At 43.5% G+C, this 72,089-nt stretch overlaps 2 protein-coding genes across 41 annotated transcripts in view; both read right to left on the bottom strand.

Annotated features, from left to right (window-relative positions):
• Positions 1–15,948: 15,948 nt before the first annotated feature.
• On the bottom strand, positions 15,949–53,980 carry LOC110530741 (AN1-type zinc finger protein 4). Of its 5 annotated transcripts, none has more exons than XM_090242623.1 (11): positions 49,666–49,906; positions 49,224–49,305; positions 47,781–48,090; positions 39,140–39,215; positions 38,104–38,171; positions 33,170–33,359; positions 32,578–32,731; positions 29,607–30,878; positions 29,285–29,336; positions 22,422–22,539; positions 15,949–18,978 (listed from the first exon to the last, which is right to left on the bottom strand). In XM_090242623.1, exons 3-11 carry the CDS (start codon positions 47,962–47,964, stop codon positions 18,843–18,845), a joined length of 2,250 nt encoding a protein of 749 aa, XP_090098749.1. In that variant the 5' UTR covers positions 47,965–48,090; positions 49,224–49,305; positions 49,666–49,906; the 3' UTR covers positions 15,949–18,842. The 5 variants fall into 5 exon arrangements, with proteins under 5 accessions (XP_090098749.1, XP_090098748.1, XP_090098738.1 ...); XM_090242622.1 differs by having other exon boundaries at positions 49,224–49,309; positions 49,666–49,740; XM_090242612.1 differs by having other exon boundaries at positions 49,224–49,309; positions 49,467–49,710.
• Positions 53,981–59,858: 5,878 nt separating this feature from the next.
• LOC110530670 (WASH complex subunit 2C) overlaps positions 59,859–72,089 on the bottom strand; it is a 21,607-nt gene continuing 9,376 nt past the window's right edge. For 9 of the 36 annotated variants that reach the window (XM_090242453.1, XM_090242481.1, XM_090242466.1 and 6 more), the window contains exons 16-27: positions 70,555–70,647; positions 70,360–70,461; positions 67,695–67,852; positions 67,439–67,562; positions 65,551–65,784; positions 65,176–65,358; positions 64,952–65,083; positions 64,471–64,554; positions 63,560–63,712; positions 62,790–63,464; positions 60,804–60,963; positions 59,859–60,628 (exon numbers count right to left, since the gene is read on the bottom strand). In XM_090242453.1, the coding sequence (XP_090098579.1) occupies positions 60,480–60,628; positions 60,804–60,963; positions 62,790–63,464; positions 63,560–63,712; positions 64,471–64,554; positions 64,952–65,083; positions 65,176–65,358; positions 65,551–65,784; positions 67,439–67,562; positions 67,695–67,852; positions 70,360–70,461; positions 70,555–70,647 (2,247 nt within the window). In that variant the 3' untranslated portion in view covers positions 59,859–60,479. Of the gene's footprint in view, positions 60,629–60,803; positions 60,964–62,789; positions 63,465–63,559; positions 63,713–64,470; positions 64,768–64,951; positions 65,084–65,175; positions 65,359–65,550; positions 65,785–67,438; positions 67,563–67,694; positions 67,853–70,359; positions 70,462–70,554; positions 70,648–72,089 lie in introns of those variants that run through there. The other 27 variants (XM_090242460.1, XM_090242499.1, XM_090242534.1 and 24 more) reach the window with 5 other exon arrangements.

Genomic DNA, 72,089 nt, shown 5'->3' with positions numbered 1-72,089 from the left:
TAAATAAATCCCAGAGTCACCAGCAAAGCATCCCCACACCATAACACATCCTCCTCCATGCTTTACGGTGAGAAATACACATGCGGAGATCATCTGCTCACCCACACCGCGTCTTAAAGACACATGGAACTAAAAATCTCAAATTTGGACTCCAGACCAAAGGACAAATTTCTACAGGTCTAATGTCCATTGCTCGTGTTTTTTTGGCCCAAGCAAGTCTCTTCTTCTTATTGGTGTCCTTTAGTAGTGGTTTCTTTGCAGCAATTTGACCATGAAGGCCTGATTCACACAGTCTCCACTGAACAGTTGATGTTGAGATGTGTCTGTTACTTCAACTCTGAAGCATTTATTTGGGCTGCAATTTCTGAGGCTGGTAACTCTAATGAACTTATCCTCTGCAGCAGAGGTAACTCTGGGTCTTCCATTCCTGTGGCGGTCCTCATGAGATCCAGTTTCATCATAGCGCTTGATGTTTTTTTAGGACTGCACTTGAAGAAACTTTCTTGAAATCTTCCGTATTGACTGACCTTTATGTCTTAAAGTAATTATGGATTGTTGTTTCTCTTTGCTTATTTGAGCTGTTCTTGCCATAATATGGACTTGGTCTTTTACCAAATAGGTCTATCTTCTTTATACCCCCCCCCCCCCCCTCACCTTATCACAACACAACTGATTGGCTCAAATGCATTAAGAAGGAAATCAATTCCACAAATTAACTTTTAAGAAGGCACACCTGTTAATTGAAATGCATTCAAGGTGACTACCTCATGAAGCTGGTTGAGAGAATGGCAAGAGTGTGCAAAGCTGTCATCAAGGTAAAGTGTGGCTATTTGAAGAATTTCAAATATAAAATATATTTTGATTTGTTTAACACTTATTTGGTTACTACATTATTCCATATGTGTTATTTCATAGTTTTGATGTCTTCACTATTATTCAATGTAGAAAATAATAAAAATAAAGGAAAACCCTTGAATGAGTAGGTGTTCTAAAGCTTTTGACTGGTAGTGTATATAAGATCCCACAGATGACAGTGTATGCCAGAGCAAAAACCAAGCCATGAGGTTGAAGGAATTGTCCGTTGAGCTCCGAGACAGGACTGAGTAGAGGCACAAATCTGGGGAAGGGTACCAAAACATTTCTGCAGCATTGAAGGTCCCCAAGAACACAGTGGCCTCCCTCATTCTGAAATGAACAATGTTTGGACCCACCAAGACTCTTCTTAGAGTTGGCTGCCTGGACAAATTGAGCAATCGGGGGAAAAGGGCCTTGGTCAGGGAGGTGACCAAGAACCCGATGGTCACTTTGACAGAGCTCTAGAGTTCCTCTGTGGAGAAGGGAGAAACTTCCAGAAGAACAAACCATCTCTGCAGCTCTCCACCAATCAGGCATTTATGGTAGAGTGGTCAGATGGAAGCCACTCCTCAGTAAAAGGCACAGGACAGCCCGCTTCCAGTTTGCCAAAATGCACCTAAAGACTCTCAGACCATAACAAACAAGATTCTCTGGTCTGATGAAACCAATGTTAAACTCTTGGCCTGAATGCCAAGTATCACATCTGGAGGAAACCTGGCACCATTCCTATGGTGAAGCATGGTGGTGGCAGCATCATGCTGTGGGGATGTTTTTCAGCAGCATGGACTGGGAGATTAGTCAGGATTGAGGAAAGATGAATGGAGCAAAGTACAGAGTGATCCTTCATGAAAACCTGCTCCAGAGCCCTCAGGACCTGACTGTGGCGACGGTTCACCTTTCAACAGGACAACGACCCTAAGCACACAGCCAAGACAACACAGGAGTGGCTTCGGGTCAAGTCTCTGAATGTCCTTGAGTGGCCCAACCAGAGCCTGAAAATAGTTGTGCAGCAACGCTCCCCATCCAACCTGACAGAGCTTGAGAGGATCTGCAGAGAAGAATGGGAGAAACTCCCCAAATACAGGTGTGCCAAGCTTGTAGTGTCATATCCAAGAAGACCCGAGGCTGTAATTGCTGCCAAAGGTGCTTCAACAAAGTACAGAGTAAAGGGTCTGAATACTTATGTAAATGTGATATTTCAGTGTTTTATTATGAATAAATAAGCAAACATTTCTACAAAACAGTTTTTGCCTTGTCATTATGGGGTATTGTGTGTAGATTCATGAGGGGAAAAAACTATTTATCAATTTTAGAATAAGACTGTAACCTAACAAAATGTGGAAAAAGTCAAGAGATCAGAATAATTTACAAAGGCCCTGTTCCTGTCAGCAACCACAGCTAATGAAGTCACTGAAACCCTAAACAAGGAGTTGCAGTCAGTTTTGGAATGGGTGGCCAGTAATAAACTGGTCCTGAACATCTCTAAATCTAAGAGAATTGTATTTGGTACAAATCATTCCCTAAGCACTAGACTTCAGCTGAATCTGGTAATGAATGGTGTGGCTGTTGAACAAGTTGAAGAGACTAAATTACTTGGTGTTACCTTAGACTGTAAACTGTTATGGTCAAAACACAGATTCAATGGTTGTAAATCTGGGGAGAGGTCTGTCTATAATAAAGAGAGGATGTGCTTTTTTTGACACCACACTCCAAAAAGCAAGTCCTGCAGGCTCTAATTTGGTCTCATCTTAGTTATTATGGTCAAGTGTCACAAAGAAAAAACGAGTAAAGCTGCAGCTGGCCCAGAACAGATGCTCTTCATTGTAATCAGAGGGCTCATATAATTACAATGCATGTCAGTCTCCCTTGCCTAAGAGTTGAGGAGAGACTGACTGCATCACTTCTTCTTTTTATAAGAAACATTAATGTGTTGAAAATTCCATATTGTTAGCATGGTCAGCTTACAGACAGCTCTGACACACTTACCCCACCAGCCATGCCACTAGGGGTCTTTTCACAGTCCCCAAATACAGAGCAAATTCAAGAAAGCGTACAGTATTATATAGAGCCATGATTGCGTGGAACTTTCTTCAATCGCATATTGCTCAAAAATGAACAGCAAACCATATAAAAGAAAACTGATAAAGCAACACCTCACGGCACAATGCCTCTCCCCCATTTGACCTAGATAGTTTGTATCTATTGATACTATAATGTAGGCTGTGTGTGCCGTTTTTAAAGGTATGTAGTTCTGTCCTTGAGCTGTTCTTGTCTATTAATGTTCTGTAATATTTCATGGTTCATGTTTTGTGTGGACCCCAGGATGAGTAGCTGCTGCTATCGCAACAGCTAATGGGGATCCTAATAAAAAACTGAAAACTCAACACCAAATAGATTTCAGTCGATAGAGAATGTTTCCTACTTTATCTGATATTTTGGAATTCTCCTGGCTTACCTTTTCCTTTGCAAATGCACACATACAACATCTAAATTCTGAACTCATGCCAGTAATTAATATGAAACCACTCCTAACAAAGCTCACTTAGGTTACTGAAGGTAATTTATCTATTGTCTTCCTATCGATCTAAGCACAAATTATGGTTAGTCACTTTTCAGTCACAAACCATTGTGCTGGAGGTTGGACATATTTTATAATGATGCGTCTCAAATGGCACCCTGTTCCCTTTATAGTGCATTACTTTTGACTAGGGCCCATAGGACTCTGGACAAAAGTAGTCCACTATACAGGTAATAGGGTGTTATTTGAGATGCATCATTCTGAAAAACGTGCTTGAGGTTGGACAATGGTTTGTGACTAAAAAGTGACAGTCCAGGGCTGTTCTGACCCGGAGTCCTATTAGAAACAGATTGCCTGCACCCTGCTCTGCATCTGGGGGGGTCGATCAGCCATGTGAATCCATTTATGGAAACAAATGGCCTTTCCCTCATTTTCTCATGAGTGAGATTTGGAGCGGTGTTCTACCTTTCCCACAGTAATCCCTCCTATTTAAATAGTGATTTTGTAACAATAGTAAGTTATATGATGTGAGGTTCACAGGTCCTTTCCTTTTCTCTTGCCTAAAATCGTTTTGATTCTATTTCTCTTACAGACAGACAGACACACACGGCTGTGACAAGTCATTGAGGTCAAGAGTGCATTACAGAGTTGTTATATCCGCAGATAAGCTCTAGACCCTGTAATAAGATGGAGTCTGAGTACAGAAACCTGTTCCCACCCACTGTATCTCTACTCCAAGCCAAAGGGCATATTGCTGAAATCAGTTTCCTGAATGAGTTGGGACTTATTCCACTTTGGGTAAAAGTTTCCCATAATCACAGATCTAGGATTATTTTACCCGTCTCAAATCTTAACCTCAATCATTAGGTGGTAAACACATAACTGAGTTTGGATCACGATGTCCTCCTGTCCTCTTGGATCACGATATTACTCCTGATCTGGGTCAGTGCTAAAAACTGACCCAGATCTAATCTGATTTCAGATTAGAAATATATAATTGCTTATGGATCTCAGTTCAAGACAGTGTGGCAAAACAATGGTCATTAGTCTAATCAAATTGTATTTGTCACATGTGCCGGATACAACAGGAAATGCTTACCGTGAAATGCTCACTTAGAATCTAGATGTGTAATGCCTAGTATAGGGCCAAACTGAACCATTCTCTGCTACGGTGGATGCGGAACCGGGCCAGCCCAGTACAGCTTGGCTTGGCTCTATAGTGTGAATCAGGCACAGCAGTACAGTTTTGTGGTATCCAATTGGTAGTTACAGTCTTGTCCCATCGCTGCAACTCCAGTACGGACTTGGGAGAGGGGAAGGTTGAGAGCCGTGCGTCCTCCGAAACATAACCCAGCCAAGCCACACTGCTTCTTGACACAACCCCCGCTAACCTGGAAGCCAGCCGCACCAATGTGTCAGAGGAAACATCATACACCTGGCAACCGTGTCAGCGTGCACTGCCCCCGGCCCGCCACAGGAGTCGCTAGAGCGCGATGGGACAAGAACATCCCTGCCGGCCAAACCCTCCCCTAGCCCAGGCGACGCTGGGCCAAATGTGCACCGCCCCATGGGTCTCCCGGTCGCGGCCGGCTGAGACAGAGCCTGTACTTGAACCAGGATCTCTAGTGCACAGCTAGCACTGAGATGCATTGCATTAGATTGGCAGGATGAACACTTTAACCTATCTAGGGTATGTCGCTAGAGCGCGAGCATCCAGTGAGATTGCAGAACGCCAAATTCAAATACAGAAATACTCATTATAAAAATTCAGAAAAGATACAACTATTTTACATAGGTTTAAAGATTAACTTCTTGTGAATCCAACCACGGTGTCAGATTCAGATTTACGGCGAAAGCATACCTTACGATTATTTAAGAACATCGCCCAGCAGACAAATCATTACAAACAGTAACCAGCCAAGTAGAAGAGTTACACAAGTCAGAAATATAGATAAAATTAATCACTTACCATTGATGATCTTCATACGGTTGCACTCCTTTTGTTCTATAAAGTCTATCTTTATATCCAAAACCTCTGTTTTGTTCACGCATTTTATTCAGTAATCCACAGGCTCGAACGCAGTCACAACAGACAGACAATAAATCCAAATTGTGTCCGTAAAGTTCATGGAAACATGTCAAACGATGTTTATATTCAACCCTCAGGTTGTTTTTAGCCTAAATAATCGATAATATTTCAACCGTACAATAACGTCAATATAAAAACAAGAAAGGCACTCTCTCGGTCGCATGCATGAAAAAGCTCTGTGACACGGCAGGGTCCACTCATTCAGACTGCTCTTACTCCCTCATTTTTCAGAATACAAGCCTGAAACAATTTCTAAAGACTGTTGACATCTAGTGGAAGGCATAGGAACTAATTGAGTCCTAAGTCAATGGACACTGGAATGGCATCGAATAGAAAACTACAAAAAAAAAAAAAAAATTACTTCCTGAATGGATTTTTCTACGGTGTTCACCTGCCAAATCAGTTCTGTTATACTCACAGACACTATTTTAACAGTTTTGGAAACTTTCGAGTGTTTTCTATCCAAATCTACCAATTATATGCATATCCTATCTTCTGGACCTGAGTAGAAGGCAGTTTAATTTGGGCACGCTTTTCATCCAAAATTCCAAATGCTGCCCCCTTCCCTAGAGAAGTTAAGAAACACCATCTCCATATCAAGGTGTGCTGCAATATGTTCTCCTCTTGACTGCTCTTCCCTCCTCATCAGAATGAATAATAGAGCGAGAGAGAGGTCTTAAATTCCTCATGTTAAAGGGATAATTTTGGATTTTGTCCATTTATCTACTTTCCCAAACAGATTAACTCGTTGATACAATTTTTATGTCTGCGTGCAGTTTGAAGGAAGTTGCTAGCTAGCATTAGCACAATGACTGGAGGTTTTTGGTAACTGCTAGCATGCTGATAGATACCACAGATTTCCAGTCTTTGCACTAACGCTAGTTAATATTGGCTTTCAAAACTACCTTTAACTTCTTTCATACTGGATGCAGAGACATAAAAATGGTATCCATGAATTCATCAGACTCTGAGGAAGTAGAGAAAGGGCTGCATTGCCAAAATCACAAAGTAACCCTGTAATAAAAGCCTGCTTGTTGCACATCAGGTGGGTCTGGGCAGAGGAAGTGGGTCTGGGCAGGGGAAGTTCTATGTGGCATGAATCAGTTAATGATTTTCTATTCTATTTAACAATGAAATACATTGCCAGTCTCTGAAAAGGAGTGTACTACATAGGGAACCATTTCAAATTTGCTTAAAGATCCTATAATTCACAGAATATAGGATCTCCCTGGCCTACTGTCAGGGTCTGAAATGTAGAGTACTACTTCTGTCACCCTGTTCGCTATATAGTTCCTATACATTGTGTTTTGTTGATGCTTGTGGACTGGTGATATCAACTTCCCTCATTGGGAACATTTAGGTTCTACTGCAATACTACTACAAGTACTGCACTATTAAAGACCAGAGCCCAACACCCTGTTCCCAATCGTGCACATCTTTTGACCAGTGCCCTAGTAACTAAGCCTTGACTGAGTCAGAACGACCCATAAGGAAGGAGCCTATCTCCTGTTTCTGTAGTGTGTGGCAGCTGGATGTACAAGTACCCCCCCCTGGATAATGATGCTAGTCTGTTGCAGGGCACTAACCCCAATCAATATCCCTAATGCCGAGTGCCAAGCAGAAGAATCAGGTCCCATTTTTAGTCTTTGGTATGACTTGACCAGGGATCGAAACACCAACTTTTAAATCTCAGAGCAGACACTAACAAGGCCACTGAGTTGGTCACCTAGTAGCTAGTGAACTAGGATAACTGGAGAATACCTGTCAGAGCCCATTGCGTAGGCAATCATCCTCTTATATCCTAGAACGTTCACAGATACATTTTCAGAAGAGAAGAGGCATGTGGAGGACAGAAGGTCCCTTTAGTACTGTTGTGCTTGAAGAACAGGATGCCTCTGGATTGTACTGAGTACAAAACAAAATACTTACAAGAACTCTCAAAGGAGGGTGATAAGAGTAGGCTGAGGGAAAGAGGTATGCTAAGTACAGTAGTGATAAGAGTAGGCTGAGGGAAAGAGGTATGCTAAGTACAGTAGTGATAAGAGTAGGCTGAGGGAAAGAGGTATGCTAAGTACAGTAGTGATAAGAGTAGGCTGAGGGAAAGAGGTATGCTAAGTACAGTAGTGATAAGAGTAGGCTGAGGGAAAGAGGTATGCTAAGTACAGTAGTGATAAGAGTAGGCTGAGGGAAAGAGGTATGCTAAGTACAGTAGTGATAAGAGTAGGCTGAGGGAAAGAAGTATGCTAAGTACAGTAGTGATAAGGGGGTATGCTAAGTACAGTAGTGATAAGGGGGTATGCTAAGTACAGTAGTGATAAGGAGGTATGCTAAGTACAGTAGTGATAAGGAGGTATGCTAAGTACAGTAGTGATAAGGAGGTATGCTAAGTACAGTAGTGATAAGGAGGTATGCTAAGTACAGTAGTGATAAGCAGGTATGCTAAGTACAGTAGTGATGAGGGCGTATGCTAAGTACAGTAGTGATAAGGAGGTGTGCTAAGTACAGTAGTGATAAGAGTAGGCTGAGGGAGAGGTATGCTAAGTACAGTAGTGATAAGGGGGTATGCTAAGTACAGTAGTGATAAGAGTAGGCTGAGGGAAAGAGGTATGCTAAGTACAGTAGTGATAAGAGTAGGCTGAGGGAAAGAGGTATGCTAAGTACAGTAGTGATAAGAGTAGGCTGAGGGAAAGAGGTATGCTAAGTACAGTAGTGATAAGAGTAGGCTGAGGGAAAGAGGTATGCTAAGTACAGTAGTGATAAGAGTATGCTGAGGGAAAGAGGTATGCTAAGTACAGTAGTGATAAGGGGGTATGCTAAGTACAGTAGTGATAAGGGGGTATGCTAAGTACAGTAGTGATAAGGAGGTATGCTAAGTACAGTAGTGATAAGGAGGTATGCTAAGTACAGTAGTGATAAGGAGGTATGCTAAGTACAGTAGTGATAAGGGGATATGCTAAGTACAGTAGTGATAAGGGGGTATGCTAAGTACAGTAGTGATAAGAGTAGGCTGAGGGAAAGAGGTATGCTAAGTACAGTAGTGATAAGAGTAGGCTGAGGGAAAGAGGTATGCTAAGTACAGTAGTGATAAGAGTAGGCTGAGGGAAAGAGGTATGCTAAGTACAGTAGTGATACGATTAGGCTGAGGGAAAGAGGTATGCTAAGTACAGTAGTGATAAGAGTAGGCTGAGGGAAAGAGGTATGCTAAGTACAGTAGTGATAAGAGTAGGCTGAGGGAAAGAGGTATGCTAAGTACAGTAGTGATAAGAGTAGGCTGAGGGAAAGAGGTATGCTAAGTACAGTAGTGATAAGAGTAGGCTGAGGGAAAGAGGTATGCTAAGTACAGTAGTGATAAGAGTAGGCTGAGGGAAAGAGGTATGCTAAGTACAGTAGTGATAAGAGTAGGCTGAGGGAAAGAGGTATGCTAAGTACAGTAGTGATAAGAAGGTATGCTAAGTACAGTAGTGATAAGGAGGTATGCTAAGTACAGTAGTGATAAGGAGGTATGCTAAGTACAGTAGTGATAAGGAGGTATGCTAAGTACAGTAGTGATGAGGGCGTATGCTAAGTACAGTAGTGATAAGGAGGTATGCTAAGTACAGTAGTGATAAGGGGGTATGCTAAGTACAGTAGTGATAAGGAGGTATGCTAAGTACAGTAGTGATAAGGGGGTATGCTAAGTACAGTAGTGATAAGGAGGTATGCTAAGTACAGTAGTGATAAGGAGGTATGCTAAGTACAGTAGTGATAAGGAGGTATGCTAAGTACAGTAGTGATAAGGAGGTATGCTAAGTACAGTAGTGATAAGGAGGTATGCTAAGTACAGTAGTGATAAGGAGGTATGCTAAGTACAGTAGTGATGAGGGCGTATGCTAAGTACAGTAGTGATAAGGAGGTATGCTAAGTACAGTAGTGATAAGGAGGTATGCTAAGTACAGTAGTGATAAGGGGGTATGCTAAGTACAGTAGTGATAAGGAGGTATGCTAAGTACAGTAGTGATAAGGAGGTATGCTAAGTACAGTAGTGATAAGGAGGTATGCTAAGTACAGTAGTGATAAGGGGGTATGCTAAGTACAATAGTGATGAGGTATGCTAAGTACAGTAGTGATAAGGAGGTATGCTAAGTACAGTAGTGATAAGGAGGTATGCTAAGCACAGTAGTGATAAGGAGGTATGCTAAGCACAGTAGTGATAATGGGGGTATGCTAAGTACAGTAGCGATAAGGAGGTATGCTAAGTATAGTAGTGATAAGGAGGTATGCTAAGTACAGTAGTGATAAGGAAGTATGCTAAGTACAGTAGTGATAAGGAGGTATGCTAAGTACAGTAGTGACAAGAGTAGGCTGAGGGAGAGGTATGCTAAGTACAGTAGTGATAAGGGGGTATGCTAAGTACAGTAGTGATAAGGAGGTATGCTAAGTACAGTAGTGATAAGGAGGTATGCTAAGTACAGTAGTGATAAGGGTGTATGCTAAGTACAGTAGTGATGAGGTACAGTAATATAATATGCTATTTAGCAGAAACTTTGGGTGGCCCTGGGAATTTAACCAACAATCCTGGCTTTGCAAGTGCCATTCTCTCCCAACCGAGAAAGTACAGCAGATATGTGGATGGATATTACAATTCACGTGCCGTTATCACGTAAAATTCACATGTGAAGGTCTTGAGCTACGTCCAAACGTATGATAACTGCTGAACTTGTAATGGTTACGTTCACATTAGGCATTTATGTTCCAGTCATTTCTCTTCACAGACAGACAACTGACCAGTTCTTGTATAAAAAAAAAAAAACACACTACTCATTCAAACATGTTAGCAAACACATTACTGTTTCTGCAACAGTTGTGCAATTAGTAAATGATACAAAATCATGTTTTCTTATGGCAATTGGCAGCCACAAACTGGAATTTTATATGACCGCCGCCCTCCTGCATTACCATAAAGTATAGCCGACAAACGTCCATAAATTATACAATTTGCATACTTATGTGAAAGCTGCACTTGTGAAGGTGGTAAATTACATTTTAATGGCATCAGACCGAGGCTCTGCATCTGTCCTCGTGCTCCTAGATCTTAGTGCTGCTTTTGATACCATCGATCACCACATTCTTTTGGAGAGATTGGAAACCCAAATTGGTCTACACGGACAAGTTCTGGCCTGGTTTAGATCTTATCTGTCAGAAAGATATCAGTTTGTCTCTGTGAATGGTTTGTCCTCTGACAAATCAACTGTAAATTTCGGTGCTCCTCAAGGTTCCGTTTTAGGACCACTATTGTTTTCACTATATATTTGACCTCTTGGGGATGTCATTCGAAAACATAATGTTAACTTTCGCTGCTATGCTGATGGCACACAGCTGTACATTTCAATGAAACATGGTGAAGCCCCAAAATTGCCCTCGCTAGAAGCCTGTGTTTCAGACATAAGGAAGTGGATGGCTGCAAACTTTCTACTTTTAAACTCAGACAAAACAGAGATGCTTGTTCTAGGTCCCAAGAAACAAAGAGATCTTCTGTTGAGTCTGACAATTAATCTTGATGGTTGTACAGTCGTCTCAAATAAAACTGTGAAGGACCTCGGCGTTACTCTGGACCCTGATCTCTCTTTTGACGAACATATCAAGACTGTTTCAAGGACAGCTTTTTTTTCCTACGTAACATTGCAAAAATCAGAAGCTTTCTGTCCAAAAATGATGCAGAAATAGTAATCCATGCTTTTGTTACTTCTAGGTTAGACTACTGCAGTGCTCTACTTTCCGGCTACCCGGATAAAGCACTTAATAAACTTCAGTTAGTGCTAAATACGGCTGCTAGAATCCTGACTAGAACCCAAAAATGTGATTATATTACTCCAGTGCTAGCCTCCCTACACTGGCTTCCTGTTAAGGCAAGGGCTGATTTAAAGGTTTTACTGCTAACCTACAAAGCATTACATGGGCTTGCGCCTACCTATCTTTCTGATTTAGTCCTGCCGTACATACCTACACGTACGCTACGGTCACAAGATGCAGGCCTCCTAATTGTCCCTAGAATTTCTAAGCAAACAGCTGGAGGCAGGGCTTTCTCCTATAGAGCTCCATTTTTATGGAATGGTCTGCCTACCCATTTGAGAGATGCAGACTTGTGCTCAACCTATAAGTCTTTACTGAAGACTCATCTCTTCAGTGGGTCATATGATTGAGTGTAGTCTGGCCCAGGAGTGTGAAGGTGAACGGAAAGGCTCTGGAGCAACGAACCGCCCTTGCTGTCTCTGCCTGGCCGGTTCCCCTCTCTCCACTGGGATTCTCTGCCTCTAACCCTATTACAGGGGCTGAGTCACTGGCTTACTGGTGCTCTTTCATGCCGTCCCTAGGAGGGGAGGGTCACTTGAGTGGATTGAGTCACTGACGTGATCTTCCTGTCTGGGTTGGCTCCCAGACAGGGCTAGGGTCAGTCTGTTATATCTGGAGTACTTCTGTCTTATCCGGTGTCCTGTGTGAATTTAAGTATGCTCTCTCTAATTTTATCTTTCTCTCAGAGGACTTGAGCCCTAGGACCATGCCTCAGGACTACCTGGCATGACGCCTACTTGCTGTCCCCAGTCCACCTGGCCGTGCTGCTGCTCCAGTTTCAACTGTTCTGCCTGCGGCTATGGAATCCTGACCTTTTCACCGGACGTACTACCTGTCCCAGACCTGCTGTTTTCAACTCTCTAGAGACAGTAGGAGTGATAGAGATACTCTTAATGATCGGCTATGAAAAGCCAACATTTGAACATCTTGGCCATGTTCTGTTATAATCTCCACTCGGCCCAGCCAGAAGAGGACTGGCCACCCTTCATAGCCTGGTTCCTCTCTAGGTTTCTTCCTAGGTTTTGGCCTTTCTAGGGAGTTTTTCCTAGCCACCGTGCTTCTACACCTGCATTGCTTGCTGTTTGGGGTTTTAGGCTGCGTTTCTGTACAGCACTTTGAGATATCAGCTGATGTACGAAGGGCTATATAAATACATTTGATTTGATAGCTAATCTTGAATTAACATGAAAGTAATCTGTTTTCTACACTGAACAAAAATAAACGCAACATGCAAGATTTTACTGAGTTACAGTTCACAAGGAAATCAGCCAATTAAAATACATTCGTTAGGTCCTAATCTATGGATTTTACATGACTGGGAATACAGATTTGAATCTGATGGCCACAGATATCTTTTTTTTTTCAAGTAGACCAGTCCGTATCTGATGTGACCACCATTTGCCTCATCCTTCGCATAGAGTTGATCAGGCCTGTGGATTCTTGTCCCACTCCTCAATGGCTGTGCGAAGTTGCTGGAAATTAGCGGGAACTGGAACACACTGCCGTAGACAGCAATCCAGAGCATCACAAACATGTTCAATGGGTGACATGTCTGGTGAGTATGCAGGCCACCAATTGTGTACAGATCAGCGACGCAAACTGCTGAGGGCCCAAAAAGGTGACACGCAAAACATGCAAAAAAATCCATGCTAGGGGGAAATGCAGGTTAACTAATTAAACAACAAAGAATATGATCTACATGATCAGTCTCTGTGTGTAAAATAAAGTGGTTAATGTGAACCCAACTTACAGCTAAAAAATGTTAAGCAAGCAATCCAATGTTATTTGTTGTCTAGACTTAACTGCAAATGATACTCAAGTCTTGAGAAAAAAAACAATACACTAATATTTCAGTTAGCCATGACAGCCTTTATAATAGAACACTTGTGACCGCACACATATTTATTGCACTTGGGGAAAAAAACAAAAGTAGAAATAGAATGAAACAAACAGTCATTCTATTTTTGCTCTATTATAGTGTCCACTATAGACGATCATGTTCGCAAGGTACGTGTGCAAAAACAACGTTCACTGAATTAAAAAAAAGTATAATCCCCCTCACACACACACGTGTGTTACTGTCAAGTTCAACACAACAAAAACAATGTCTTTGGGCAACACTGCACATTATTAAAATTGGACACTTTCTGCCGGTGGACATCTGTTCTGCAATGTGCCAGCAAAAGTGAGAAAGAGGGAAAGTGTGTGGTGTTCCTTTCAGCTCTATAGTGGTACCAGCTTAAGCCAGGCCCAGCTCCAGCTACACTTGATCCCTGAATCCACTAAAAAGCAACGCCTCATTTTCACCTAATTCTCGCAGTCTAAAAAATTAACCATGTACCGTAGAGGGAAAACATTAGTTAACAGCTAGTGGTTAGTTCGTTAACATTTGACAAAGATTGCCGGGGTCCGGGAGCAACTTGAGTCGTATACCAGTTAATACTATGGCGAATTGTATCAGATAAATTGGCAAATTATGCTCAACATTTCTCTGGCAATCTAACAGGGAATTCTGCCTGCACCCGCACGCCTGACTAGCATCACCACCCTGGATGGTTTCGACCTTGAATATGTGGACATCTATAAGTACCTAGGTGTCTGGCTAGACTGTAAACTCTCCTTCCAGACTCATATCAAACATCTCCAATCGAAAATCAAATCTAGAGTCGGCTTTCTATTCCGCAACAAAGCCTCCTTCACTCACGCCGCCAAACTTACCCTAGTAAAACTGACTATCCTACCGATCCTCGACTTCGGCGATGTCATCTACAAAATTGCTTCCAACACTCTACTCAGCAAACTGGATGCAGTTTATCACAGTGCCATCCGTTTTGTCACTAAAGCACCTTATACCACCCACCACTGCGACCTGTATGCTCTAGTCGACTGGCCCTCGCTACATATTCGTCGCCAGACCCACTGGCCCCAAGTCATCTACAAGTCCATGCTAGGTAAAGCTCCGCCTTATCTCAGTTCACTGGTCACGATGGTAACACCCATCCGTAGCACGCGCTCCAGCAGGTGTATCTCACTGATCATCCCTAAAGCCAACACCTCATTTGGCCGCCTTTCGTTCCAGTTCTCTGCTGCCTGTGACTGGAACGAATTGCAAAAATCGCTGAAGTTGGAGACTTTTATCTCCCTCACCAACTTCAAACATCTGCTATCTGAGCAGCTAACCGATTGCTGCAGCTGTACATAGTCTATTGGTAAATAGCCCACCCATTTTCACCTACCTCATCCCCATACTGTTTTTCTTTATTTACTTTTCTGCTCTTTTGCACACCAATATCTCTACCTGTACATGACCATCATTTATCACTCGTGTTAATCTGCAAAATTGTAATTATTCACCTACCTTCTCATGCCTTTTGCATACAATGTATATAGACTTTTTTTTCTACTGTGTTATTGACTTGTTAATTGTTTACTCCATGTGTAACTCTGTGTTGTCTGTTCACACTGCTATGCCTTATCTTGGCCAGGTCGCAGTTGCAAATGAGAACTTGTTCTCAACTAGCCTACCTGGTTAAATAAAGGTGAAATAAAAAAATATATATTAAAAAAAAAAACTCAAACTTTCCAGTTTTTTGGTTACAGCTCATGAAGTACACTCCATCACCTTCTCATCCCCGTCTCCGTGGTCAGGCTTCTCACCTAACGTTACCTCTTCGTTATTGTTCAGGGGACACGCTGCCGTAACTGGCAAGCTGACTTTCCAGAACACGCACTGATGCTGTAACTAGTAAATTGGTTGTCTCTTCTTTCTTCAGTCACGTGCAGTGCTGCATTCTGTTGTTTTGTAAATGATTGGCTGAGCCTTGGATACAGCCAGTATTGCTCCAAACGCGCAGCACTCGTTCGCTTACAGCCAGTAGTGATCCAAACCCCTTGTGTTTGTTGTCCATAGCTTTTGCCTGCTCCTACCATAACCCCACCGCCAACATGGGGCGCTCTGTTCACAATGTTGACATCAGCAAACAGCTCGTTCACATGGATTAATCCCAGTTGAAACCAGGATTCATCCGTGAAGAACACCCTTCTCCAGGGTACCAGTTACCATCGAAGGTGAGCAGTTGCCCACTGAAGTCAGTTACGGCACCAAACTGCAGTCAGGTCAAAACCCTGGTGAGGAAGACGAGCATGCAGATGAGCTTCCCTGAAACGATTTCTGACAGTTTGTGCATAAAATCTTTTGGTTGTGCAAACCCACAGTTTCATCAATTGTCTGCGTGGCTGATCTCAGATGATCCTGCAGGTGAAGATGCCGGATGTTGGAAATCCTGGGCTGGCGTGGTCTACGATTGTGAAGCTTGTCGGACATACTGCCAAATTCTCTAAAAACACCATTTGTGGCAGCTTATGGTAGAGAAATTAATTCCTCTGGCAACATTTCTGGTGGACATTCCTGCAGTCAGCATGCCAATTGCAAGTTCCCTCAAAACATGAGACATCTGTGGCATTGTGTGACAAAACTGTACAATTTAGAGTGTCCTTTTATTGTCCCCAGCACAAGGTGCACCTGTGTAATGATCATGCTGTTTAATCAGCTTCTTGATATGCCACACCTGTCAGGTAGATGGATTATCCTTGCAAATGAAAAATGCTCAGTAACAGGGATTTAAACAAATATGTGTGCGCAATGAGAGAAATAATATTTTTGTGCATATGAAAGATTTCTGGGATCTTTTATTTCAGCTCATGAAACATGGGACCAACACTTTACATGTTGCGTTTATATTTTTGTTCAGTGTAGTTTCTCATCAACGGGAAGTGCTATACCCTTTAGTAAAATACGTGTTGTAAAGGTGATGCCAGTATGTATAGTTTCAGTCACAAGTTCACACACCTACTCATTCAAGGGTTTTTCTTAATGTTTTACAATTTTCTACATTGTAGAATAATAGCATCGACATCAAAACTCTGAATCAACACATATGGAATCATGTAGTAACCAAAAAAAAAGTGTTAATAGGGATAGGGGGCAGAATTCGGAAGTTCGGATGACTGACGTGCCCAAAGTAAACTGCCTGTTACTCAGGCCCAGAAGCTAGGATATGCATATAATTGGATAGAAAACTCTGAAGTTTCTAAAACTGTTAAAATAAGGTCAGTGAGTGTAACAGACACCTCGTTATTTGTCTCCGGTATTGAACACACTATTCTCAGTCTTAATTTGTATAGTTTATTTATATATTAGGGTACCTACGGATTGATTAGAAACGTTGTTTGACTTTAGACTAAGTTTATTGGTAACCTTTGGGATTCCTTTGTATGCATTTTGAACAAGTGGAACAGGTGGATTACTCAATCAAACAAGCCAACTAAACTGACTTTTTTGGGATATAAAAGGACTTTATCGAACAAAACGACCATTTGTTGTGTAGCTGGGACACTTGGGATTGCAAACAGAGGAAGATCTTCAAAAGGTAAGTGATTCATTTTAAACGCTATTTCTGACTTTTGTGACGCCTCTGCTGGTTTGGAAAATGTTAATGCTTTTGTATGTGGGGCGATGTCCTCAGATAATCGCATGGTATGCTTTTGCCGTAAAACCTTTTTGAAATCTGACCAAGCGGCTGGATTAACAAGTAGTTTAGCTTTTAAATGATGTATGACACTTGTATTTTCATGAATGTTTAATATTACTATTTTTGTATTTTGAATTTCGCGCTCTGCAATTTCACCGGATGTTGTCGAGGGGGGCACTAGCGGCACGTCAAGCCCAAAGTTAAACAAATCAAAATATATTTTACGTAGCCACACTTTGCCTTGATGACAGCTTTGCACACTTTTGGCATTCTCTCAACCAGCTTCATGAGGTAGTCACCTGGAATGCATTTCAATTAACAGGTGTGCCTTGTTAAAAGTTCATTTGTGGAATTTCTTTCCTTCTTAATGCGTTTGAGACAATCAGTTGTGTTCTGACAAGGTAGGGTTGGTATACAGAAGATAGTATGGACTTTTACCATATTTCAGCTGTTATTGCCATAGTCATATGAAAAGATAAACGACATGGTCAGTCAATCCTGAAAATGTCAAGAACTTTAAGTTTCTTCAAGTGCAGTCGCAAAAACCATCAAGCGCTATGATGAAACTGGCTCTCGAGGATTGCCACAGGAATGGAAGACCCAGAGTTACCTCTGCTGCAGAGGATAAGTTCATTATTAGCGTTACCAGTCTCAGAAATTACAGCCCAAATAAATGCTTCAGAGTTGAAGTAACAGACACATCTCAACATCAACTGTTCAGAGGAGGCTGCGTGAATCGGGCCTTCATGGTCAAATCGCTGCCAATAAAACACTACTAAAAGGAGACAAATAAAAACAAGACTGGCTTGGGCCAAGAAACACGAGCAATGGACATTTGACCGGTGGAAATCTGTCCATTGAGTCCAAATTGTAGATTTTGGTTCCAACCGGTGTCTTTGTGAGACGCAGAGTAGGTGAACGGATGCATGTGTGGTTCCCTCCATGAAGCATGGAGGAGTTGTTGTAGTGGTGCATTGCTGGAGACCGTGTCAGTGATTTATTGACAATTCAAGGCATACTTAACCAACATGGCAACCACAGCATTCTGTGGCCTCCGCATTCACTGAACCACAACCCAATTGAGATGATTTGGGATGAGTTGGACTGCAGAGTGAAGGAAAAGCAGTCAACAAATGCTCAGCATATGTGGGAACTCCTTCAAGGATGTTGGAAAAGCAATCCAGGTGTAGCTGGTTGAGAGAATGCAAAGCTACCATCAAGGGAAAGGGGAAAATCTAAAATATTGTTTGATTTGTTTAACACTTTTTTGGTTACTACATGATTCCATATGTGATACTTCATAGTTTTGATGTCTTCACTATTATTCTACAATGTAGAAAAATAGTAAAAATAAAGAAAAACCCTTGAATGAGTAGGTGTGTCCAACCTTTTGACTGGTACTGTATGTGCCCATAGAAGCAGGGGAAAAGAGAGATGGGTACTGGATATAAAAACATTATGAAGACAACAAAAACACTTCATTACAAAAAGAAAAACAGCAGCCTTCCCTCGAAGAAATGTCAAAGTCTAATATTGGTATATAAATATGATCATTCTAAAGTGCATCTCTCAAAGACTGATCTGCAGTCCTATGTTTAGAAACAATCTGATAAAGCAAAAAATATAAAGATATAACATTATACGCTTGGAGTCATGCACTTCTGTTAAAACATGAAATAGACAGACATTCTGCTTTAAAAACTACAAAATGTACATGCAATACTTTCCTGCTATGGAAAACAATCAAGGTTACTGTATGAGGAAAAGCGGATGAACAGTTCGTTCACATTGTCCAGAGCGAAGGAAACAGCTAGCTACTAAAGTTAATTTGCTAATATTCTGTGTTCTCCGTTTTGTTCACACTTGGCGTTTGAAGTCGTTAAGTCAATTTAAAAGCACACAGTGGTGATCATGTTCCTTCTTTCTTTTTAAATCATTCAGGTACAGCTGTTATTTTCTCTCTCTTCATCCCAAAGAGGAAAGAGGAGTGCAGGGATAGAGGGGGGACATGGGGAGGGGTTCAGATCTTGGGCAGCTTGGGAGCATTGACGATGGGGTTGGTTTCCTGGAGGAAGCGGCGTCCGGCGCTCTTGTAGTTGTACGTGCAGTCGTGGGTCTCTGCATAGCGGTGGGTGGCGCAGAAGTTGTTACCACACCTGAGAAAAATAACACAACAGCCCTATTCAGACAGTATGGCTGTGACTGTTCCATTTTAAACCTCCCAAAGTTGGAGGGGATTTGAAAGTGTGATGATATAATAACAGATTTCTACTGAACAATAGTAATAAGTAGAACACCAATTGGTAACACTTTACTGAAAGCCTGCAGCTACAGTGCATTTGGAAAGTATTCAGACCCCTTGATTTTGTCCACATTTTCTAATGTCACAGCCTTATTGTAAAATTGATTAAAATTGTTTTCCCCCTCAATCTACACACAACACCCCATAATAACAAAACATTGCAAAGGGTCTGAATACTTTACGAATGCACTGTATATCTAGCTTTATTCAGACCTCTATCCCTTCTCCATCCCAGAGGAACTGAAATAGAGACAACAAAAAAAGTGTGTGTGTGATGGTTTGTGCTAGGCAGCTAGGGCTAAGGAGTCATCCAAGGGCACAGTATTGAAAGTTGTTGCATCATCATTTCCAGTATTCCCCTTGACTGCTCTATAGTCCTCTCCTCATCTCCTTTCCTTCATCCTAACTCATAACACCATGGGTGCACCATCTCCTTTCCTTCATCCTAACACCATGGGTGCACCATCTCCTTTCCTTCATCTGAACTCATAACACCATGGGATGGTGCATCTCATTGGTCTAAACTGGATTCCCCCCCTCAAGTTTAAAGTTTTAATGTCACATGCACAGTGAAATGCCTTTCTTGCAAGAACTAAACCCAACAATGCAGTAATCAATATCAATGTAGTACTAAAAATAACATAAGGTAGAACGAAAACACAAAGAAAAATAAGAACTAGAGAAAGTAAGCATACTATATACAGGGACCCCTTTCCTTGGTCTTAACACCTGTAGAAAAAAAATTGGGCACCCTCCACATTTATTTAACTATGACCAACTATATTTTCAGATCCGTTTTTCAGATGAAACTACAGACTAGGGGCGTGTTACAACGCAACTGTCCTACTTTCAACCACACACACCAAGTGTAACACTATCACAGTTAGCGCTGTGTGATCGAGTCCAAGTACAATTAGAATATTTTGCACACAGCGTGACTCAAACATCAGATGGTTAATTAAGCGTTATGACCAGGAGTTTACACAGCTCCAGTTACTCTGTTGCGTCACCACCACACACTGTGTTCTCTATGCAAGGACAAGGAGCGGGGAGAGGAAGGGAGGAGGAAAAGGAGGAGGGGAGATGGGGAAGAGGGGAGAGATAATGGAGTTGTGGTGGTGGAGACTTAAGCCAGCATGTGATGTGATATCATGTTGATGACACAAACTCTTAGGGGCGGCAGGGTAGCCTAGTGGTTAGAGCGTTGGACTAGTAACCGGAAGGTTGCGAGTTCAAACCCCCGAGCTGACAAGGTACAAGGTGTCGTTCTGCCCCTGAACAGGCAGTTAACCCACTGTTCCCAGGCCGTCATTGAAAATAAGAATTTGTTCTTAACTGACTTGCCTGGTTAAATAAAGGTAAAATAAAAAAAAATAAAAAAATAAAATAGACATGAACAATCCCCCTTCCCCAAAACATGTGTAAATATTGGACTATATAATTGTGCCTTCCTGTATTATATTTATGCTAAAACGTTTATTTTATTCCACTGAGCCATTATCTTTATGTTCATATTATTATCGCATTGTCGAGAAGGAACCTGCAACTAAGCATTTTGTTGGACGGTATATACCATGTGTATCCTGTACATGCTAGGAATGTGCACGGCTACATTTGTTCAAAAAGACGTTAGTATTCAAATGCCTCTAACACTGAAAAGGCTTTCACTAAATTCAAATATCCATGTGACATACAAGGATATACCATGACATTTCAAATAATGCATTTAATAAAACAAACATTAACATTTTTATGACGTGCATGGTGTGCCCTATAAAAAAAAAGACGGGTAGCCAACTGGTAGCCTTCACAGTGTGTAGCTTGTTGTTAATGTTGGCCAATCAAAGTGTCAAAGAGGCTCAATGTGTAGCAAGTGGAGAAGGATGTTCACTAATGCAATATGGAATACATTTTTGGAATAAAAAGTTTGCAATTTGAAGGAGTAGGAGACAATGAGCAACCAGCAGGTAGGCTGTTTTATATGAATGGGGTTGAGAGAAAGCACAGGATGTGCGCCTCAATTAGCCTGGCTAGCTTGGCTGGCTAGCTAGCTATAGCTTCTCTAGGTTACAAGACATGCACTATTATATGGGATGATAAATAACATTGTGGCTGCTACTAGTCAGCAAGTCTTGGCTGTAGCCAAATTGCGATGGCGTCTCTCGCCATGTCTGCGCGCTACACACACACCTCCCAAATATAACATCCGGAGCCAGCTGCAGCAATAGCGCACCATCCTCTCTCCCTCATGCAGCAATTCTCAGGTTAAAAAGTACTTTAAAAACAAATAAACCTGTTTTGAATATCCGAATATCTGATGAATGATACTATACAATGTGAAATTTCAAACTAATAAAACGTCAAACTTTAATTCCTGGCATAACTAGTAGTAGGACAGATACACACACACACACACACACACACACACACACACACACACACACAATTGTTTTATGAAGTGGTTTGTGTGAGAAGTACAGGCAGGATGTGTGATAACCCATGTGGCGTTTCACCTCAAGTTACCCTACAGGTACATTATATTCACTGTGTTAATGCAAGTTTTTTGGGACATGCTTACTAAATACAGATACTATATTATTGCTAATAGCATAGCTAATAATATGGACCATGCATTGGCTATATGCATGGTCCAATATGTTAAAGTTGCACTATGAAGAAATCGCTCTGCCATTTCCTGGTTGCTAAAACTATAATAGTTTGCCTAATTTCAGTTTATGTGACAAAATAAGCGTGTAGAGAATCATTGTACCATCATTATGTACCATCATTAACAAACAGTTGTTTCATTGTACCATCATTAACAAACAGTTGTTTCAGCTTGTTTGTCAAAACTGAATGTAAAAGATGCAAAAACAACAAAAACGTACCAGGAAGCATAGAAATAGCAACATAGAACATATCTACCGCTTCGTAGACTTGCTTAAAAGTAGAATGATAGATCTATAACTAACTTTTTATGTGAATTTGATCGGGTCGCCCAACAAGTTATATATTGACACTAAAATCATTTATTGGGCTAATTTCTAGACGTGGAAATCATATTTTAGATGGTGTCAGCATAATTTCATTTTTATTCATTTGGGAGTATAACATCCTTTTAAAAGTCACCAGAACTGAGCTTCTCAATCCTAGTAAATACGACTAATGAAACTAACTTCTGGCATCCATAGGAGTAGGACAGACACACACAAAACAGACTTGATTGAAATACAATGATTAATGAGGGAGAGAGAGGCAGGTAGGGGGGGAGAATGATAGAAGAATTGAGAGGTGAACCTGCACTCGTAGCTGGTGGCCAGACCAGTCTTCTTGCCACAGAGGAAGCAGTGTTTAGATTTCTTCTTCTTCTTTGCCAGTGGAACCTTGACTGAAGGCAGGTGATATGCAGGGGGGCCTGGAGGGAGGAGACCAGAATAAGAAGATAGAAAGAACATAACTGAGTAATCAAAATAAAGTCACTGCGGTGATATTAACATCAAATATGTCACTCTTAAATTATGTTTAGTTTCCTAACTATTACCAAGGTAACACAAAAGAAGAGGCTCTCTCAACTGAATGTCCTCCCTTGGGTCCAGTGAGGGAATTGTGATCACAATCTTACACTCCTCGCAGCAGATAGAAATGATTCCCATGTTAATTAAGTTTACGAGGGCCTCCCGCGTGGAGCAGGCACAGCATCTAAGGCACTGCATCGTGTCAAGAAGCAGTGCAGCTCGGTTGGGATTCAGAGGACGCACGGCTCTCGACCTTCGCCTCTCCCGAGAACGTACAGGAGTTGCAGCAATGAGACAAGACTAACTACCAATTGGATACCACTAAATTAGGACGAAAAAGGGGTAATATATATATATATATATATACACACACACACACACACACACAGTTGAAGTAATAAGTTGCCAAATACATTTAAACTCAGGATTTCCACAATTCCTGACACTTAATCCTAGTTAAAAATTCCCAGTTTTGGGTCACCAATTAATTTTAATGTGAAATGTCAAAATAATAGGAGAGAGAATGATTTAGTTCAGTTTTTACTTCTTTCATCACATTCACAGTGGGTCAGAAGTTCACATACACTCAATTAGTATATAGCAGCATTGCCTTTAAATTGTTTAAATTGGGTCAACCATTTTGGGTAGCCTTCCACAAGCGTCCCACAATAAGTTGGGTGAAATTTTGGCCCATTCCTCCTGACAGAGCTGGTGTATCTGAGTCAGGTTTGTAGGCCACTCCAATACCTTGACTTTGTTGTCCTAAGCCATTTTGCCACAACTTTGGACGTATGCTTGGGGTCGTTGTCCATTTGGAAGACCCATTTGCGACCAAGCTTTAACTTCCTGACTGATGTCTTGAGATGTTGCTTCAATATATCCACCTAATTTCCTCCCTCATGATGCCATCTATTTTGTGAAGTGCACCAGTCCCTCCTGCAGCAAAGCACCCCCACAACATGGTGCTGCCACCCCCATGCTTCACGGTTGGGATGGTGTTCTTCAGCTTGCAAGCATCCCCCTTTTTCCTCCAGACATAACAATGGTCATTATGGCCAAACAGTTCTATTTTTGTTTCATCAGACCAGAGGGAAAAAATAAAATCTTCGTCCCCATGTACAGTTGCAAACTGTAGTCTGGCTTTTTTAAGGTGGATTTGGAGCTGTGGCTTCTTCCTTGCTGAGCGGCCTTTCAGGTTATGTCGATATAGGACTCATTTTACTGTGAATATAGATTATTTTGTACCCGTTTCCTCCAGCATCTTCACAGGGTCCTTTGCTGCTGTTTGTGGTGGTTGAAAAACGAGTTTTAATGATTCCAACCTAAGTGTATGTAAACTTCCGACCTCAACTGTACACAAACAACTGTGCGGTTAAAATAGGCAAAGAACAAACACATACATTTCTTTCCACAGGGCCGTGGGGTGAGACAGAGATACAGCTTAAACCCTACCCTCTTCAAAATATATATCAACGAATTGGAGAGGGCACGAGAAAAGTCTGCAGCACCCGGCCTCACCCTACTAGAATCTGAAGTCAAATGTCCATTGTTTGCTGATGATCTGGTGCTTGTGTCACCAACCAAGGAGGGCCTACAGCAGCACCTAGATCTTCTGCACAGATTCTGTCAGACCTGGGCCCTGACAGTAAATGTCAGTAAGACCAAAATAATGGTGTTCCAAAAAAGGTCCAGTTGCCAGGACCACAAATACAAATTCCATCTAGACACCATTGCCCTAGAGCACACAAACTATACATACCTTGGCCTAAACATCAGCGCCACAAGTAACTTCCACAAAGATGTGAACGATCTGAGAGACAAGGCAAGAAGGACATTCTATGCCATCAAAAGGAACATAAATTTGACATACCAATTAGGATCTGGCTAAAAATACTTGAAACAGTTATAGAACCCATTGCCCTTTAGGGTTGTGAGGTCTGGGGTCAGGTCACCAACCAAGACTTCACACAATGGGACAAACACCAAATTGAGACTCTGCATGCAGAATTCAGCAAAAATATCAGTGAACAACTTATCAAAATCCAGAAAAGATACGTTAAATTCTATAACCACCTAAAAGGAAGCGATTCCCAAACCTTCCATAACAAAGCCATCACCTACAGAGAGATGAACCTGGAGAAGAGTCCCCTAAGCAAGCTGGTCCTGGGGCTCTGTTCACAAACACAACCCACAGAGCCCCAGGACAGCAACACAATTAGACCCAACCAAATCCTGAGAAAACCAACAAATTATTACTTGACACATTGGAAAGTTTTGACAAAAAATCTGAGCAAACTAGAATGCTATTTGGCCCTAAACAGAGAGTACACAGTGGCAGAATACCGGACCACTGTGAAACTTAAGGAAAGCTTTGACTATGTACAGACTCAGTGAGCATAGCCTTGCTATTGAGAAAGGCCGACGTAGGCAGACATAGCTCTCAAGAGAAGACGGGCTATGTGCACACTGCCCACAAAATGGAGGTGGAAACTGAGCTGCACTTCCTAACCTCCTGCCCAATGTATGACCATATTAGAGACACATATTTCCCTCAGATTACATAGATCCACAAAGAACTCGAAAATAAACCTGATTTTGATAAACTCCCATATCTACTGTGTGAAATTCCACAGTGTGCCATCACAACAGCAAGACTGGTGACCTGTTGCCACAAGAAAAGGGCAACCAGTGAAGAACAAACACCATTGTAAATACAACCCATATTCATGTTTATTTATTTTCCCTTGTGTACCCTTAACCATTTGTACATTGTTACAACACTGTATATATACATAATATCACATTTGTAATGTCTTTATTGTTTTGAACGTTCTGTATGTGTAATGTTTACTGTTAATTTTTATTGATTATTTCACTTTTTTATATTATCTACCTCACTTGCATTGGCAATTTTAACACGTTTCCCATGCCTTATATATGAGACAGAGAGAGAGACAGACAGAGAGAGACAGACAGACAGAGAGAGACAGAGAGAGAGAGAGCGAGAGACAGAGAGTGCCAGAGAAAGTGAGAGCGCAAGACCAGGAGAGAGCAAGAATGAGAGAGAGACAGAAAAAGACAAACCGAGATATAGGGGTGAAGCCCAGGCGTAACAGGGCCGATATAAACAGAGGTTAGTGTGACACAGCAGACAGGAGAATCTCCCAACCAGGTAGGCAATGGGCCATGAGATTGGATGTTATGTCCTCCTCACTAATCTGCTCTGATATACTATTACAGTGTGTACTACACTGTTTCTGCTGCAGTCAGTTAGCTGTGGCGCTGTGCCACAGCAAAATCACTGCTGCCACGCTCCCCCAAAAAATGGAATATGAAAAAAAGATTTGTTGAGGCGCACTTTGAGGATGCTAGAACAGTCCACATTTACTTTCCCTCTGCAAACACCACAAGTAATGACTAGATAAATCATTCTACTACGGAGTTGTCTGGTGTATCTATTGTCTGGTTTATCTATTTAGTTCAACCACAATATTTGTTGTATTATTTGTTATTTCTTTTCAGGTGGATTAAACTGAAATTGCAAACAACTTTCAAAATAACTACACTTTGGAGATTATTTCGTTTTCAAATACCTGAAAGTGAACAGTTGTAATCTGACTAAAGGGACAAAGGCCATTCTTGAACATGGGGTTTCACCTCAAGTTACTCTACAGGTACATTATATTCACTGTGTTAATGCAACAAAAAAATTGGGACATGCTTACTAAATACAGATACTATAGGCAACCCCATGCGTCAGACTATTTATTTATAGCCACCATGCTGCAAGCATTTCACTACACCCACAATAACATCTGCTTAAATATGTGTATGCAGCCAATAAAATGTGATTGCATCAGTTGGGCTACATGTGATAATGCTTATTGCTAATAGCATACCTAATAATATGGAACATGTATTGGCTATATGCATGGTCCAATATGTTAAAATTGCACTAAGAAGAAGAAATCGCTCTGCAACCATTTAGAAACCATTTCCTGGTTGCTAAAACTATAATAGTTTATGTGACAAAATAAGCATGTAGAGAATCATTGTACCATCATTAACAAACAGTTGTTTCATTGTACCATCATTAACAAACAGTTGTTTCAGCTGGTTTGTCAAAACCGAAAGTAAAAGATGCAAAAACAAAACTTAACAGGAAGCATAGAAATAGCAACATACCGCTTAGTAGACTTGCTTAAAAGTAGAAAGATAGATCTATAACTCACATTTTTATGTGAATTTGGTCGGGTCGCCCAATAACTTACACATTGCTACTTTAACAATTTATTGGGATAATTTCTAGAGGTGGAAATTATATTTTAGATGGTGTCAGCATCCTTTTAAAATTCACCAGAACTGAGCTTCTCAGTCCTACATAAAAATTACTCTGGGGAGACCCCAGACCCCCAAAACAAGGGGAGAGGGACCCCTCCTTGGACCGCACCTAGATGACCTTTTCCCCCACTGCTACAAATGTTTCAAGAGGAAACACTGGTGCGTTCCCAAAGGCCAGCCACACTAAGACGAGCTATTTGAAGAGAATCAGTTTGAGCAAATTGAGAAATAGAATCGCTCATCTTGATTACATAATGAGTTGTTATTTCGGATGCAAGGTCATTTGCAGATCAGTGATCTGTGCAGGCCGACTGCAATGTAGCCGATCTCAAAGATGTACTGCAAGCCTGTCCTTGGCTCATTGCATGGTGTGTATAGGACATTGTGTGTGCACAAACGTGTGTGAATAGAAACTCAATAAAAACTAGTTTTTCCCATGGTGCCCCAGGTTTATGAGTTAATAATTGCTTGATTCAGTTAATCGCGTAATTAGAAACATTCGATGAGCAACAGTCGTCACATTAACTAACACAACGTGACGACAGTATATTGTCCCATAATGGGCTATTATAATACTGTACATGGTGTCCAGGTCAGGATAACTAAAACATTTCTTTATTAAAGTCTATTAGAAAGAATGTTGGTATTTGTTGATTTTGATCCAAAGCCATGAATGAGTGAGTCACTCAGCTTTATGTAGATGCCGCTGACTGTGCCATCAACTTGATAATATGTAACGATAATTGAGGTTATTATTATTATTATTTTTTAAAGTGATCGAAACATTGGGCCAATTGTGCACCGCCCTATGGGACTCCCAATCACAGTTGGATGTGATACAAAATTATAATAATTTTTGTTGTATTATATGTTTTGTCTTTAATGGTGGATTAAAGTGAAATTGCAACCAATCACGGCCGGTTGGGATACAGCCAATTTAACTAAGAAATACATTTAACGATAGAATTCTCCCCCTACCCTACTTCTAGGCAAGTATTGTCCAGCTACCTGCTAATAGCCATAAATGTGCTGTACAACGTGACCGTGTGTTTAAAAGAGTATTTTCCAGTAAGCAACAATTTATTTACCTTCATTCGGCAACTTTGATCCAATATTTCTGTAATTCAGTGATATTTATTCCCATAGTAATTCATTATGGATCCATAACTAAATGAACGTCGGCATTTTGGGAAAGTATTTTTATCATCATTTTATTAACGAAAACATAAAGATACCATTATTAGTTACATTGTTTTAGTTTGAACGTGCAGACTGGCACTAGGAACAGCGAAAACGTTTCCCAAGTTTGCGCCATTATTAGTGCAATGCCCCTTAAAGTGTTGCTCTGTGCTACCGAGTGTGGCGGGGTGGGGGTCCACCGCCTCCCCCTTCCTCTCTTCCCCATGGGATAGGTCAGTCTTCTGTGCGCGGCTCTGCGGCCTATCCCGTGCCCCGTGCCTTGAACCTCGTGCGCTTTCAGTGGATACAGCTGGAGAACTGCAAGGCAATCCCACTGTGAGCCACTCGGGAGCCAGGACCAATACATATTGTCCTGCTAATAACAGGGTTAATAATATATCTGAGAATATCCAAGGAGCTTTATATAATTCTAAATTATTAATAAATCACTTTGTTTACTTTGGAGAGGATTTCGTTTTCAAATAACGTAAAATGAGTGACAAAAAGGCCGTTCTTGAACGTGGAGTGAGACATTGTTAATAATTTGTAAATACAGCCTGTTTGTTATTTAGAATGATTTCTGTTTGGAGAGGGAGAGAAACTAAAAACCTACAGTCATCTCATGGGTCTTCCAGTCGAGGCCACCACTCAGGCGCTGTACAACGTGACCAGTGGCCTACAGTACTACAGTAAGAGAAGAATAATCCTAACAAAATAAAATAAAAACCTTAGCGTCACAACAGTTTTAGTAAGTAATACTGAAGTCATGCACAATTATCAGTTTATATTTAGGTTTATGTTGCCCATTCATTGTCAGTTAGAGACACAGTAGGAACCAAAAGCATAATCAGTGCTCTAACTCCCCCTTGCGCTGGTCTGGAGCAATGAAGTACTGACACAGGGTACCGTCCTAACCCACAAATGACCTCTAAGTACCACAGCATAATCACACAACTTTTAGTGGAGCAACCACTGTAGCTCTCTAGGAACAGGGTTGGAGAGGCCTACCCTTGTATAATGCACTACTTCTAATTGGGGCCTCATTTGAAAATGGCATGCTATTCTCTAGTGCAGTACTTGGGACTCCTTTTGAGCAGACCTGGATTCCTGGGTTTTACCACTCACCTGGTCTCCTTATTGAACTGGAGCCTCCAGCTGATCCCAGGCTGTTGGGTGCCTGGAACAATGAGAGGTTTCAGACCAAGTCAATACAAGGATATTGACAACGCCTGGGTATCAGTCTGATTAGCCATCATTCCACTCCTTATCATGCTAAACATTGTTTACGCACAAACTATATAGTGAACAAGAGTACTGTACCTCACAATACAACACACTATCATTGTGCTGCTTTGATTTAGGCAGTTCATCAAGTCCTTATTTGTGGATAGTAACCATTTTCCTGCCTAGCTGGGTTGTATATCAATAGTCTGTTCTCATGACTCACCATGTAAGAGGCGTTCGCTCTGTGTAGTGGGGACATCCGTCGGATCAGGTCCTCCTGGAGCAGCTGGATGTTGGCTTGTAGGGAGGGGGCCGTAGAGCCTAGCATGCCCAGCCTGGAGGCCCCAACAGCGGGCAGCTCCAACCCAAATCCCAGGCTCTGTCCCAGGCCTCCCCTGCTGCTGCTGACTGGGGTCCTGGAGGAAGAGGACAGGGAGGCCAGGAGCTCTGTGTTGCTGAGGGACCCGAGAGGGTACTTACAGGCCTGGTTGGCCAGCTTGGTGATGTCCCGTGCCTCACTTTTACTCATCTCCGGCCACTTGCCTGGGGAGTCCATCTTGATGCCTCGCAGATGAGAGCCATGTGGAAGAGAGGAGGGGAGAGGTGGAGCAGGGGAGAAGAGAGTGGTGGGGCGGGAGGAGGGGGGATTGGATTGTAGGGTTGGCGTTACTGAGCCTGTGAATTCAAAGGGTTGTGGTAGTTTCCATCTACTAGAGGGGGAAGATGAAGAGGGGGAAGGAGAGTCGGGTAAATGATCAAGGGTGTTGCCTAGTAACTGTGTCCTCTGACCTTTGCAGGCTAACCTATCAGAACCACCCATAGCCCAGTTGTTTAAAGAGTTCATCCCCTCAGCTTGGGAGAGGAGAGAGGGGGTGGAGGAGAGCTCTGCTCCAAACCCCAGGGCTCCTACCCCATCCAACCCACCCAAACCCTCCTCTGGCTGGGTAGAGATGTCCAGGATGAGGGGGTCTGTGAGCAGGTTTCCGTACAGAGCTCCAGGCGGTGTGGGCTCCAGCAGGCTTGCAACCTCCTCCAGCAACTCCAGCCCCAGTGCCTCTCCTCTGGAGTCAGGCAGCTCCACTGTCCCCTCAGCCTGCCCCCTGCTGGGGAGTGCAGGGAGCTGCGGATACACACAGTCCCTCATGAGCCTGGTGCTGCCGATGTCCAACCGGGACACTTTAGGAGGGGGCCGGATCGACTTGGGGCTGGTCTCCCATGGCTCCTCTTCCTGAAGCATGTAACAGGACGAGGAAGAGAAATAGGGCGGTGCCTGGCCGCTGATTGACAGGTGGGTGGCGGAGGTAGTAGCAACGGGAGTAGAGGGAGTTGCGGATCCCTGGTCCCTGATTGGAGGTAAGTGTGAGGTGGAGTGGTGGGATTGGTTGATGTGGGGCAGGACACGGAAGAGGCGGTGGTGTCTGGGGAGCCCCAGAAAGTTGCTGCAGGGCTGGGCACTGACAGGTGACAGAGGTTTCAACTTGGCAGACCTCTTAGGCTGGGGGAAGACAGAGAAAGTCATACAGCGCGTTTGAAGGGATCAGTTCGAGCAAGGGGAGGCAGAGAATTACTCATTTTGACAACAAAATGAGTAATTATTTGAGATGCAAGTTGATTTGTAAATCACTGAGTCGTCACCTGGACTTGCATTTTGAAGGTTTAGGTTGCCGTTAAGCACTTTGCCAATAAAATTGTTTGGATAATAAAGACGTCCATTCTCTTCTATCCTAACCATGTGTCATGACGTTGGTCTGGGGGGTAGGTTTATGACAGTCATAAATACCTCTTACACCCCCCCCCCCCCTTTTTCCTCTCTCTACCCCACTGATGTGACATTTGAAAACCCCTTGGTTAACATAGAGATTCTGGGAACATCAGAAGGTGGGGGGAAATGAACTATATTCTGGTAATCGGACCAATTGAACATATGTGGTGGTACTTAATGAATATGATGTCATCTGAGACATTCTCATCAATGATAAGATGACATAAACTCTACAGTGGAAAGTCTACACAGAGTTATCGGATTCACATGGAATTGTTGTTCAATTTAAATGTTTGAATATAAGATTATTGGTGAAGAGATTAAATGTAATTTTAGCTTCCAAATGAGAGATTTGGGTTTTCATAAGGTTAGGGCTCTGCTCAATCAGTGGCCCAGCCCTGTGAAGGGACATGGGCTATAAAACTTTTCAGACACACCCTTCTCGCTCCACTATATAAAGCCTTGACGAAAATGTAACTATCTGTTCCAAGTACGTGAGGTCTGCAGCCTCTGCGTTAAAAGCACTAACATGTCAACTACAGAATTAAGCCAATCTCAGCGTGAGCTTTGGTTGCGAATGGTATGAATTTTTCACTCTTATTCACTACAGAAGTGATACCTCCTAGCCGTTGAGTTAGCAACAGCAGCTGCAAACGAGGGTTAGAAAAGAACAGAGTATCCCGTCTACCACACAACGACGTTACTACAATGTATCCAATATACTTCGAGACATTCTTCAAAGAACAAAGGACTCGGTCTGGCAACACGACCTTCCATCTACCACCAACCTACCGAAGTGCAGCTCAAAGTAAATATTTATTGCATTTTCCTTTTCCAAATGCGCGGTATTTAGAATGCATAAGATGTATTTACGATAGCACAGCTTCTCCCTTTGTTACTCAGTCTTCCCGCTCTTTCACTCAAACCCAGTCCCTTTTCTTTTGTGTAACAAGCTGTCATATCTGTTCCGCCCGCTAGGGATGTTTTCCTTTATGACGCAATTTGTAATCAAGGTATGATTCATTCTTTGTATATGTAATTCTGTGTGATTAGTTAGGTATTTAGTAAATAAATAATTCAACCCAATTTTGTATTGCTGATTCAACTCGTTAGCCAGGGTTCGTGAAGATAACCAAGAATGTATAACTTTCAGATGAGACTGAATTAAGATGAGGATTAATATTCACTGCTATTGATGTAAAACATTACTAGTTCTTTAAGAGTTTATTCGGAAGATATCAGCTCTATAAATATTATTTTGTGGTGCCCCGACTCTGATTAGCTCAATCAGGTAATATTAATTACGGAGAAAGGATTTTATAGAATAGCATGTCATATCAATTAATCCGGCATGGCCAAAGACATGACACATGTTAATGGATAGAGAATAATGACATCCTAAGGAAAGAACTAGGAAGTAAAATCCATCTACCTTCTTGTTGAGGTTCATGTCCTCCATCTTGGCTTTGAGCAGCTTCATCTTGTTCATGGTGATAGAGTTCTCCAGGGATGGCTGTCCCAGAGCCAAGCCCCCCGTCTCGTCGTCGTCCTCCTCCTCTGTGTACATGTTGAACACTGAGCCACCACTGAGACACACATGGACACCAAGACATATATTAACAACTTGGACAGAAAATCACACATAGATCACACATAGACAGGCCTTTTACGGGGGAAGAGATCAACAGCTAACAGAGAGAAATATATCCTGTTCTGAACTGTCCTAAACTACTTTAGTCCACAATGTAGTCACACATTCACCAGAAATTTGAGGAAGAATATAAACTAGGTCTATTTTTAGACTGTCTGTGTAGAACTGTCATTTTAATGACGTATTGTTGACATGCTGGCCCTAACCCTAAACAATTTCACTCCCTATGCTTAACCTTTGGACCTGCCACCTACTCTTCCTAATAAAGCACACAGATCTAAGATCTGTATATCGTCTCAGAGTGGAAAATTATGTAATTGAATTGGGACTGGGAAATTGGTATTGCACTATTCTGAAAGTGGACTGTGCTCACCTGAGTGATTCTGAGACAGGGGTAAGAGTTCCATCCCCTCGGTCGACGACCCGGAAGAAGCTGAGCTGGTCTCCCTCTCGGTACACCAGGAAAGTGACCTGCTTGCTGCCAGGCAGACTCTTATCCCAGCCCTCCTCCCTGCCTCCCTCCATTACCTCCACCATATCCTTCACTGGGTCCTCAACAGGCACTGAAGGAGAGACAAACATGCTTCTACATCTGCATTTCTTGCTGTAAGGGGTTTTAGACTGGGTTTCTGTACAACAGTTTGTGACATCGGCTGATGTAAAAAGGGCTTAATAAATACATTTGATTGAACACGTCAGCCAGCCAGCCACGCAGGCAGGCAGCCACACAGACAGCCAGCCACTCACTCACTCACTCACTCACTCACTCACTCACTCACTCACTCACTCACTCACTCACTCACTCACGTGTCAGCCACTCAGACAGCCAGCCAGGCAGGCAGCCACTCAGACAGCCAGCCAGGCAGGCAGCCAGGCAGACAGCCAGCCAGGCAGGCAGCCAGGCAGGCAGCCAGGCAGGCAGCCAGGCAGCCACTCAGACAACCAGCCAGGCAGGCAGCCACTCAGACAACCAGCCAGGCAGGCAGCCACTCAGACAACCAGCCAGGCAGGCAGCCACTCAGACAACCAGCCAGGCAGGCAGCCACTCAGACAACCAGCCAGGCAGGCAGCCACTCAGACAACCAGCCAGGCAGGCAGCCACTCAGACAGGCAGGCAGGCAGCCACTCGGACAGGCAGGCAGCCACTCAGACAGCCAGCCAGGCAGGCAGCCACTCAGGCAGCCAGCCAGGCAGGCAGCCACTCAGACAACCAGCCAGGCAGGCAGCCACTCAGACAACCAGCCAGGCAGGCAGCCACTCAGACAGGCAGGCAGCCACTCAGACAGGCAGGCAGGCAGGCAGCCACTCAGACAGGCAGGCAGGCAGGCAGCCACTCAGACAGGCAGGCAGGCAGGCAGCCACTCAGACAGGCAGGCAGGCAGGCAGCCACTCAGGCAGGCAGCCACTCAGGCAGGCAGGCAGGCAGCCACTCAGACAGGCAGGCAGGCAGCCACTCAGACAGGCAGGCAGCCACTCAGACAGGCAGACAGACAGGCAGGCAGCCACTCAGACAGCCAGCCAGGCAGGCAGCCACTCAGACAGCCAGCCAGGCAGGCAGCCACTCAGACAGGCAGCCAGGCAGGCAGACAGGCAGCCAGCCAGGCAGCCAGCCACCCAGACAGCCAGGCAGGCAGGCAGCCACTCAGCTAGCCAGCCAGGCAGGCCGGCAGCCACTCAGACAGCCAGCCAGGCAGGCCGGCAGCCACTCAGACAGCCAGCCAGGCAGGCCGGCAGCCACTCAGACAGCCAGCCAGGCAGGCCGGCAGCCACTCAGACAGCCAGCAGCCACTCAGACAGACAGCCAGGCAGGCCGGCAGCCACTCAGACAGACAGCCAGGCAGGCCGGCAGCCACTCAGACAGACAGCCAGTCAGGCCGGCAGCCACTCAGACAGACAGCCAGGCAGGCCGGCAGCCACTCAGACAGACAGCCAGGCAGGCAGGCAGCCACCCAGACAGACAGCCAGGCAGGCAGGCAGCCACTCAGACAGACAGCCACTCACTCACTCACTCACTCACTCACTCACTCACTCAGACAGCCAGCCAGCCAGGCAGGCAGGCAGCCACTCAGACAGCCAGCCAGGCAGGCAGGCAGCCACTCAGACAGCCAGGCAGGCAGGCAGCCACTCAGACAGACAGCCAGGCAGGCAGCCACTCAGACAGACAGCCAGGCAGGCAGCCACTCAGACAGCCAGCCAGGCAGGCAGCCACTCAGACAGGCAGCCAGGCAGCCAACCACTCACTTAGTCAGTCAGTCAGCCAGCCACTCACTCTGCCAGCCACTCACTCACTCACTCAGTCAGCCAGCCAGTCAGCCAGCCACTCAGTCAGTCAGCCAGCCACTCACGTCACTCACGTCACTCAGTCACTCAGTCACTCAGTCACTCAGTCACTCAGTCACTCAGTCACTACGTCACTACGTCACTCACGTCACTCAGCCAGCCACTCACTCACTCAGCCAGCCACTCACTCACTCACACACTCAGCCAGCCACTCACTCACTCAGCCAGCCACTCACACACTCAGCCAGCCACTCACACACTCAGCCAGCCACTCACACACTCAGCCAGCCACTCACACACTCAGCCAGCCACTCACACACTCAGCCAGCCACTCACACACTCAGCCAGCCACTCACACACTCAGCCAGCCACTCACACACTCAGCCAGCCACTCACACACTCAGCCAGCCACTCACACACTCAGCCAGCCACTCACACACTCAGCCAGCCACTCACACACTCAGCCAGCCACTCACACACTCAGCCAGCCACTCACTCAGTCAGCCAGCCACTCAGTCAGTCAGCCAGCCACTCACACACTCAGCCAGCCACTCACTCAGTCAGCCAGCCACTCACTCAGTCAGCCAGCCACTCACTCAGTCAGCCAGCCACTCACTCAGTCAGCCAGCCACTCACTCAGTCAGCCAGCCACTCACTCAGTCAGCCAGCCACTCACTCAGTCAGCCAGCCACTCACTCAGTCAGCCACTCACACACTCACTCAGTCAGCCAGCCAGCCACTCAGTCAGACACTCAGTCAGTCACTCAGTCAGTCAGCCAGCCACTCAGTCAGTCAGCCAGCCACTCAGTCAGTCAGCCAGCCACTCACGTCACTCAGTCACTCAGTCACTCACGTCACTCACGTCACTCAGCCAGCCACTCACTCACGTCACTCAGCCAGCCACTCACTCACGTCACTCAGCCAGCCACTCACTCACTCAGCCAGCCACTCACTCACTCACTCAGCCAGCCACTCACACACTCAGCCAGCCACTCACACACTCAGCCAGCCACTCACACACTCAGCCAGCCACTCACACACTCAGCCAGCCACTCACACACTCAGCCAGCCACTCACACACTCAGCCAGCCACTCACACACTCAGCCAGCCACTCACACACTCAGCCAGCCACTCACTCAGTCAGTCAGCCAGCCACTCACTCAGTCAGTCAGCCAGCCACTCACTCAGTCAGTCAGCCAGCCACTCACTCAGTCAGTCAGCCAGCCACTCACTCAGTCAGCCAGCCACTCACTCAGTCAGCCAGCCACTCACTCAGTCAGCCAGCCACTCACTCAGTCAGCCAGCCACTCACTCAGTCAGCCAGCCACTCACTCAGTCAGCCACTCACACACTCACTCAGTCAGCCACTCAGTCAGCCAGTCAGCCACTCAGTCAGCCAGCCAGCCACTCAGTCAGCCAGCCAGCCACTCAGTCAGCCAGCCAGCCACTCACTCAGTCAGCCAGCCAGCCACTCAGTCAGCCAGCCAGCCACTCAGTCAGCCAGCCAGCCACTCAGTCAGCCAGCCAGCCACTCAGTCAGCCAGCCAGCCACTCAGTCAGCCAGCCAGCCACTCAGTCAGCCAGCCAGCCACTCACACACTCAGCCAGCCACTCACTCAGTCAGCCAGCCACTCACTCAGTCAGCCAGCCACTCACTCAGTCAGCCAGCCACTCACTCAGTCAGCCAGCCACTCACTCAGTCAGCCAGCCACTCACTCAGTCAGTCAGCCAGCCAGCCACTCACTCAGTCAGTCAGCCAGCCACTCACTCAGTCAGCCAGCCAGCCACTCACTCAGTCAGCCAGCCACTCACTCAGTCAGCCAGCCACTCACTCAGTCAGCCAGCCACTCACTCAGTCAGCCACTCACTCAGTCAGGCAGCCACTCAGTCAGTCAGCCAGCCAGCCACTCAGTCAGCCAGCCAGCCACTCAGTCAGCCAGCCAGCCACTCAGTCAGTCAGCCAGCCAGCCACTCAGTCAGCCAGCCAGCCACTCAGTCAGCCAGCCAGCCAGCCAGCCACTCAGTCAGCCAGCCAGCCACTCAGTCAGCCAGCCAGCCAGCCACTCAGTCAGCCAGCCAGCCACTCAGTCAGCCAGCCAGCCACTCAGTCAGCCAGCCAGCCACTCAGTCAGCCAGCCAGCCACTCAGTCAGCCAGCCAGCCACTCAGTCAGCCAGCCAGCCACTCAGCCACTCAGTCAGCCAGCCAGCCACTCAGTCAGCCAGCCAGCCACTCAGTCAGCCAGCCAGCCACTCAGTCAGCCAGCCAGCCACTCAGTCAGCCAGCCAGCCACTCAGTCAGCCAGCCAGCCACTCAGTCAGCCAGCCAGCCACTCAGTCAGTCAGTCAGCCACTCAGTCAGTCAGTCAGCCAGCCACTCAGTCAGTCAGTCAGCCAGCCAGCCACTCAGTCAGTCAGCCAGCCACTCAGTCAGTCAGCCAGCCACTCAGTCAGTCAGTCAGCCAGCCACTCAGTCAGTCAGTCAGTCAGCCACTTAGTCAGTCAGTCAGTCAGTCAGCCAGCCAGCCACTCAGTCAGCCAGCCACTCAGTCAGCCAGCCACTCAGTCAGCCAGCCAGCCACTCAGTCAGCCAGCCAGCCACTCAGTCAGCCAGCCAGCCACTCAGTCAGCCAGCCAGCCACTCAGTCAGCCACTCAGTCAGCCAGCCAGCCACTCAGTCAGCCAGCCAGCCAGCCACTCAGTCAGCCAGCCAGCCACTCAGTCAGCCAGCCAGCCACTCAGTCAGCCAGCCAGCCACTCAGTCAGCCAGCCAGCCACTCAGTCAGCCAGCCAGCCACTCAGTCAGCCACCAAGTCTTTCATGGACACTGCCCAAGAGAAAGAACCAACCAATCACTTCATGGACATTAGGGTGAGAGTCGAGACTGTTAGGGTAGTGTTCATCAAATCAACATGTTGCTATAGAGGCTTAAAGGACTAGAATAGGTGAATTTACTGTGTGTGAAAACATATGGGTGTACAGCAGTGAAGGCAGAGAAATCACAACACATCTCCCCCTAGCTACCTACCTCTCCTGGTGTTGATTGGTCCTCCTCTCATGGCTAGCACCAGCTTCAGAGTACAGCCCTCAGCAATACTGCAGAAACACAAAGACAGACAACAAGATAAATGTCAGCAATGTTGAAGCTGTCCCAAGTCCCTTGGAAGGATCGGTTAAGCTATCATCTTATTGCTTTGCCTTACAGCTAGCTTGATCGTTCAGGCACGGGTGGTGTTCATTAGGGCACGCAGCGGAAAACGTATCATTATCAAAAAACAAATGTGCATTTCCAGGTAGTCCTTCCCTGTTTGTTGGTTTTCTTACGTTTGGTGCCCAATAAACATCGACTGGGAAAACGATAATTATTCCGGAACAAACATCGTTCCTCAGTCAGTCTGCGCTCCAGATGAACTTATGCACACATCTGGGAATTCCATTGGAATTCAAACGGAACGTCCGTTTTATACAAATCCACCCGCTCTTGCCCTCCATTTCTCAGACTTCAAAAGGATGTTTTGTTGTTACTCAGACCTAACTAAACCTCACCGGGGACAGATCATGTGGAAAATTAAGCGACAAGCATTCATGATGCAACCACCATCTGCAATCTGTAGACTGGGTCTGTATCTAATAAAACTGACAACTCACAAACACATTCAATATGTGACTGTAGCCAATTCGGCATCTTTGGTTCATTGATATCAGGGCTTGGGGAGAAAATGTATTCAATACACGGAGAGTTCATTTCAAAGCATATAGTCAAGTCCTCCACTTCACTAATTTCAATTAACCACTAATTACAAGATCAAAGTTGATGGTTCGTTTAAAGGGCATTGCTATATATGAAAATAGGTCCCAGTTAACTGACCAGAGTTTAATATTATATATATATATATATATATATATATATATTTTAAGGGTTGTGTTAATTAGGGCACGTAACAGATAACATTTTAAAATGCTTTGGAACATAAAGGTAAAATAACTACTTTTACTTGGTCCAAGTAGACCCTCCCAGTTTCATTCAGTTTGGTGCCATATGAACACGACCTAGTTAAACTCACCTGTAATCATGCAGACAGTACTCATCCTCCAGCTCCAAGTTGTTCCAGATCAGGTGTTGCTGGGCAACAGGGATACCTGGGGGTGGGGGGGCACGAGAGAGCGAGCAAGACGACAGAACAGACAGAGGTGAGTTTACACAAGATCTCCCTCCAACCTCATAACCAAGTAAGGAATTACTGTACAGAACACCCCTCTCATTTCCACCAACCTTTTAGGCTAACCACACAGGAAGAACTCCAGTACAGAACATCCATGAACAAAAGTACTACAAGACACTGAGAAATCAACTAAACTTATGTGGTTAGAAAGTAAAGCAGAGAAAGAAGGTAAGTACCTCATACAAGTACTTGGGAATATGGCTAGACAGTACACTGTCCTACTCTCAGCACAAAGATGCAGGCTTAAAAATCTAGACTATCGTAATCGCTCCTCTTTTACTCCTTCTGCCAAACTAACCCTGATTCAGATAATCATCCAACCTAATCTAGATTACGGAGACGTAATTTATAGATTGGCAGGTAAGGGTGCTCTCGAGCGGCTAGATGTTCTGTATTGTTGTCTCTACCTTCTTGCCCTTTGTGCTGTTGTCTGTGCCCAATCATGTTAAACCATGTTTTGTGTTGCTGCCATGCTGTGTTGTCATGTGTTGCTGCCATGCTGTGTTGTCATGTGTTGCTGCCATGCTGTGTTGTCATGTGTTGCTGCCATGCTGTGTTGTCATGTGTTGCTGCCATGCTGTGTTGTCATGTGTTGCTGCCATGCTGTGTTGTCATGTGTTGCTGCCATGCTGTGTCGTCATGTGTTGCTGCCATGCTGTGTTGTCATGTGTTGCTGCCATGCTGTGTTGTCATGTGTTGCTGCCATGCTGTGTTGTCATGTGTTGCTGCCATGCTGTGTTGTCTTGTGTTGCTGCCATGCTGTGTTGTCTTGTGTTGCTGCCATGCTGTGTTGTCTTGTGTTGCTGCCATGCTGTGTTGTCTTGTGTTGCTGCCATGCTGTGTTGTCTTGTGTTGCTGCCATGCTGTGTTGTCTTGTGTTGCTGCCATGCTGTGTTGTCTTAGGTCACTTTTTATGTAATCTTGTCTCTTGTCGTGATGTGTGTTTTGTCCTATATTTTCATTTTATTTTAAATCCCAGCCCCCATCCCCGCAGGAGGCCTTTTGGTAGGACGTCATTGTAAAGAAGAATTTGTCCTTAACTGACTTGCCTAGTTAAATAAAAGGTTAAATAAAAAACAATTTAAAAAAGAAGAACCATAGCCTGACAACTCAATTCGTCCGCTGCTCTGTCAATCGCTACATACTTTTAGTCAGACTGCCATCATTGAAGACGTCTGTGGTGACGAGGGGCATAGTACAAAACAAAAGCCACCAGCTGTTGGATCGTCTAACCAATCAAGAGTATCAAAGCCAATGACATTTTAAAACCTCCGCAATACCCACACGTGTTCTGGCCCAACCCATCAGTTTGTGGACCAATCAGAAGGTCGCGAATGTGTTCGCATTTGGTGAAATCGTGGAGGTACTCGACTCCAGAGTCATTGCGGAGAAGAAACTAACGTCTGTAGGCGTGGTGTAATTTTGGACCGTAGCAAGGAGTGTGGGTAGCCAGGCAACAAGAAACATACTTCCATCATTTCTAGTATGGCCAGAAAGTGACGACACTATAGAGGCCATATTCACAAAGCATTTCAGAGTAGGAGGGCTGAACTTGGATCAGGTACCCCCTCAATATAATCTTATTCAGTATCTTCGTAAGATTACATTGCCCAATTTCAGGCACTAGATTTCCTGATAATATGTTCACATTACTTGTTTTATGAATTTCCCACCGTCTTCTAAGTCAGAACACAAAAAAGACAGTTCTAGGACACTCAGAGGTGTTGAATAAACGTGTATCTGGCTCCATCCAGTGGGAGGCTGAGTCATTACAATCAATTTTGTCAGGTCAAAGGGGCGAGACCCTTAGAAAAGCAGTTCTAACTTCACTGAACAAAAATATAAACGCATAGAGGCACAGAATAAGTTTGAGGAAAAACAAAAAGAAACGAAGGAACTTATTCAAGAAAGATCAAGTGTAATATATTATAAAATAAAGCGAACTGGATGGAATATGGGGAAAAATGCAAATTATTTTTCAATCTTCAATATAGAAATGCTACCAAAACAAATGTATTGAAACGTGTTACAAATGGAGTCACGCACAATTCACCGAATGATATTTTGAAAGAGGAAGTCAAGTACTAAGTACATTAAGAATATGTTTTCGTTTCAGTCTCCATCTCCACTAACTGAAACTAATTGTATGGATTTTTTAATGTAAAATTAACATCTGTACAGAAAGACTCATGTGAAGGCCAAATTACAGAGGAGAAACCTCTTGATGCAATTAAAGCATTTAAGGCTGGGAAAACTCCAGGGCTGGATGGCATACCAGTGGAAGTATACAAAACGTGTATTTATTTATTTATTACACTCAGAGGACCATTATTAGCATGTTTTAACCACTCCTATATAAACGGTAGATTATCAGACACGCTACAAGGTCTGATATCATTATTACTGAAACAGGAGCCAAGTGGTGTATATATAAAGATCCAGTCCATTTAAAACAATTGGAGACCTCTTACACTTCAGTGTTGTGATGCAAAAATCCTAGCTAAATGCTTGGCACATAGAATTAAAAAAGTATTGTCAGATATTATTCATCCTAATCAGACAGGTTTTTTACATGGACAATACATTGGAGATAATATAAGACAAGTACTGGAAACAATAGAACACTATGAAATATCGAGAACACCAGCCCTGGTTTTCATGGCTGATTTTGAAAAGGCTTTTGATAAAGTATGACTGGAGTTCATATATACATGCCTAGAATATTTACATTTTGGGGAATCTCTTATAAAATGGGTTAAAGTTATGTAAAGTAACCCTAGGTGTAAAATAGTAAATAATGGCTACATCTCTGAAAGTGTAAACTATCTAGAGGAGTAAAACAAGGTTGTCCACTATCGGCATATCTATTTATTATTGCCATCGAAATGTTATCTGTTAAAATGAGATCAAACAATAAAATTAAAGGATTAGAAATCCGTGGCTTAAAAACTAAGGTGTCATTGTACGCTGATGATTCATATTCTTTTAAAACCACAATTAGAATCTCTCCACAGCCTCATAGAGAATCTAGATACTTTTGCTATCCTCTCTGGATTAAAACCAAAATGATGATAAGTATTGGATCACAAAAAAATGCAAATGTTACATTACCATGTAGTTGACCAATTAAATGGTCTGACGGAGATGTGGACATATTCTGTATACAAATCCCAAAATAAAGAAATTCTCACTCCAATACATTTTTACAGAAAGTTAGCAAAAATAGATACGATCTTGCTAACATTGAAAGGAAAAAACCTGTCTATTTGTGGTGAAATCACCCTGATTAACTCTTTAGTCACATCACAGTTGACCTATATGCTTATGGTTTGCCTACACCTAGTGACCTGCTTTTTAAATTATATGAACAAAAAAAAAATATTCAATTTTATTTGGAATGGCAAGCCAGACAAAATTAAAAGGGCCTATTTGTATAATGAATATGAATTAAATGTATTGCTTATAATAATGCTTATTAAAGCATTAGACCTCTCACTAAAGGCATCAGTTATATTGAAATCCAAACTGGTTCTCTAGTAAATTGGTAGGAATGTCTCATCCGATGTTCAAGAAGGGCCTTTTCCCTTTATTCAGATAACACCTGCTCACTTTCAGGTTGTGTGAAAAGGAAATAATCTCCAAAATATCGTTATTTTTTAAACAAGCCTTAGAAAGTTGAAAAGACAGAACAAATAATACAACCAATAGTGGCTAAACTCAAATATACTAATTGATTAAAAAAACATTTTTCAAAGAAATGTTTAATAAAGGTATAATTTGTGAATGATATCATAAAAGGATTGGTGGAGTTGTCACACATGCAGCTAACACAGCCATATGGAAATGCCCGCTCTACCCAAAATTACAACCAACTAATTGCAGCATTACCACAAAATTGGAGGCAAGTAGAAGGGTAAAAAAGTAAGGAACTTGTATGTCGGCCCAGTATTAAAGAACATAAATGGTTAAAGAAAAGTGTGATAAATAAAAACATATACCAATTTAATTTAAGGACCAAAAAACTGACAGCTGTGCCATATAAATTGCAAAATAGTTGGGAAGAGATTTGCGATGTACCCATTTATGAATTGATACGCAAAACAGCGCCGGATTCACAACTTAGAATTTTTCAATTACTATACAAAATTCTTGCAACCAATAGAATGTTATACATTCTGGGGGATTCATTCTTCCCAGCTCTGCAGATTTTGCTGTGAGGAGGCAGAGTCATTAGATAATTTATTTTGGTATTGTCCATATGTAGCTCATTTTTGGTCACAGGTCCAGGAATGGCTGAAGAACTGCAACATTTATAGCAATACTGGGTGATTTGAAAAGACATAATCAATCAATCAATAATATAATAATTATTTTGGCAAAAATCTTTATTTTTAATTTACAATCTGTAGAAGCTATGAGAATAGAAAAGGTTCATCACAGCACAGTTAGAAAATAGATGGCAAATAGAAATCCAAAATGGATGGTGTTGAGAGATAGATGGTGTTGAGAGATGGATGGTGTGAGAGATAGATGGGAGGGGTTGAATGGAGCTGAAGGAAGGACTAATAACAAGAACCAATGTAAAACATACGGGGTCTGTAAAATGTATATAGGTTCAGAAATGTTGTGAAATAGCAGTTACAAATAGAACTCAAACTGGATGGACAAAAAACAAAATATAACTACTGTAAAAAATATTGTGTCTGTAAAATGTGTATATGTAAAAACTGAAGGTAAAATCCTAAGTGTTATTGTTTATGAGTTTACTCCAATTGGGGGAAGGGTGGTAGGGTTTGCGGGGAATAATAAAGGTATATTCTAAAAGAATGTATGTATATATAAGTATGTATGCATGTATATGGATATATCTATATTTACCCCAAAAATATATGGGGGATGGGAAATGATGCAGACAATAACATTGATGGAAGCAACATTAAGCTGATCCACCCCTTAAGAATTTTTTTAAATATATACACACACACACGTGTTGGTCCCATGTTTCAGGAGCTGAAATGGTCCATATGGACAAAATGCTTATTTCTCTCAAATGTGTTTACATCTCTGTTAGTGAGCATTTCTCCTTTGTCAAGATTATCCGTTCACCTGATAGGTGTGGCATATCAATAAGCTGATTAAACAGCATTATCATTGCACCTTGTGCTGGGGACAATAAAAGGCCACTATAAAATGTGCAGCCAGATGGCATGCTGACTGCAGAAAATGTTCACCAGAGCCGTTTCCAGAGAATTTAACGTACATTTTTCTACCATCAGCCGTCTCCAACTTTGTTTTAGAGAATTTGGCAGTACGTCCAACCGGCCTTGTGCCATTCATCCTCCGCCATCACCTCATGTTTCAGCCTGATAATGCACAGCCCCATGTCGCAAGGATATGTACACAGTTCCTGGATGCTGAAAATGTCCCAGTTCTTCCTTGGCCTGCATACTCACCAGACACCCATTGAGCATGTACAACAGCGTTTTCCAGTTCCCGAAAATATCCAGAATCTTCACACAGCCATTGAAGAGGAGTGGGACAACATTCAAATCAAATCAAAGTTTGTCACATGCGCCAAATACAACAGGGTGAAAATGCTTATTCCACAGGCCACAATCAACATACTGATCAACTCTATGTGAAGGAGATGTGTCATGATGCATGAGGCAAATGGTGGTGATACCAGACACTGGTTTTCTGATTCAGGCCCCTACTTTTCTTTTAAGCCATCTGTTACCAACAGCTGCATATGTGTATTCCCAAGTCATGTGAAATCCATAGATTGGGGCCTAATTTATTTATTTCAATTGACTGGTTTCCTTCTATGAACGGTAACTCAGTAAAATATTTGAAATTGTTGCATTTATATTTTTGTTCAGTATATATAATTACATTTGCTGTACGATAAATAATGCGACCTACAGACTTCCTTTTCTTTCTTTTTTTACATCGAGAGATAAAGGACATCAGAAGAACTGAGAAAAAGCACCCTTTTTCACAGCATGTGAAGGCCATAGCTTTCTGGGTGAGGGAAGAATAACCTAAAAGGCTAAACTGATCTTATATCAGCACCCATACTCTGCCGCTTTATAAATATGGGTCCAGATGTTTTATTTGGAGGGAAAACATTATGGTTATTTGTTGAGAGGTCAGTTTCACACAGTCAACATGTTCCGCTCTAGCAGACAGCTAGGCTAGGATAAACTCTTTCCAGCAGCACCATCATCACAGACCAGAAAGACGACTCACTCACGCCCCCTACAGGACACAGCATGCTAAAGACAGACTCAGGCCACAATGCAAACTTTACTCTGAAGACCATGAGAGACTAGCACTTGACTTGAGTGTGAAAACACTCACACATTGACATCTCACGACAGATAAGCTGGGCATAACTAGAGAGCATGATACTTGCAGTGCATAAACAGGCAAGAGTACTCTTCTCTCACTCTACAACCATACTAGTTGTGACTTCTTTTCCTTCTCTCTACAGCAGAGATTGGAACCTTTGATGGGGTGGTGGCCACTAAAAATACAAACTCATCATGAGGTGCCGCAGTTGACTCCCCCGGAGAGAAATTAATAAAGTAAATTTTGTGCAATTCAACACATTTCACCATGGGAGAACATTTGGGACACAGCCTCCCTCCCTCTTTCCAGCTCCTCTCCCCACACTGAATACACTCGTTGGCCCAGTGAGTGCTGGAGGGAACCCAGTGTTTGTGAGTGGGCCAGAGCAGTGCCATACTACTCTATTGTGAAGAGGCATGCCAAGTCACGCAGCCCTGACTAACACACCCCCCACTGACTGACTGCAAGAGAGCACAACAGCCAGAGAGAGAGGTAGAAATAAAATGAGTAGAACCACAAACATCCTCAGATAGGGAGCAAGACAAAGAAATACAACAAATTGAACACCTTAGCCCAGGGAATCTCGGCATGGTTGCATCGCTATGGAAATGATAGGCATCTACTATCTAATGATAGTCGACATCCAACCTATTTTCAGATGAGTATGAGTAGGATGAGGAGACAAGCAGGAGGCTACCTTAGACTACTGAGACGCATCCATGGTATTTCAAAGAGTCTGTCTCCTGACAGAACTGTTTGTCAATCTCAGCTAGAGACTTTCACCTCTCTGTTGTCAGCACTAGTGCCTGTTAGCTATCTCAAACCTGAGATTCCTGTAAATCAAACTTCAGTTGAAAGGATCTAAATGGCTGTAATTAAAGGATAAAAATTTAAGCAAGGCTTGGGAGGTAGGCCTACCACTGAAGCAAGTGGTAAGCAAGAGCTGCAAGGAACTTACGCCTTTTACCAAGCTGTGCGTCATTTTGAACTGTACAAAGCCAATTAGTGGTGATCAATATTGTAAGATATTGCATGATCCTGTCAATTACCGTAGAGCATTAGTCAAATAATGGCTATTGTAGATAACTAAATAAAAGATTGAACATATGTGGACAGAAACTACAAAGATTCTTAAAGAGCATTATGTATAAATAGCCATATCAATAGCATTAAATAGGAACATGATTTGTGAGGCGAATCAGTGTCCACAGATTCAGTTACTGGTACCATTTACCACACCACTGACAACCGTAGAGAACATTTTGACTCCCCTCTGCCTCTTCCGATAGGCTGTCGTACAATATTAAAACCTGAGGAAGAACATGCATAGCTGCATCATAAACGCCTACTTTATTTTTTACAACCGCCATCACTCTACACACAATCTGCATCCCAAACGGCACCCTATTCCAATATGGGCCCTGGTAAAAAAGTAGTGTACTATATAGGGAATAGGATGCCATTTGGGATGCAACCGATGTTCCTCTCCCGAACGCCTCCATCCCCCCCGGCTGTACTTCATCACTACTAAACACACTGGCTCCCAGAGCCTCCCACCTCACCAGGCCCAGCGCAGCTCAGCCGTGGCTGGATTGATGAGGACGTTTGGGGCCTTTAATATCCCAAACGTGCAGTGCTCTATCGAGCTCTCAAGGAAGACGGACGGAGGATGAGGCCGAATAAATGATGAAAGTGAAGTGCTTGGATTAAATAAGGTGTGTGGAAAGCCAACTAGCCAGAGCCCTTGTCTGCTTGGCCGGAGGAGCAGGGTGATATACTAAGTCTGATGCTGTGACTATATAAATGTTTCTACTAAAACAGAAAGCCATTCTTTGCAATGGAATACATTTGTATCCATCCCTCTTCTTGGCTTAGAAATGTATGTTGCATTGCATGAATCATCTTCTGTGCAAGAAGAAGGTGAACATCAACATACCTATTATTCTAGGCAGCCAGGATTAGTATTACATTGAGTCTGAGCTTATTCATATATCATTTTCAATTGCCCATTTTTCAGTGTTAGACAGGGAGGGAGCCTATCCTGCTTAAGTAAAGGAAGGGGAAACAGTACATCCTTGTAGCCTACATGCTGGGTTAGTAAGAGTCACTACTGTACTGTTATATACCGTACCTTCCAGCCTCTGGATCTTGGCCTTGACAGAGATGACAGTCTCGATGGGCGAGACACGCAGCTCAAAGCAGGTCCCCGTCAAAGTTTCGATGAACAGCTCCATGGTCTCGTAGAATGGCAACTTGTACTGGAAGGTCCCCACACTGTCGTCGTTATAGATAGGCGGCTCCTTTCTGTCCGGCATCTTGGTGAGGTCAGGACTGCTTTAGGGGGAGGGGGGGGTGGGAGGGGCGGCGGCCCAGGGGAAGGGAGAGGGGGATGGGTGTTCTCCGTTGTCACCACGGTAACACATCATGCAGGAAGCCCCAAGCTGTGGAGAGAGAGAGGTCTCAGTACCTTCTAAGTCCAAGGTCATCCGTGTCTACCATGAGGCAAGAGACAAAAAGTGATTCTGAGTGGCGTAGCAGTCTAAGGCACTGCATCTCAGTGCTATAGGCGTCACTACAGACCCTGGTTCGATTCCAAGCTGTATCACAACCCAGCCGTGATTGGGAGTCATACAATTGGCCCAGCGTGGTCCGAGTTAGGGTTGGCCGTCATTGTAAGTAAGAACTGTCTTGCCTAGTTAAATAAAGGTTAAATAAAAAATTAAGTTGGGAATGAGGGGTGGAGTTGACATGCCTGTATGAACCTGGTAGGTAAGGAGTCCTTTACTTCCCTGACAACAAACAATCAACTATCAACATGAAACATCTAGGTCCTACATTATGCAAGGAGGCCTCTGTTAATACGAATGAGCAGAATGCAAAACATTCCATTATGTCATTCGGAAGAAATGCGTATTAAAAGATTATCACACCAAGACACACACTGAAATGTCACCAACTCTTGTCACCTTAAATAGGCATAGGTCTATATGAGAGAGCAATAGTTCAGATCAAGAAATTGCAGTACAATTTTAGTGACAAGTGTAAATCTTTATAAGCACCTTCATGAAACATTCTGCAGAGAACAAGGCCCAGGCCACAGCTCCTGGCTGCAATATAGTCAGCTGTTAGCCTATATAAAGCCATTGGGAGGAGTATGTGGTGTCAAACACACAGACAGCTAGCTCTCTGCAGGCACTATGGCAGGCCTCTTGACAGTTAACCCGTATTTTATGTGACTGCAGTAACATTTCATTTTAAAAGCATGCAAATGTAAAGTTGTGGGCTGATTGATAGGCAAACAACTAGAGATCCCTTTCACACCAACACTGTAAAGACCACATTAACTGTATTCCCAATGTTTAGGGCTATTTTAGGCCATTTTAACAGTCAGCTGCCCTAAATGTGTGTCAATCGTGAAAACAAAGGGTCTTAATATTGCCTTTATCAGTGGCTTGCTTGTTACACATGACAAATACTTGACAAAGGACGTTAACTTGAAAGCTATCTAGTTAATACACGACCAGACAGCAAGATTCTCTCTGTCTCACCAGAAACCCTAGCGTTTTGAACTCACCTTAGCAGCATCCCAAGACTAGCTGGCAAGAGTACACCGGCGATGGTTGTCGTCCCAAGACTACAAATACTCCGTATGTTAGCTAGCTTGACACAATAAAATAGCACAAATGAAAGACAGTAGTAGCGAACTAAATGCATTCATTATTTAGCTAGCTAGCAAGTTCGTTAATCTAACTAAATATGTTGCCACTGGCTAGCTAGCTAGCGAGCTAACCAGTTTAGCAACCCAAACAATGGCTACCTTGCTTGGGTCGATGACTGGCTAGCAAGCTGCTTCGCCTACTCTCCTCTTCAGATTCGACATTGTAGATTAGAATCAAAAGGGTCTGCTTATCTTCATGCTTAAATATAAAAAGGAACTCTTGAAAGCTTCTCTTATTGTCCATGAACTGTGATAGATTGGTAAACCTTTCGGTTTTCGTGAACTCTACTCATCTCACCTGTCAAAAAACAGGAGGCTCCTGAACCAGCCCATTGTGACTCTCTCGATTGACAACAAAGGCATCCAATGACGCAACGTGAAAAGTCGAGGTGAACCAATGAGGAGTACACAGACACGGGACCAATATTGTTTGGTCACGGAGACTGACCCTTTCTGTTTCAACAAGAACACTGGCTTCAGAGTTACAAATAATGGAATAATGCAAACGGTTGTCTCTCTACATTTCAATAACTGGAAGTGTAAACTCTAAGGCTTCATGCCACAATGACTAACACCACAATGACTAACGCCCTGTAGCACTCACATCTGTAATCATGAAGTGCTTTGAACTAGACACACTCCAATTTGCATACCGCCCCAACAGATCAATGGACAACAATGTCAACACTGCTCTCACCTAAGGCGAATATCAATGTGAGAATGCTTTTCATTGACTACAGCCCAGCGTTCAGCACCATTGTCCCCTCCAAGCTCATCACCAATCTTAGGACCATGGGACTGAACACCTCCCTCTGCAGCTGGATCCTGGACTTCCAGATGGCCGACACCAGGTGGTGAGGGTAGGCAACATCACCTCTGCCACGCTGACCCTCGCACAGGGGCCCACCAGAGGTGTGTGCTTAGTCCCCTCTTATCATCACCCAGTGCCTGGGCTTACCTCCACTGTACCCGCACCCCACCATACCCCTGTCTGCGCATTATGCCCTGAATATATTCTACCATGCCCAGAAATCTGCTCCTTTTATTCTTTGTCCCAAATGCTCTAGGCGACCAGTTTTGATAGCCTTTAGCCGCACCCTCATACTACTCCTCCTCTGTTCCGCGGGTGATGTGGAGGTAAACCCAGGCCCTGCATGTCCCCAGGCACACTCATTTGTTGACTTCTGTGATCGAAAAAGCCTTGGTTTCATGCATGTCAACATCAGAAGCCTCCTCCCTAAGTTTGTTTTACTCACTGCTTTAGCACACTCTGCCAACCCTGCCCCAGGGTTCAATTCTTGGGCCGACTCTTTTCTCTGTATATATCAATGATGTTGCTCTTGCTGCGGGCGATTCCCTGATCCACCTCTATGCAGACAACACCATTCTGTGTACTTCTGGCCCTTCCTTGGACACTGTGCTATCTAACCTCCAAACGAGCTTCAATGCCATACAACACTCCTTCCGTGGCCTCCAACTGCTCTTAAACGCTAGTAAAACCAAATGCATGCTTTTCAACCGTTCGCTGCCTGCACCCGCACGCCTGACTAGCATCACCACCCTGGATGGTTCCGACCTAGAATATGTGGACATCTATAAGTACCTAGGTGTCTGGCTAGAATGTAAACTCTCCTTCCAGACTCATATCAAACATATCCAATCTAAAATCAAATCTAGAGTCGGCTTTCTATTCCGCAACAAAGCCTTCTTCACTCACGCCGCCAAACTTACCCAGGTAAAACTGACTATCCTACCGATCCTCGACTTCGGCGATGTCATCTACAAAATAGCTTCAAATACTCTACTCAGCAAACTGGATGCAGTTTATCACAGTGCCATCCATTTTGTTACTAAAGCACCTTATACCACCCACCACTGCGACCTGTATGTTCTAATCGGCTGGCCCTCGCTACATATTCGTCGCCAGACCCACTGGCTCCAGGTCATCTACAAGTCCATGCTAGGTAAAGCTCCACCTTATCTCAGTTCACTGGTCACGATGGCAACACCCACCCGTAGCACGCGCTCCAGCAGGTGTATCTCACTGATCATCCCTAAAGCCAACACCTCATTTGGCCGCCTTTCCTTCCAGTTCTCTGCTGCCTGTGACTGGAACGAATTGCAAAAATCGCTGAAGTTGGAGACTTTTATCTCCCTCACCAACTTCAAACATCTGCTATCTGAGCAGCTAACCGATCGCTGCAGCTGTACATAGTCCATCGGTAAATAGCCCACCCAATTTACCTACCTCATCCCCATACTGTTTATATTTATTTACTTTTCTGCTCTTTTGCACACCAGTATCTCTACCTGCACATGACCATCTGATCATTTATCACTCCAGTGTTAATCTGCAAAATTGTAATTATCCGCCTACCTCCTCATGCCTTTTGCACACAATTTATATAGACTCTTTTTTTCTTTCTACTGTGTTATTGACTTGTTTATTGTTTACTCTGTGTTGTTGTCTGTTCACACTGCTATACTTTATCTTGGCCAGGTCGCAGTTGTAAATGAGAACTTGTTCTCAACTAGCCTACCTGGTTAAATAAAGGTGAAATAAATAAAAATAAAAATGCACGACTCTAACACCATCATTAAGTTTGCAGACGACATGACGGTGGTAGGCCTGATCACCGGCGACGAGGAATACAGGAAACAGGGGGGGGGGGCCTCATTCACATTAATAGGGCTGCAGTGGAGCAGGTAGAGAGCTTCAAGTTATTCAATTAGCATGGGCCCTCAAATCCTCAAAAAGTTATATAGCTGTACCATTGAGAGCATCTTGACTGGCTGCATCAATGCTTGGTATGACAATGCCACCTACCTCAATCGCATGATGCTACAGAGGGTGGTGTGGACAGCCCAGTACATCACTGGGACGGAGCTCCCTGCCATCCAAGACTTCTATACAGTGGCGATTTTAGCATGTAAATCTTGGTGAGGCAAAACAAAAAATGTGGGATGCATGCCAGCAAAGCTACTAAATAATACATGAATTGCACTATAACGGTGACAAACGGTGCCCACAAACTGTTAGGACCTACATAAAGCTATCCCAACAGCAGTCCCAACACCTTACCACTGCTACACCTGGCTATCACCTTTTAAATGTACAGCAACAGAATTCAGAACATGGGACGTTCTAACAGTGTTCTCCCTATACACCAAGTCAGAACCGTAGGATAAATAAAGGAGGCATATAAGCAGACAATGAAAGTTCTTACAATATTTGATGATTACATTTCTCAAAAACAGGTTATATGCTACATGTGTCCTGTTGGATTCTGTGTTTTACATTATAGCCATTACCATATATATGATTGAATATTATCTGCTGTTGGCTTGTATGTATGTGTTATGCAACATAGCTGACTTGAAACATTGTTAACAGTTTCAGGGCCATGGGCCTTTCTCATGATGGAAAAATACAGAGTAGCATGAAGACAGGAACTGTGCAATGAGTTGGAGGGGGGGGGCACATTCAGAGCGTGGTGTTGCGAGAACAAGCGGCCTTTTGTTAGATAACAGGAGCCAGGTGTGAGATAACGTATCGAGCATGAGCGCATGGATGTTCTTCACAGTAACAGTTACATCTATCAACTGAAGCGCTTAGGGGGCTGAGAAGAGCTTCTGCGCCAACAATCGGTTGGGTGAGTCTAAACCACGCCCTCTACTTTGACAGGCCGGTTCGGAAGCAGGAACTACTGTCATCAGGGTATATTATAATATCTTTGTCAGGAACAAGTCAGTTCTCTGTTCTGCCCTGCGTGGTATTACAGTGAGCCCGTATATACGAAAGTTGCATTTGCCATTTATTACTTAGCTAATAAAAAATACATAGTATACAATCGGTGACTCATTGTTATATTTATCCTGATACCAGATTCGAATTTACGTAACCCTAACAGTCCCACCAAGTCAGAACAGTAGGCGAAATTAAGAGGTGAAAATATAACAAATTATTAGGGTGAGGCACATGGGCTACTAACAGCTTACTACACAACATACACTTAGTATTACTTTCTTATCTACAGTATACATATCTCCCTGGAATATTACTTCATTTATGCAGCAGCATACAGTACATTTTTGGACTCACCTTGTGGTGCTGTGCTCACTTGAACCGGAAAGTGGCGCGGCGGTCCTTCGTGAGCAAATTGTATCATCAACATTTTAAATCAAAGTCTGGCATTCTCTGGATTTATGGTGCTTTCAAGACAACGGAACTCGGGGGGGAAAAAAGGTCCAATCATGATGACGTCAGTCATCTTCAGGTCGTAGCGCTAGAAAGAGGCCTGTGTTCCGAATTTACAATTCCGAGTTGGATGAAAGTTCAAAACGTATTTTCCCAGTCGTAGCTCATTTTTCCACAGTTTCCATTTGTCTTGAACTCACTAAAGTCAGATTTTGCAGTTCCGAGTTAACAGTTGTTTTGAGCGCGGCACAAATCATGTTTCATTGACAGCATGGCCGATGTTGAATGTTTATCATTTTCAACTAGGAAAAGAGACCACACATCCACTCCACTGAATAGCAGGATAATGATTGCTTGGCAATGCTTGCAGTTAGCCACACTGATTCCTTCCAAACCACTCGATGTTGAATTTGCGATTTCCAACTTGTTGTGTAATGTTTATGTCCAATGGCCAATGAGCACAGATACGTTTTATCTATAATTTCTCTTCATTATTTCTCTTCATATGACAAGGATTAAAAAGGATTTGCCATTAGACTGTCGACTTGATTCATGATGATGACAGCTAACTAAGATATTGAAAGTATGCTGTTGACATGATCAGTCCAAAACTACAATACATACAGTGGGGAGAACAAGTATTTGATACACTGCCGATTTTGCAGGTTTTCCTACTTACAAAGCATGTAGAGGTCTGTAATTTTTTTAATCATAGGTACACTTCAACTGTGAGAGATGGAATCTAAAACAAAAATCCAGAAAATCACATTGTATGATTTTTAAGTAATTCATTTGCATTTTATTGCATGACATAAGTATTTGATCACCTACCAACCAGTAAGAATTCCGGCTCTCACAGACCTGTTAGTTTTTCTTTAAGAAACCCTCCTGTTCTCCACTCATTACCTGTATTAACTGCACCTGTTTGAACTCGTTACCTGTATAAAAGACACCTGTCCACACACTCAATCAAATAGACTCCAACCTCTCCACAATGGCCAAGACCAGAGAGCTGTGTAAAAACATCAGGGATAAAATTGTAGACCTGCACAAGGCTGGGATGGGCTACAGGACAATAGGCAAGCAGCTTGGTGAGAAGGCAACAACTGTTGGCGCAATTATTAGAAAATGAAAGAAGTTCAAGATGACGGTCAATCACCCTCGGTCTGGGGCTCCATGCAAGATTTCACCTCGTGGGGCATCAAGGATCATGAGGAAGGTGAGGGATCAGCCCATAACTACATGGCAGGACCTGGTCAATGACCTGAAGAGAGCTGGGACCACAGTCTCAAAGAAAACCATTAGTAACACACTACGCCGTCAAGGATTAAAATCCTGCAGCGCACGCAAGGTCCCCCTGCTCAAGCCAGCGCATGTCCAGGCCCATCTGAAGTTTGCCAATGACCATCAGGATGATCTAGAGGAAGAATGTGAGAAGGTCATGTGGTCTGATGAGACAAAAATATAGCTTTTTGGTCTAAACTCCACTCGCCGTGTTTGGAGCAAGAAGAAGGATGAGTACAACCCCAAGAACACCATCCCAACCGTGAAGCATGGAGGTGGAAACATCATTCTTTGGGGATGCTTTTCTGCAAAGGGGACAGGACGACTGCACCGTATTGAGGGGAGGATGGATGGGGTCATGTATCGCGAGATCTTGGCCAACAACTTCCTTCCCTCAGTAAGAGTATTGAAGATAGGTCGTGGCTGGGTCTTCCAGCATGACAACGACCCAAAACACACAGCCAGGGCAACTAAGGAGTGGCTCCGTAAGAAGCATCTCAAGGTCCTGGAGTGGCCTAGCCAGTCTCCAGACCTGAACCCAATAGAACATCTTTGGAAGGAGCTGAAAGTCCGTATTGCCCAGCGACAGCCCCGATACCTGAAGGATATGGAGAAGGTCTGTATGGAGGAGTGGGCCAAAATCGCTGTTGCAGTGTGTGCAAACCTGGTCAAGAACTACAGGAAACGTATGATCTCTGTAATTGCAAACAAAGGTTTCTGTACCAAATATTAAGTTATGCTTTTCTGATGTATCAAATACTTATGTCATAAAATGCTAATTAACTACTTAAAAATCATACTTGATTTTCTGGATTTGTTTTAGATTCCGTCTCTCACAGTTGAAGTGTACCTATGATAAAAATTACAGACCTCTACATGCTTTGTAAGTAGGAAAACCTGCAAAATCGGCAGTGTATCAAATACTTGTTCTCCCCACTGTATGTGATTTGACCTCATTTTATCTGTGGTCAATGATCTTGAGCCTTCTTGGATGGGCACTTCTAATGTAACTCAATGGCAGCATCCAAGGGGCTAGAACTTTCTAGCTCTACCCTTACTTGGAGGTGAGTGTCCTCAAGAGTGACAGAACACTGAGCTAATCACGGCGCAATGCTCCATATTTTCTGCTTGATTGCCCCACCACCACAGAAAGCACTGAACTAGGCTGAAACACCTGCATTTTGGAGCTGCCTTACTCAAGAAAACAAAAAAGAGACCATTTGTATGGGGCTTTATTAACTCAATGATATAAACTCAGCAAAAAAAGAAACGTCCTCTAAATGTCAACTGCGTTTATTTTCAGCCAACTTAACATGTGTAAATATTTGTATGAACATAAGATTCAACTGAGACATGAACTGAACAAGTTCCACGGACATGTGACGATTAGAAATGGAATAATGTGTCCCTGAACAAATGGGGTCAAAATCAAAAGTAACTGTCAGTATCTGGTGTGGGCACCAGCTGCATTAAGTACTGCAGTGCATCTCCTCCTCATGGGCTGCACTAGATTTGCCAGTTCTTGCTGTGAGATGTTACCCCACTCTTCCACCAAGGCACCTGCAAGTTCCCAGACATTTCTGGGGGGGAATGGCCCTAGTCCTCACCATCCAATCCAACAGGTCCCAGACGTGCTCAATGGGATTGAGATCCGGGCTCTTCGCTGGCCATGGCAGAACACTGACATTCCTGTCTTGCAGGAAATCACGCACAGAACGAGCAGTATGGCTGGTGGCATTGTCATGTTGGAGGGTCATGTCAGGATGAGTTTTCAGGAAGTGTACAACATGAGGGAGGAGGATGTCTTCCCTGTAACGCACAGTGTTGAGATTGCCTGCAATGACAACAAGCTCAGTCCGATGATGCTGTGACACACCGCCCCAGACCATGACGGACCCCTCCATCTCCAAATCGATCCCGCTCCAGAGTACAGGCCTCGGTGTAACGCTTATTGCCGATCTTGTGCAGGTGTTGTTACACGTGGTCTGCCACTGCGAGGACGATCAGCTGTCCGTCCTGTTTCCCTGTAGTGCTGTCTTAGCCGTCTCACAGTATGGACATCTGCAGTCCTCATACCTCCTTGCAGCGTGCCTAAGGTTCGTTCACACATGAGCAGGGACCCTGTGCATCTTTCTTTTGGGGGTTTTCAGTCATTAGAAATGCCTCTTTAAACATGCAAAACAGGAAAGCCCCCCCCGCCCCCCAAAAACGTTTTTGTGCTAAAAATGTGTGGTGCAGAACCCTGAATGATGGGTCACTACTGGTTCTCTATCAGGCGGTGAGAATGAAAGGTCTGGAAAATCATTAAAGACTACAACCACCAGAGACATGGACTGTCCTCTCTGCTTCGACATGGCAAGGGGTACAGGTGCATAAATTCTGACACCAACATGCCACAAGACTGTTGTTAAATAGCTAACAAAATGGCTAGAAGGACTTGAGTTGACCCCTGTATTTAATTCTTATTTTGCACTCTCTCTATACACACTCACAGGGCCCTACACAGTTCCACACAGTGATACTCCAACACACATACACTCACAATATGCACATTTATGGACTCTACACACAAACACCCACTCAAATAAAATCATCATATACTGTATGCTGCTGCTACTGTTTATCATATATCCGGATGCCTAGTCACCTTAGCCATATATTTGTAACCTTTATACAGTGCCTTGCGAAAGTATTCGGCCCCCTTGAACTTTGCGACCTTTTGCCACATTTCAGGCCTCAAACATAAAGATATAAAACTGTATTTTTTTGTGAAGAATCAACAACAAGTGGGACACAATCATGAAGTGGAACGACATTTATTGGATATTTCAAACTTTTTTAACAAATCAAAAACTGAAAAATTGGGCGTGCAAAATTATTCAGCCCCCTTAAGTTAATACTTTGTAGCGCCACCTTTTGCTGCGATTACAGCTGTAAGTCGCTTGGGGTATGTCTCTATCAGTTTTGCACATCGAGAGACTAAATTTTTTTCCCATTCCTCCTTGCAAAACAACTCGAGCTCAGTGAGGTTGGATGGAGAGCATTTGTGAACAGCAGTTTTCAGTTCTTTCCACAGATTCTCGATTGGATTCAGGTCTGGACTTTGACTTGGCCATTCTAACACCTGGATATGTTTATTTTTGAACCATTCCATTGTAGATTTTGCTTTATGTTTTGGATCATTGTCTTGTTGGAAGACAAATCTCCGTCCCAGTCTCAGGTCTTTTGCAGACTCCATCAGGTTTTCTTCCAGAATGGTCCTGTATTTGGCTCCATCCATCTTCCCATCAATTTTAACCATCTTCCCTGTCCCTGCTGAAGAAAAGCAGGCCCAAACCATGATGCTGCCACCACCATGTTTGACAGTGGGGATGGTGTGTTCAGCTGTGTTGCTTTTACGCCAAACATAACGTTTTGCATTGTTGCCAAAAAGTTCAATTTTGGTTTCATCTGACCAGAGCACCTTCTTCCACATGTTTGGTGTGTCTCCCAGGTGGCTTGTGGCAAACTTTAAACAACACTTTTTATGGATATCTTTAATAAATGGCTTTCTTCTTGCCACTCTTCCATAAAGGCCAGATTTGTGCAATATACGACTGATTGTTGTCCTATGGACAGAGTCTCCCACCTCAGCTGTAGATCTCTGCAGTTCATCCAGAGTGATCATGGGCCTCTTGGCTGCATCTCTGATCAGTCTTCTCCTTGTATGAGCTGAAAGTTTAGAGGGACGGCCAGGTCTTGGTAGATTTGCAGTGGTCTGATACTCCTTCCATTTCAATATTATCGCTTGCACAGTGCTCCTTGGGATGTTTAAAGCTTGGGAAATCGTTTTGTATCCAAATCCGGCTTTAAACTTCTTCACAACAGTATCTCGGACCTGCCTGGTGTGTTCCTTGTTCTTCATGATGCTCTCTGCGCTTTTAACGGACCTCTGAGACTATCACAGTGCAGGTGCATTTATACGGAGACTTGATTACACACAGGTGGATTGTATTTATCATCATTAGTCATTTAGGTCAACATTGGATCATTCAGAGATCCTCACTGAACTTCTGGAGAGAGTTTGCTGCACTGAAAGGAAAGGGGCTGAATAATTTTGCACGCCCAATTTTTCAGTTTTTGATTTGTTAAAAGTTTGAAATATCCAATAAATCTCGTTCCACTTCATGATTGTGTCCCACTTGTTGTTGATTCTTCACAAAAAAATACAGTTTTATATCTTTATGTTTGAAGCCTGAAATGTGGCAAAAGGTCGCAAAGTTCAAGGGGGCCGAATACTTTCGCAAGGCACTGTATAACTAAGCAAGTCAGTTAAGAACAAATTCTTATTTTCAATGACGGCCTAGGAACAGTGGGTTAACTGCCTTGTTCAGGGGCAGAATGACAGATTTTTACCTTGTCAGCTCGGGAATTCAATCTTGCAACCTTTTGGTTACTAGTCCAATGCTCTAACCACTAGGCTACCTGCCTACATACAGTATCTACCTCTAGCGATCCAGCATCCCTGCACATTATAAATATGGTACTGGTACTGACCCTGTATATAGTCTGCCGACATATTTAATCTTGTTTTTCTTATACGAGATATAAAAATACAGGTTTTTGTTTCACCTTATTTGTAGTATTACATTATTGCATTTTGAGTTCAATTAAGGCATGTCACTGTACGAGCATGACATTAAAACTTGGAAATTGAAACTTAAATACCATCCATGATAGATTTTAATTGATCAAAATATAGATGTTCCTTATTATTCTAAAATGTAGCAGAATCCTCTAAATGCACCAGTGCAGTTAGTCAACATTTAAAATTTGATTAGAGATGGCAGTGAATCTTATGTATTAGTAGAATTGTTATAAAAGGATAGGGACCGTGGAAATGGGAGTCGCAGTGGACCCGAGTAACAGCTATGTTCCTCTTTTAGCTGCATTAGTAATTCCACAATTCATTATCTTAACAAAATACTTTAAAGTAGTGCTACAGATCTTAGAAACAAACTTAGCACACATTTTACATTTAGCAAAATATAATTTAATTATTTAAAAAAAATAATCTATTGTCATTTATCACAGGCAAAGTTAACAAATGTAACAATTTAATATTAATTGAAAAACAAAAACAAATGATTTCATAACGGTGATATGGCACAGCCCGATGGTGACATGTAATCTCAGAATGGCAATGTTAATCCACATACCCAGAACTCAACTACATGTATAAATCATTGACTATTTCTTTATTAGCAGCTGGCCTAATGATGGCCAAGTCCTGCCACCATGGACATTAAATAAAGACAAATAGTTACTTGTTATCAATCAGAGATGGGTTTAAATCTTTATCCTGGGTTTAAATTTCCATCCAAGGTTATGCCGATCGATGGATTGCTTTTATATAAATAGTCTATATAGAAATAGTCTTTATAAGAACAGTGTTAATATCTCCAACCCCTTTTTCAGTCCTCCAAAACAACGTTTTCTGCACAATTGTACAGTTAGCGACAGCATCCCAAATGGCACCCTATTCCCCACATAGTGCACACCCTATGAGCCCTGGTCAAAAGTAATGAACCGTCTAGTGAATACGGTGCCATTTGGGACAAAGTTTTAGTTAATCAGGAACAGTCCACGGTTCAGTTCCCACCCAGAGCATCGAGAGGGTCGTCGAAGATGTTGCCCAAGCCATCCGCTGCACTGGTGTCCTGGGAGGGAGGGCTTTTCCTGAACTTGGATGGAGGCTGCTTGGCCATTGGCTTCACAGTGCTGGGAGAGAAGACGTCATCTGTACAGAGAGAGCATGTCCAGTAGATGTTTCAGTTCAACCTGGTGGCAATGGCATTGTAAGAATGTGTGTGTAAGTATACCCATGTCTGTGGTAAATTTCAACGTGCATGTTGAAAGTTATTGAGGAACAACGATGCAAGATATTCTGAAATATGTGCTCTGCAAACACCCACCCATATCATCATGAAATATGGACTTAGTCTCCGCCTTCTTGAACTTCTCTTTTGGTTTTGAAGTGGCCGTCAAATCAGCAAAGATGTCAACTTTGTCGTCAAACAGGCTGGTATCCAGAGATTTGTCTTTGTGAGCTTTGGGGGTCGTCTCCGCTTCATCCTGGGACAACAGAATAAGACACATTCAGAAAAAAAGCAGTCTTTACAGGTCTTTACGGTCTTTACAGTCAACAGTTTCCCATGTGTCTCAAGAATGGTCCAGTACCCAAAGGACATCCAGCCAACTTTACAACTGTGGGAAGCGTTTTTGGGCCAGAATCCCTGTGCTTTTGACACCTTGTAGAGTCCATGCCCTGACAAACTGAGGCTGTTTTGAGGTCAAAAGGGGGGGTTACAACTCAATTAGGAAGGTGTTCCTAATGTTCAGTATACTCAGTGTATGTCTGCTGCAGACAGACAAAAGAGCATGAGAAAATTTGTTTTAATCTGTCATGGAAAGAAAAGTGCTGAAAACAGGTCAACTAAACATTTAAAAAGAAGATGAAAAACTTGCTATAGGATGAAAAATACCTGAGTTTCGGCACAGACACCACCGATTAGTGCTGGCTGATTTTGTAAACATTTTTTTACAACTTTATTTAATCTTTATTTAACAAGGCAAGTCAGTTAAGAACACATTCTTATTTTCAATGACGGCCTAGGAACAGTGGGTTAACTGCCTGTTCAGGGGCAGAACGACAGATTTTTACCTTGTCAGCTCAGTGATTCAATCTTGCAACCTTACGGTTAACTAGTCCAACGCTCTAACCACCTGCCTCACGAGGAGCCCGCCTGTTCTGCGAATGCAGTAAGAAGCTGGTGTAATGATGTGATGTGAAATGGCTAGCTAGTTAGCGGGGTGCGCGCTAATAGCGTTTCAAACGTCACTCGCTCTGAGACTTGGAGTAGTTATTCCCCTTGCTCTGCATGGGTAACGCTGCTTCGAGGGTGGCTGTTGTCGTTGTGTTCCTGGTTCGAGCCCAGGTCGGAGCGAGTAGAGGTAAGGAAGCTATACTGTTACACTGGCAATACTAAAGTGCCTATAAGAACATCCAATAGTCAAAGGTATATGAAATACAAATGGTATAGAGAGAAATAGTCCTATAATTCCTATAATATTGAAGACTCATGTTTAAAGGAACCACCAGCTTTCAAATGTTCTCATGTTCTGAGCAAGGAACTTAAATGTTAGCTTTCTTACAAGGCACATATTGCACTTTTACTTTCTTCTCCAACACTTTGTTTTTGCATTATTTAAACCAAATTGAACATGTTTCATTATTTATTTGAGGATAAATTGATTTTATTGATGTATTATATTAAGTTAAATAAGTGTTCATTCAGGGCCTCCCGGGTGGCGCAGTGGTTAAGGGTGCTGTACTGCAGCGCCAGCTGTTCCACCAGAGACCCTGGGTTTGTGCCCAGGCTCTGTCGTAACCGGCCACGACCGGGAGGTCCGTGGGGCAACGCACAATTGGCCTAGCGTCGCCCGGGTTAGGGAGGGGTTGGCCGATAGGGATATCCTTGTCTCATCGCGCACCAGCGACTCCTGTGGCGGGCCGGGCGCAGTGCGCGCTAACCAAGGTTGCCAGGTTCACGGTGTTTCCTCCGACACATTGGTGCGGCTGGCTTCCGGGTTGGATGCGCGCTGTGTTAAGAAGCAGTGCGGCTTGGTTGGGTTGTACATCGGAGGACGCATGACTTTCAACCTTCGTCTCTCCCGAGCCTGTACGGGAGTTGTAGCGATGAGACAAGATACAATTGGATACCACAAAATTGGGGAGAAAACGGGGTAAAATGTAAATAAATAAAAAATGTGTTCATTCAGTATTGTTGTAATTGTCATTATTACTATTATCAAATCATAAATCGGTCGATATTTCCTCCAACTAGTACGATGAAAAATAAACTAACATTTCAATAAATAATACGGACAGATTGACTTACAATAATGACCAAGAGGTTCTGTTTGGGAGTAGAGTTGCTTCCTGCCTTAGTGACTTTCCTTCCAGCAGTAATTTTAGTAGTGGGAGTAGAGCTCTTTCCCAGCACAAAGATACCCTCTTCATCCTCCTCCAGGAAGGAAGAGGCCTTCGCCGACCTCGGTTTGACCTTCTGGAACAAGTCACCCATGGGGTCGTCAAAAAGGGACGGAGGGGTCGCTTCTTTCTCTTTCTTCGGCGTCAACTCACCCTCCGTAGTCTTTGTGGCGAGTTTGGGGACTGGGGCTAGGGCAGGGACAGACCCAAACAGGTCAGCCTCGTCGGGAGAGGGCAGCACCTTCACCTTGCTTCCCATAGAAAAGTCTCTCTTTAGAGGGGTGTTGGACACTGGTAGTGTTAGAACTGATGGTCTGACAGAGACATCAGTGAGCGGGGGTTGGGAGGGTAAGGAGGCAGGTAAGAAGGAGGGTAAGCCAGTGGTTGGGGCTTGGTTGGGTAGACTAGGCCGGGGCAGGGTTAAGTTAAGTAGTGCCAAACTAGGCTGGGTTGGATGAGGTAGGGTTGGGCTGTGTCCGGCCGGGTCCTCTCCCTGGTTTTTCTGGTCCACGGAGCTCTGTGCTGACATCTGCCGTGCTGCCCTGGTCTGGGGCCTGCGGCGGATGGAGCCTTTAGCTCGACCCTACAGGAAGAGAAGATGCATGAAGTCATAACAGGGGCTGATTAAGGAAGGAAGCTTTAGGTGTGCTTTGTTTCCCCCACACCCCAGTGCCTGACCTCTGACCCTTGACCAACCTTGTTGGCACACTGTAGCACAGCCACCGGTACAGGGCGGTCGAAGCTAAGCCCTCCGTCGCTGGGGGACTGGGTCCATGCTGGACTGGGGCTGAGGCCTGGTAGGAGGGCAACAGGGTTGATCACCAGGTTGGTCTGAGAGTGGGGAGGAGGAACACATTTGTTCATCAACTAAAGTCCTTTATAAGAGAGTGTTTGTCGCCCAGTGAGGACACATGCAAATGGTTATCACATTATAGAATTGGATTTACAAGTAATTTTGTTCATGCAGTTCCTCATGATCATCAGAACAAAGCGGTAGACAGAAAGAGAGAGCCCAAGAATAAAGCCAAAATGCAGACATAGGAATGACATCTATTCATGCAATTTCAGGAAGAAGAAAGGCTGAGCAATCGCTTTCAGTCTGATGGTAAAAAACGAAACATTATGCGAATCACTCGACAGTCACGCTGTCGCAGTTTAGCTTTTAAACCAGCAGTGGAAAAGACGACGTGATTCATGTCAAAGGCTGAGGTTCAAAGATGTCTGGCAGAGAACACATGGACAACATTCCCTTGAAATATATCACAGTGGAACAAGTCTCAACTGAGAGGAGAGAGCATTACTGTCTATAGATATCCTTCAAATTCTCAAACACTTCAATCATAAACACATTGGCAATCACATAGACTGCAGAGCACTAAGGCTGCATTTACACAGGCAGCCCAAATCTGATCCTTAAATTTATTTATTTTTTAAATTGTCTTTTCACCAATCAGATCAGCTCTGAAAAAAAAATCTAATGTGAAAAGATATGATGCGATTGATCAAAAGACCAATTAGTTGAAAAAAATATTGGAATTGGGCAGTCTTTGTAAACCAGCCTTCGTAAGACTTTGTTTCATCAGCCTTACCTCACTCCCTGTGACTGGTTCTGTGACAGAAGGTTTTAGGGATGGCTCGTCTTTACCGGGTTTACTGGGCTTCGCCGATACTTTCTGAGGTCAAATGAAAGACAAGGACTGAGGGTGAAGTCATCAGTAAATGAATAAAGTTGTTATTGTATTGATTGAATAGGGTACCGGCTGAAGAGCTTTGGGATTGACAGAACTGAAGAGGTCATCTTCATTACTAAAAAGTGTTGGGGCTGCCGACCTCACTGAGCTGGGCCTGGACTTCACTGAGCTACTAGCATTACTGGGCCTGAACCTCTGAGACAGGAACACAGCACTTTATCACCAGGAATATCATAAGTACAATTAATCTATCACTAAAAGTAATAGCAGGTAGTACGCGTCAATGTGCATCCACCCTGGTCCTGGTGAGTGCAGGCTTTTGCGCTCGCCCAACACTAACACCTTTCCCATCTCACTGAGTGCGGTCCCTAGCACTCACCACAAACTTGTCAGGCGTGGCGAAGATGTCAACGTCAGGGTGGTTGTCTCTCTGCTGAGTGTGACTGAAGAGCAGTTCCTCATCCTGGAACACCCCGGTACTGCTCTTGGTATGAGGACGCTCCTCTGCAGGCTAACGCACAGACATAGGATTTACACACATATACAGACAGACGCAAGCACACAGGAATTGTAAGTAGTATGAATAAACAAACCCAGACAAACCTTTAGTGTGTTTATGGTAGCTGGTTTGCTAGGTATGGAGATGGGGACAGTCCAGTCAGCACCCTCCTCATCATCAAACAGACTGACGGTGTTCTTCTTCATTTTGGACTCCTTTTCCATGGGGGGCGGGCCCTCAGACAGGAAGTCATCACCATCCGTCTCGTCCAATGGGCTCTTAGTCTGCTTGTTAAGTGACAGGAATATATAAAGAGAGTCTGAGTACAGCACCTTACACTTAGGAGCAGGGCTCCATCTCAATTCACCTTTCCTCTCTCCTTACCTCAATCTCAACCATACTGGAAGAGAATGTCCAAGGTCCGTCCTAGATTTGAGCTTAGGGGGAACTTCTACCCTCAGCCTTATGTAGCGTCTCACCTTGGCTGCTCCCAGTCGGTCTCCCAGCACGTTGATCCCTCCAAACAGACTGACGGCCCCTACTGGCTTCTTCTTACTCTCACTGCACTCTAATAGAGAGGACAGGGGCTGTACCTCAGGACCCGTCGCTGCCCTCTCCTCTGCACGCCTCTTCTCCACTGGGGGAGGTGATGCCGTCACCTCAGGTTTGTCTGTGTGGACCCGTGAGAGGGCTGGGGAGGCCACAGCAGCAGCCTAGAGAACAGGGCAAGGGCACAGGAGACAAGGGGTGAATGACAAGTTGTTTAAAATTCAATAATACATACATATCACTGCAGGGATGTTACCACACATATTTCCATGAAGAGTACAACAAACATGAATAAAAATAGTACTTTACCAAAGAAACTATGAATAAAAACATTTTCATTCTATATTTGAATTGTTTTGAAATAATAGATAAGAGCCTACATCCAGTGCATTCAGAAAGTAATCAGACCCCTTGACTTATTCCACATTTTGTTAAGTAACAGCCGTATTCTAAAATGTATTACATTGGGAGGGTTTTCCTCATCAATCTACACAATATCCCATAATGACAAAGCAAAAACATGTTAAGAAAAAAAAAAAGGAAAAATGACATGTACAGAAGTATTCAGACCCTCAGTACTTTGTAGAAGCACCTTTGGCAGCGATTACAGCCTTGCGTCTTCTTGGGTATGACGCTACAAGTTTGGCACACCTGTATTTGGGGAGTTTCTCCCATTCTTCTCTGCAGATCCTCTCAAGCTCTGTCAGGTTGGATGGGGAGCGTTGCTGCACAGCTATTTCCAGGTCTCTCCAGAGAAGTTCAATTGGGTTCAAGTCCGGGCTCTGGCTGGGCCACTCAAGGACAATCAGAGACTTGTCCTGAAGCCACTTCTGCATTGTTTTGGCTGTGTGCTTTGAGTGGTTGTCCTGTTGGAAGGAGAACCATCTCACCAGTCTGAGGTCCTTAGCGATATGGAGCGGGTTTTCATGAAGGATCTTTTTTCCATTCATTTTTCTCTTGATCCTGACTAGTCTCCCAGTCCCTGCCGCTGAAAAACATCCACACAGCATGATGCTGCCACCACCATGTTTCACCGTAGGCATGGTACCAGGCTTCCTCCAGACTTGACGCTTGCATTCAGGCCAAAGAGTTCAATCTTGGTTTCATCAGACAAGATAATCTTGTTTCTCATTGTCTGAGAGTCTTTAGATGTCTTTTGGCAAACTCCAAGCGGGCTGTCATTTTCCTTTTACTGAGGAGTGGCTTCAGTCTGGCCACTCTACCATAAAGGCTTGATTGGTAGAGTGCTGCAGAGATGGTTGTCCTTCTGGAAGGTTCTCCCATCTCCAGAGGTACTCTGGAGCTCTGTCAGTGTGGTGAGTGTCTTTCCAAATCATCTCCAATCAATTGAATTTACCACAAGTGAACTCCAATCAAGTTGCAGACACATCTCAAGGATGATCAATGAAACAGGATGCACCTGAGCTCAATTTCAAGACTCATAGTAAAGGGTCTGAATACTTAAGTAAATTAGGTATTTTGGTTTATTTTTATATAAATTTGCAAACATTTCTAAAAACCTGTTATCACTTTCTCATCTAGGGGTATTGTGTGTAGATTGATGATGATTTTTATTGACTTAACCCATTTTAGAATAAGGCTGTAACATAACAAAATGTGGAAAAAGGGAAGGGGTCTGAACACTTTCCGAATGCACGGTATTACTGAATTCCATTGTTGCCTCGAAGGCTTTTCATCTTTAGGTTATTATTCATGTCAGTGGCTACTTCCCAAAATTGCAACCTATTCCCTATATAGTGCACTATATAGGGAACAGGGTGCCATTTATGACAGACAGAATCTGTAACCCAGGCTTACTTTAGGGTCAGCTAGAGTAGAGCTGTTGTTGATGGCTGGTGTGAAGACGAAGAGGGATCCCTTATCTTCACCATCCTCAGTCTCATCTTCAAACAGGAGAGACGCTCTCTGTGGCTTCTTCGGACTGCATCAACACAGACATTTACACCCATCAAAACACCACCAAGACCCTAACTAGGGATAGTGATTTCACTTCTTTTTTTTTAACACTACTCAAACATTTTAACGTCTCTTTTGTTGGGGATATAAAGTTTACCTCAACTCCTTGGTAGCAGCAAAGAGATCGTCATCATACTCATCGAACAGGCTGTCGAAAGGATCTGCTTTGACACTGCGTAGACGATAAGGGTTGCTATCACTGGACTTCATCCCTCCAGTCTTTCCTGCACTATGCTTGGAGCTCATCCAATGGTCCTGATGCAGACAGAATACAAAGGGTTAAATAGATAGCAGTTGTTGAATTATTAGCGACAACCTTCACTATCAAGCCCGGTTCAAAATCTACCCCTTGCCCCCTACCCTTCTGGTGTTTGCAGATTTGTAAGAGTAGGATGGTTGTAAGATATACAGTGCCTTGTGAAAGTATTCGGCCCCCTTGAACTTTGCGACCTTTTGCCACATTTCAGGCTTCAAACATAAAGATATAAAACTGTATTTTTTTGTGAAGAATCAACAACAAGTGGGACACAATCATGAAGTGGAACAACATTTATTGGATATTTCAAACTTTTTTAACAAATCAAAAACTGAAAAATTGGGTGTGCAAAATTATTCAGCCCCCTTAAGTTAATACTTTGTAGCGCCACCTTTTGCTGCGATTACAGCTGTAAGTCGCTTGGGGTATGTCTCTATCAGTTTTGCACATCGAGAGACTGACATTTTTTCCCATTCCTCCTTGCAAAACAGCTCGAGCTCAGTGAGGTTGGATGGAGAGCATTTGTGAACAGCAGTTTTCAGTTCTTTCCACAGATTCTCGATTGGATTCAGATTGGATCATTGTCTTGTTGGAAGACAAATCTCCGTCCCAGGTCTTTTGCAGACTCCATCAGGTTTTCTTCCAGAATGGTCCTGTATTTGGCTCCATCCATCTTCCCATCAATTTGAACCATCTTCCCTGTCCCTGCTGAAGAAAAGCAGGCCCAAACCATGATGCTGCCACCACCATGTTTGACAGTGGGCATGGTGTGTTCAGGGTGATGAGCTGTGTTGCTTTTACGCCAAACATAACGTTTTGCAATGTTGCCAAAAAGTTCAATTTTGGTTTCATCTGACCAGAGCACCTTCTTCCACATGTTTGGTGTGTCTCCCAGGTGGCTTGTGGCAAACTTTAAACAACACTTTTTATGGATATCTTTAAGAAATGGCTTTCTTCTTGCCACTCTTCCATAAAGGCCAGATTTGTGCATTATACGACTGATTGTTGTCCTATGGACAGAGTCTCCCACCTCAGCTGTAGATCTCTGCAGTTCATCCAGAGTGATCATGGGCCTCTTGGCTGCATCTCTGATCAGTCTTCTCCTTGTATGAGCTGAAAGTTTAGAGGGACGGCCAGGTCTTGGTAGATTTGCAGTGGTCTGATACTCCTTCCATTTCAATATTATCGCTTGCACAGTGCTCCTTGGGATGTTTAAAGCTTGGGAAATCTTTTTGTATCCAAATCCGGCTTTAAACTTCTTCACAACAGTATCTCGGACCTGCCTGGTGTGTTCCTTGTTCTTCATGACGCTCTCTACGCTTTTAACAGACCTCTGAGACTATCACAGTGCAGGTGCATTTATACGGAGACTTGATTACACACAGGTGGATTGTATTTATCATCATTAGTCATTTAGGTCAACATTGGATCATTCAGAGATCCTCACTGAACTTCTGGAGAGAGTTTGCTGCACTGAAAGTAAAGGGGCTGAATAATTTTGCACGCCCAATTTTTCAGTTTTTGATTTGTTAAAAAAGTTTGAAATATCCAATAAATGTTGTTCCACTTCCTGATTGTGTCCCACTTGTTGTTGATTCTTCACAAAAAAATACAGTTTTATATCTTTATGTTTGAAGCCTGAAATGTGGCAAAAGGTCGCAAAGTTCAAGGGGGCCGAATACTTTCGCAAGGCACTGTATTTGAAGCTGTTCTGAGCCCATTGGATGGAGTTGCCATCACCATATTGGCTATGGGCAATTCCACAGTTACAGAGTGATGCAGAAACTCAGATCTTACACTTTAAAATATATGTCAAACAAAAACCAATGATTGAAAAGTTACGCAAACCATACAACCCTAAGCCCAAGGACAACAATTTCCACAGAAATTGTTACAAAAACTACATTTACTTGAAGAACAGTGCAGATGTAAAGTTTGGTAACAGAATGACGGTTTGTTCCATCTGTACTGTTCTTCAAGTAAATGTGTTTTTGTAAAATGTTCTGTGGAAACTGTTAAAAGTAGTCTTTGTGCATAGAGTTGTATGGTTTATAAAAATAAATATTTACACTACTGGTCAAAGGTTTTAGAACACCTACTATGCCAAGAGTGTGCAAAGCTGTCAAGGCAAAGGGTGGCTACTTTGAAGAATCTTAAATATGAAATATAGTTTGATTTGTTGAACACTTTTTTGGTTACTACACAATTCCATATGTGTTATTTCATAGTTTATATCTTCACTATTATTCTACAATGTAGAAAATAGTAAAAAAATAAAGAAAAAGCCTTGAATGAGGAGGTGTTGTAAAACCTTTGACCGGTAGTGTATATATATTTTTCTACAGAAATGATCACTCAGATACTGTGGAATTGCCCACACACCTGTCCAGTTATTTCAGATCTGTTAATACAAAAATGGGTAGTGGCTACAGAAGGAGGCATTCTTTTCTGAAAGGCTGTTGTTGAACTGAAGTTTATGTAGCAAGGTTCCGTTCCCTCCCATTACCGCGTCATCACTGAAGAGGGCACTAGAGACAGGTTTCTTGACTTGTGGTGTGGCATCTTCAGTTTGGCTTGATTTAGACTTCTTCGCAGACACAAACAGATCCTGCATAATGAAAGAAAGTGGTTAGATACGAAGAGGAAGGTACCAATTCATTATATTTTATGGGCCGATATCAGTCATAGCTCATTTTCTCACCTCATCCTCCTCGTCAACAAATATGGACAGAAGAGCTTTGCTCTGAAGTGTCGGTTCCGGCTTGGACTGACTCTTAGGGATGGTTGGACCTATCTGTAGAAAGACAGGGACAGAAAGTTGAGGTAAAATCTGTGAAACAAAGTGTGCTCCATGATCACCCCGAAAATTCTACAGGGTTCATACAGTGGCAAGTCAAATTCAAGGACTTAAGTACTTTTTCAATCACTAATATTTATTTTCAAGGACCATCAATCTGTAATTGTTCATATTATGTCATTGGGGCGGCAGGGTAGCCTAGTGGTTAGAGTGTTGGGCTAGTAATCGGAAGGTTGCAAGTTCAAATCCCCGAGCTGACAAGGTACAAATCTGTCGTTCTGCACCTGAACAGGCAGTTAATCCACTGTTCCTAGGCCGTCATTGAAAATAAGAATTTGTTCTTAACTGACTTGCCTAGTAAAAATAAATGTATCTAGACGCCACCAGATGGCAGTAAATGGAGGAACCCAATGAAGGGGGGGAAAAAGTAGTTTCATCACTACCTTACAAGTTCTACTCAATAATACGTTGTTTCACTACATACATGAGTGGTATGTCAGTACTGATGAGGTTCTAATTTGAGTAGTGATGAGCAGAGTTTTGCTACATGCCTACTGGTGAACACACATTACTACACAACTCCAGCTTAATGACTGTTGCCATCATCAGTGCAACATGTAATCATGATACCCAAGTCCCCTAAATCAATAACCATGATCACGTATCCAACTTAATATGTAGGTTGTTCACCCATTAATTCAAGGTTTATACAAATATGTCCGTTCAACAGAGAATTGCGTCAGAAAAACAGTAGTCTAACCCCCATGTCGCTACCATAGATGGTTTAAAAGTTAGACAATTTACTCTGAGAATCTAGCATGTTTAGAGTGAATGGAATGTCATCACAGGCATGATCAAAGTGGCCACTGCTCCATAGAACTCTGCTCCGCAGCAGAACATCACTAACAGGCCTCCCGAGCGGCACAGCGGTCTAAAGCACTGCTTCGCAGTGCTAGAGGCGGCATACAGATCCGGGTTTGATCCCGGGCTGTGTCACAGCCTGCTACGACCAGGAGACCCATGAGGCGTCCGGTGTCGTCCGGGATGTCCTTGTCCCATCCCGCTCTAGTGACTCCTTGTGGCAGGCCGGGCATTTGCAAACTGACTTCGGTCGCCAGTTGGACAGTGTTTCCTCCGACACATCGGTGCAGCTGGCTTCCAGGTTAAGCGAGCAGTGTGTCAAGAAGCAGTGCGGCTTGGCAGGGTCGTGTTCCGGAAGACGCATGGCTCTTGACCTTGGCCTCTCACGAGTCCGTACGAGAGTTGCAGCGATAGGACAATTGGATACCACGAAATTGTGGAGAAAAAGAGGTAAAAAGTCAACTAGTGGCTGCAGGTCAAACGAGTGGGAAAAATTGTCTTTTTCTAAATGAAATCTGCAGTATAAAAACAAAATAGGGACTAAATATGCATTTATTTACAAAGCTAACAGACATTTT

This window comes from Oncorhynchus mykiss, chromosome 1 (assembly GCF_057628025.1).
Source record: "Oncorhynchus mykiss isolate SJ-2025 chromosome 1, ASM5762802v1, whole genome shotgun sequence".
NCBI classification, from domain to species: Eukaryota; Metazoa; Chordata; class Actinopteri; order Salmoniformes; family Salmonidae; genus Oncorhynchus; species Oncorhynchus mykiss.
Note: the sequence above shows the minus strand (reverse complement) of the source record. Positions and strands in the feature narration are given on the sequence as shown.

Excerpts from the sequence above, each read along its gene's own strand:
- LOC110530741 (XM_090242628.1), bottom strand. The coding sequence starts at position 47,964 with ATGCCGGACAGAAAGGAGCCGCCTATCTATAACGACGACAGTGTGGGG. Across the intron at positions 29,337-29,606 it reads GAGCGAACGCCTCTTACATG|GCACCCAACAGCCTGGGATC; the intron begins GTGAGTCATGAG and ends TCATTGTTCCAG. Across the intron at positions 18,979-22,421 it reads GCCACCAGCTACGAGTGCAG|GTGTGGTAACAACTTCTGCG; the intron begins GTTCACCTCTCA and ends TATTTTTCTCAG.